This window comes from Pogoniulus pusillus, chromosome 5 (genome assembly GCF_015220805.1).
Source record: "Pogoniulus pusillus isolate bPogPus1 chromosome 5, bPogPus1.pri, whole genome shotgun sequence".
Taxonomy (NCBI): domain Eukaryota; kingdom Metazoa; phylum Chordata; class Aves; order Piciformes; family Lybiidae; genus Pogoniulus; species Pogoniulus pusillus.
The window spans coordinates 47,460,658-47,531,781 of record NC_087268.1 but is presented as its reverse complement, the minus strand read 5'-3'; the positions used below and the strand labels follow the sequence as shown (position 1 = coordinate 47,531,781).

General features: G+C 47.5%; 1 protein-coding gene and 1 long non-coding RNA gene across 2 annotated transcripts in view; one reads left to right on the top strand and one right to left on the bottom strand.

The window, feature by feature from the left end:
* Positions 1–5,287, top strand: part of LOC135175733 (uncharacterized) — a 5,449-nt gene extending 162 nt beyond the window's left edge. Inside the window, exons 2-3 of the long non-coding RNA XR_010302464.1 lie at positions 54–213; positions 5,152–5,287. This is a non-coding gene — a long non-coding RNA (uncharacterized LOC135175733). The remainder of the gene's footprint in view (positions 1–53; positions 214–5,151) is intronic.
* A 39,995-nt stretch (positions 5,288–45,282) lies between these two features.
* On the bottom strand, positions 45,283–56,007 carry LOC135175177 (protein-L-histidine N-pros-methyltransferase-like). The gene is made up of 3 exons (XM_064142944.1): positions 55,988–56,007; positions 54,196–54,677; positions 45,283–46,442 (listed from the first exon to the last, which is right to left on the bottom strand). Exons 1-3 carry the CDS (start codon positions 56,005–56,007, stop codon positions 45,694–45,696), a joined length of 1,251 nt encoding a protein of 416 aa, XP_063999014.1. The 3' UTR covers positions 45,283–45,693.
* Between the last annotated feature and the right edge of the window lie 15,117 nt (positions 56,008–71,124).

Genomic DNA, 71,124 nt, shown 5'->3' with positions numbered 1-71,124 from the left:
AAGATTTTTTATTTTCATGATTACTCCTCTGCCTTTTTTTATTCTGCCTGCAGGCAAAGGTTGGCATCCATGTCAAGAGAACATTCTCCAGCTGGGGCCTGCAGTACAGAGAATTGTATACTCCAGAGGGCTCATGGGACCGTAGGCAGATTATTATGGTAATATTGGAGACTGCTGTCCTCTCCCTCCCACAGCTGGGCCGCCTCTCTCATTGTGAGTATTGAAGCAATATGTTTTGCAAATGATACGTTGGGAACAACAGGGACCCGGGAAAGTGAGGCAGAAAGAGAAGCATGGCAGAGCGCTGCCGCTAATGTGGTGCTGCTCTTGCTCGGCCAGCGGAAAATAAATTAGAGCTTTAATTTTTTTTAATTAAATGAGGAACATATATTGGGGGGAAAAAACACAAACCAAACAAGCCAGCCATAATAGTAAAAACCTTAATATTGATTTTATCGAGTGAGAGGTTTAAGAAAATGTGGTTTATTACAGGGAAATTTCGCACGGTAACCTGATGCGAGCCAGAACCGGCGCTAAGGTTACAGAACGGCTTTTACAGCGGGTTTCAAAGATCCTTTTGAGCCCCATGAAGCTGGATTAGCAAAAAGCTGCACCCAAAAAATATCATTTTAATTAGTGCTAATGTGATCTCGTCATGGTCCAGCTGTTTCACGCAGGATGAAAAGCTGTGGTTACTTTATTAGCAATTCGCCCGCCCAAAATAATGTCACTTCTGATTTCCAGCGTCCCTTATTGATGTACCCTGTAATGAAGTAGCCACGTGGCTGGGGGGAGGACTGCTGTAAGGCAACCCAAGTGTTGGGATGGGGTTTTTTTTGTGTTTTCAGTTTTGCTTGCTTAAAGAAAAAAAAAGCCCAAGTCTAGTTTAAAAGCATTACTAACAGGTACAGAGATACTTCACTGTCATCCGCCGTGAGAATCTGGTTCAGATTGGTACAGAGGTGTTATACAGAGGATTTTTTTCTTTTTACTTATAAAACTAAGAAGGAAAGTATTTATTATTATTATTATTTCAAATAATTAAATATATTAAAATACTATATAGAAGATATAAAAATAAATTAAATAATTAATAATCATTAAATAAGTAGCAAGTTGAAGTGAAGGTTTATATGCACCAAACACTTCAAATACTTCCCCTTAAATACTTGGCTTTGTCTCCTCCCTGTGAGGAGATGCTGAGGGAGCTGGGGGTGTGCAGCCTGCAGCAGAGGAGGCTCAGGGCAGACCTCATTGCTGTCTACGACTGCCTGCAGGGAGGCTGTAGCCAGGTGGGGTTGATCTCTTCTGCCCGGCAAGAAGCAACAGAACAAGAGGACACAGTCTGCAGTTGTGCCAGGGCAGGTCTAGGCTGGATGTTAGGAGGAAGTTCCTGGCAGAGAGAGTGATTGGCATTGGAATGGGCTGCCCAGGGAGGTGGTGGAGTTGCTGTGCCTGGAAGTGTTGAAGCCAAGCCTGGCTGAGGCACTTAGTGCCATGGTCTGGTTGACTGGCCAGGGCTGGGTGCTAGGTTGGGCTGGCTGAGCTTGGAGGTCTCTTCCAACCTGCTTGATTCTATGACTCCATGATGCTATACTTTTCAGTGAATGTGGGCTTCACATCAGCCTCTAACCGACATTCCACTGTTCTGTTAGCCAGCAGTCATTTTAAATGTAGGTCTCCATTCATTTCTGACAGAACTATTCCACAACTGAATTCCATTTGGAGCTAATGCTTCAGATTTTAATCTAAATTAGTTTCAATTTCTTACTGCTTCATTTATCCATGAAACCACAGTCTCAAAAAGTATTGCTTTGGACACCTGCCCGAATTCTACATTAAAAATAAGCAAAATCTCAGTGCTCACAACTCAATTTTCTTCTCCATTATCTTTATATGCTTTAATACAGTGGAGACTCCTCACATGTACCATTGTAGAAAAAGACATTTATTTTTAATACCTTTATTCCTTTTCCCAATCTTGCTCTAAAGATTTCATTTTACACTAGTGCTGCTGTGCTGGTGTATTTATCAGCCTTCTAATTTAGCTCCTAATGTGCTAATGTGGTCCAGGACAACGACCAGAGCCTGTATTTTTTCTTAAGCATTGTGTGGTTGGTTTGCCAATTTTTAGTGATTTTACAACAAACCTTTAGTCCAGAGGTGCAGCTGGTGATTGCTGTGGATTAAAGTGGGCATTAAAGTATCATTTCATAGAACCATAGACTCATCGAATCAGGCAGGTTGGAAGAGAGCTCCAAGCTCAGCCAGCCCAACCTAGCACCCAGCCCTGTCCAATCAACCAGACCATGGCACTAAGTGCTCCAGTCCAGGACTTGCTTTAACACCTCCAGGCACAGAGACTCCACCACCTCCCTGGGCAGCCCATTCCAATGCCAATCACTCTCTCTGACAACAACTTCCTAACAACATCCAGCCTAGACCTCCCCCAGCACAACTTGAGACTGTGTCCCCTTGTTCTGTTGCTGCTTGCCTGGCAACAGAGCCCAACCCCACCTGGCTACAGCCTCCCTGCAGGTAGCTGCAGACAGCAATGAGCTCTGCCCTGAGCCTCCTCTTCTGCAGGCTGCACACCCCCAGCTCCCTCAGCCTCTCCTCACAGGGCTCTGCTCCAGGCCCCTCCCCAGCCTTGCTGCCCTTCTCTGGACACCTTCCAGCACCTCAACCTCTCTCTGCAATGGAGGAGCCCAGAACTGGACACAGCACTCAAGGGGTGGCCTGAGCAGTGCTGAGCACAGGGGCACAAGAACCTCCCTTGTCCTGCTGCCCACACTGCTCCTGAGCCAGCCCAGGATGCCATTGGCTCTGCTGCCCACCTGGGCACTGCTGCCTCATCTTCAGCTCCTCTCTACCAGCCCCCGCAGGTCCCTCTCTGCCTGGCTGCTCTCAGCCACTCTGTGCCCAGCCTGTAGCACTGCTTGGAGTTGTTGTGGCCAAAGTGCAGAACCCTGCACTTGGCCTTGTTCAGTCTCATCCCATTGGCCTCTGCCCACCCATCCAGCCTGGCCAGGGCCCTTGTTGTTACTGTGCTGAATTTTGAAAGTCCTTACTATTAGCCTGTCTTTCTCTTCCAAGAGTCTAAGCAAGGATTTCACAAAAAGAAAAAACACAGAGACTTACTAAATCAAACAAGAAAATGCTGCTCTTGGTAATTTGCTTAAATTTGTTGCAAGGAGTTTGGGGTCTCCACTGGAATGTTTGGTAAAAAGGCTGAAAAGTGCTGCCTTGGAAAACCACACTCTCTAGAAATTAATCTTTCAATTAAAGACAAGACCATCTGTGTGCACCACTGAACTGTCACTGGGAGATATAACTCAGGGGTAGAGCTCCTGATGCTCCTTCTCAAAAGTGTAAATTTCACTTGTTTCCACATTCTGAAATCAATAGTTTGAATGGTAAGGGTGAAAAAAGTGCTTTGTTCCATTGAAAGGTGAGAACTTTACAAGGTCCTAAATGAAATAGGAGCCAAAATGCTGTGTTTGGAGACTTGAATAACTTTAACATTGCAGCTGCCTTATTTTAAACATTATTTGGGACACCAATTCATTAGAACAGTGAAGGCAATACCTACAATGGCATTAGCAGAGAAATAAGTGAATGCAGATTTCCAGAGACAGTCCATCTCCTTCATCTTGGACATCTGCTTGAGTAGGGAATGCATGTCCTTTGAAGGGGCCTGTATTTGACCACTGGGGACAAACCAGAGGCTGTGAAAGCAACTTAGACTAAATGCCTGGTTTAGGTGAGATTAATTCTAGCTGAGGGCTGAAGTTGATCATCCATAGATAGATGCCTTAGGCTGTGAATTATCTCAAACATGTACTGTGTCCAGTTCTGGGCTCCTCCATTGCAGAGAGAGGTTGAGGTGCTGGAAGGTGTCCAGAGAAGGACGACAAAGCTGGGGAGGGGCCTGGAGCACAAACCCGATGAGGAGAGGCTGAGGGAGCTGGGGGTGTGCAGCCTGCAGAAGAGGAGGCTCAGGGCAGAGCTCATTGCTGTCTGCAGCTACCTGAAGGGAGGCTGTAGCCAGGTGGGGTTGGTCTCTTCTGCCAGGCAAGCAGCAACGGAACAAGGGGACACAGACTCAAGTTGTGCCAGGGCAGGTCTAGGCTGGATGTTAGGAGGAAGTTGTTGTCAGAGAGAGTGATTGGCATTGGAATGGGCTGCCCAGGGAGGTGGTGGAGTCACTGTGCCTGGAGGTGTTGAAGCCAAGCCTGGCTGAGGCACTTAGTGCCATGGTCTGGTTGATTGGGCAGGGCTGGGTGCTAGGTTGGGCTGGCTGAGCTTATGGGAAAAGTCTGTTTCCTATCAGCCTACCTTGCAATTGCCCAAGAAAATGAATTCTTGTCTTTCTGAGACTGGGAGGTCTTTGAGAAAAGTTGGAAACAACTTTCACAGTGCAGCTGCCAGCAATACAGCAGAAATCACAGAGATAGTAGCTTCTTTATCACAGATGAAGAAGGGTTCTTCATGCTGCATGCAGCCAAGTTCCTTTTCCTGCTAGCAGAGTTTTTTTGCAAGACCTTGTGTCAGCCAAGTGTCAGAAACAGTGGACATACACAGTTCTGCTCAGCTGGCACTCTTGTGAGTGTGTGTTTAAACATCTGTGTGCTTAAATTTGTGGCTTTAAGGTTAGGTTCATGTTGCCTTCATTATGGATGCAGCAATGACTGAGGAAAGAGAAAGGAAACTGAAGAGGCCACGCTTCTTGGTAGCAGCCTAGGAATTAAGTTGACAGCATTAATTATTTATGCTGTAGAATGTCTTCATTGGCAGGTGGTGGTGTGAGGAAAGGGGGGAGGTGACAAACCACATCTACTTAGACTTTTAGGGTGAAATAGCAGAAGAAATAGGGAGGGGGAAAGTAGCTGACCTCTACTTGAACGTGAAATAATAGAATGGAGCCACAAATCGGCTGCTGCAGAGTTTGCTTGTCCCATGCATCAGAAAGTGCTGCGCTCCTGAAGCTGAAATTGTTGTGTTTGAGGACTTCGTTTAAGACAGAAATAAAAAGACCTAATGAGGACCTCTAGGGAACAGCTTAGTGTTTAATAGAAAAGACAGGACCCCACTGGAGATGGCTGGAGTTCCACAGATAACCCTGGCACTGCTTTTGTCCTTTGAACTCAGGCTGCCATAATCCTTCGAGCAGGACGGAACAGTGCTGTGAAGATGGATGCTTCAAAATGTCCTGTGAAGTGGTGGTGAAAGTACATGCAGAGAAATCACCCCAGCTGCTAATAAAGCTTTTACTTCTTTCTTTGGAGGAGGACTTCTGCTTTGGGAAAAAACCCCAAACAACCAATTGGAAACCTTACAGCTGTAACTTAAAAGTAAAGCAATGAAAAAATATTTGCAAGGCATTTGGATAGATCCCAGCTATGTAGAGAGGTATTTGGCTAGAAAATGGCATGTTAGAAAGAGACAGTAAAACTGTAGACTGCCAGTGCTGATGGGGGCACTGCATTTTAGGAGAACAGTAATAATATTACAAGATGTGGTGATGAACTGAAGGCCAAAGTGGAAAGGCTAAGGGCTAAAAGGGAACGTGAAAGGGAGCTGGACTCGCAGCACCATGCTCTGCAGCCCCCCTTAGCAGAGGGAGGGTGACCCAAGAAACAAGGGGGAATGGACACAGGTGCCTGTCAGAAGGGGCAAGGGTAAACCCTTCCGGCCCCCCTCACCTCCTCAGTTGCCCTTGCACAACAGACAGAGAGCACTAGAGGGTGAGGTGGGTTTGGAGGCAGAAGCATCACCGTCTGGGGGGTGGACTAAAGTAAAGCAGTTGCCCCCTCGCATCAGAACGAGCACCCAAAAGAAAAAGAGGAGGGTAGTTGTCATTGGCGATTCCCTTCTGAAGGGAGCAGAGGGCCCCATATGCCGCCAGACCCCTCCCAGAGGGAGCTCTGCTGCCTCCCTGGGGCCCGGGGCAGGGATGTTACCAGGAGGCTGCCTGCTGTAGAGCTGCCCTCTGATTGCTATCCCTTGTTAGTTATACAGGCAGGGAATGATGAGGTTGATACCAGAGGTCTAAAAGCGATCAAAAGGGACTTCAAGGCACTGGGAAAAGCAGTTGGGGGATGGGGGGCACAGGTAACCTTTTCATCTATGCCCTTAGTCACAGGTTGGAATGCAGAGAGGAACAGGGAATCATCCCTGATTAACAAGTGGCTCAGGGGCTGGTGCCACCAACAACATTTTGGATTCTTTGATCTTGGGGAACTTTATACAACCCTGGGTCTACTAGCAACAGATGGGGTACAACTGACTCAGAGGGGGAGAAAGATCCTGGCACAAGAGCTGCTTGGGCTTGTTGAAAGGGCTTTAAACTAGGCTGGAAGGGGGAGGGGGTTAAACACAGCAGTACTGGAGACTGGAGTTGCTGTCCCTGGAGGTGTTGAAGCAAAGCCTGGCTGAGGCACTTAGTGCCGTGGTCTGGTTGATTGGCCCGGGCTGGGTGCTAGGTTGGACTGGATGAGCTTGGAGCTCTCTTCAACCTGCTTAATTCTGTGATTCCTTGTCTGAAGAAAAACAGCCCACAAAAAGTCTGGCCATCATTTACTCAGGCTCGAGTTCCATTGGCCTCTGCTCTGCTTGAATAGGTTTCCTTTGTACAGAAGCTGCTGTTGGTGTGTCAAGCTGCACAGTTTACAGGCACTGAGACAGCCTGGACATGCATTGGCTTCTAAGAAATAGCTGTGCTGAAATTTCTGGTGCTGTTTCTGCACACCTGCCTGTACAGAGAACATTTCCAAATCACTTGCCCATAATATAAAGCTGCTTTCTAACTGGCAAAGTAATAATTAACTTTTCCATTCTATCAGCAGTGTGAAAAATGGAACCAGATTGTCTCGTGCTGCAGACGAGAACGGATGGCCCATTACTCACCGTCACTCTCGCACTCTCTTCACTGCTTCTCTTTAAAGAGGAGTGAGCTCTAAGGAGAAAAGTTTCACCTCTGATTCACTCCCCCGGGAGCTGGGAGGCTGCTACTTCCCCTCCTGTGGCAGGGCATCCTCAGATAGCTTCAGCTGTGCTTCTTTCCCGTGCCAGTGATGTTGTGCATTGTAGGTGCCTTTACCCTTTTAGCTCGACTACGTTACCGAATGATAGCAGTTGGAAGTGACCTCTGAAGATCAGCAAGTCCAACCCCCTTGCCAAAGCAGGATCACTTAGGACAGGTCACACAGGAATGTATGCACTCAGGTCTTGAAAGGCTCTAAACAAGGAGACTCCACAACCTCTCTGGGCAGCCTGTTCCAGTGCCCTGTCACTATTACAATAAAGAAGTTTCTTTGCATGTTGAGGTGGAACTTCTGATATTCCAGTTTGTATCCACTGCCTCTTGTCCTGTCACAGGATGCTAATGAAAAGACACTGGCATCTTCTTCTGGACACCTACACTTTAGATATTTAGGAACACAAAGGAGAACTCTCCTTGGTCTTCTCTTTTCCAGAGATATGGAATCTGGATCTTCACCAGTAAATTGATCAGGGCTAAATCACAGGCTCCAGTGCTGGCATACATTGAGCCCCGCAATTAATCATTGATTCATGCATGCACTTTGGGAGCTGTGCAATTTAGTGCTCTGCCAGATGGTGGCTGAGTATTGTTCAGGAGACAGAGCAAGCCAGGAGTGGGTTTTGGTAGATGTTTTGGAAGAAACAAGATCATAGATTCATAGAACCACAGAATCAGTCAGGGTTGGAAGGCACCACAAGGATCATCTAGCTCCAACCCCCCTGCCATGCCCAGGGACACCCTACCCTAGAGCAGGCTGCACACAGCCTCAGCCAGCCTGGCCTCAACCACCTCCCTGGGCAACCCAGTCCAGCCTCTCACCACTCTCATGCTCAACAACTTCCTCCTCACCTCCACCCTGACTCTCCCCACCTCCAGCTTTGCTCCATTCCCCCCAGCCCTCTCACTCCCTGACACCCTAAAAAGTCCCTCCCCAGCTTTTTTGTAGCCCCCTTCAGATCCTGGAAGGCCACAAGAAGGTCACCTGGGAGCCTCCTCTTCTCCAGCCTGCACAGCCCCAACTCTTTCAGTCTGTGCTCACAGCAGAGCTGCTGCAGCCTCTCAGCATCCTCCTGGCCCTGCTCTGGACACTCTCCAGCATCTCCACATCCCTCTTGTCCCAGGGGCTCCAGAGCTGGATGCAGGACTCCAGGTGGGGTCTCAGCAGAGCAGAGCAGAGGGGGAGAATCACCTCCCTCCACCTGCTGGCCACACTGCTCCTGCTGCAGCCCAGGCTCTGGTTGGCTTTCTGGGCTGCAAGTGCACACTGCTGGCTCCTGTTGAGCTTCTCCTCCACCAGCACCCCCAAGTCTCTCTGCTCAGGGCTGCTCTCCAGCCACTCCCTGCCCAGCCTGGATTTGTGCTTTGCATTCTCCAGCAGATGCAGGATCCTGCATTGGAGCTCTCCCAAAGTGAATCAGCACTTCATAGGCAAGAAAGTGAAAGGCTGTTCCTTGATGTTACAAATGCAATGGATTAATGCTGCCAGGTTTTGATTTAAACTGATTCTGTAATTTGTAAGAAAAAGCCATTTCTTCCTTCCTGGTTCTTCCATGCATAAAGCTGTGGATAGCACAACCTCTGAGCAGGAGGCACCAGAGACAGACACCTCTGATGGTGCAATTATGCATTCACTGGAGTTCCAGATTTATTGGCACATAAAGTGCATGGATTGCTGCATGTTCCACAGTGTTAACACAGTTAGGGCAATGTGATTTCATCTGAACATATTAAAATCAATGCTTGCTGTTTAGTTTAATTTCAAGCATAAATACTACCAAGGGCTTTCAAGACGTGGAAGGCAGCGAGAGGCATATTTCCTAGCCTGCCTCACTTGTCTGTTATTTGGCTGCAGAGTGATATGTCAGTGGAGAAAGCTGATAGCGGAGCAGGAGGCACTCAATGAAGCATCAGATAACAGGAAATGAGCTTGGGTTTTTTTCTTTTGCTGCCAATTCAAATTCAATCAAAACAACTCACTTTATTGTTGTGGACAAAGTTCTGAAATCACATTTGGAACTCATTGTCTTCATAGAATCAAGCAGGTTGGAAGAGACTTCCAAGCTCACCCAGCCCTATCCAGTCAATCAGACCATGGCACTAAGTGCCTCAGCCAGACTTGGCTTCAACACCTCCAGGCACAGTGACTCCACCATATCCCTGGGCAGCCCATTCCAATGCCAATCACTCTCTCTGACAACAACTTCCTCCTAACATCCAGCCTAGACCTGCCCTGGCACAGCTTGAGACTGTGTCCCCTTGTTCTGTTGCTGCTTGCCTGGCAGCAGAGCCCAACCTCACCTGGCTACAGCCTCTCTGCAGGTAGTTGTAGACAGAAGCCTGGGAGGGAGCAAGTCACAAGTGACTGTTTCTGCTGCCACTCTTCCTGCTGAGGGCTTGTGAGGAGTATCCTGTTCACTTCTGTGCTCAGCAGACCCTGTGGCTGGCCCCATAACAATGGTTGGTAGCATAAGCTTGAAACTGCAATGGGCTCAAGGCTGCTCCTTATGAGGGTAGAGACTGTCCTCCTAGAATCATACATTCATGGAATGGTTTAGGTTGAAATAGCCTTTAAAGACCATCTAGTTCCAACCCCCTTGCTGTGGGCAGGGATACCTTCCACTAGACCAGGTTGCTCAAGACCTCTTGCAACTTGGCCTTGGACACCTCAAGGGAGGGATCTGTGACCTCCATGGGAAACCAGTTCCAGTGTCTGACTACCCTCACTGTAAAGAATTTCTTTCTAGTATCTAGTCTAAATCTTCGCTGCTCAAGAGTCAATCCATGTCCTCTCTTTCTGTTACAACAAGCCCTTGTAAATAGCCCCATCACAGGCTTCTTGTAGGCTGCCTTCAGGTACTGGAAGGTCTCTATAAGGCCTCCCCAGAGCCACCTTTTCTCCAGGCTGAACATCTCCAATTCTTGCAGCCTGTCCCCACAGGATCATCTTTGTGGCCTTCCTCTGGACCCATTGCAGCAGCTTAATGCCCTTAGGTTGGGGGCACTAGAAGGTAGAAAATGAAAGTGGTGCTAACATCTCTTCAGCTACAGAGCTTCACCCTGTCATCTTTTGCTGAGCACACCAAGCTGTGTGGTGCAGCAGGCAGGCTGGAGGGCAGGGATCCATCCAGAGGGAGCTGCACAGGCTCCAGAGGTGGGCACAAGCCAAGCTCAGGAGGTGCAACAAGAGCAAGTACAAGGTCCTGCAGCTGGGTCGAGGCAATGCCAAGCACAACTCCAAGCTGGGCAGTGAGTGGCTGGAGAGCAGCCCTGAGCAGAGGGACTTGGGGGTGCTGGTGGAGGAGAAGCTCAACAGGAGCCAGCAGTGTGCACTTGCAGCCCAGAGAGCCAAGCAGAGCCTGGGCTGCAGCAGCAGAAGTGTGGCCAGCAGGTGGAGAGAGGTGATTCTCCCCCTCTGCTGTGCTCTGCTGAGACCCCTCCTGGAGTCCTGCATCCAGCTCTGGAGCCCCTGGGACAAGAGGGATGTGGAGATACTGGAGAGTGTCCAGAGCAGGGCCAGGAGGATGCTGAGAGGGCTGCAGCAGCTCTGCTGTGAGCACAGACTGAAAGAGTTGGGGCTGTGCAGGCTGCAGAAGAGGAGGCTCCCAGGTGACCTTCTTGTGGCCTTCCAGCATCTAGGGTAGGGTGTCCCTGGGCATGGCAGTGGGGGTTGGAACTGGCTGCTCCTTGTGGTGCCTTCCAGCCCTGACTGATTCTGTGATTCTTCAGTGTGCAGCTGTTCACAGCTGACAGGGATGTGCTGGATGAACATTTTATCTAGAGCTAACCCATTTTATGGAGAGTTTTCACTCTGAGTTAATGAGGAAACCAAGAGGCAGGTACAGACTGTCCCACATCTAAGGCACTAATACTTCAAAAAGGAAACTGATCTGCAGCATATGATTTATTAAATTGCATTTTAGGATTCCTTGGTGTTGAATAAATAACAATTGACTCTTTTGCCAATATTAATTCCCCACTGGTGCATCTCACATTGTAGTCTCTTTCAGGGACAGGTCTAGTTCCTCAGGGAAGTAAATAACCCAATGATTTACTGATAAAGCCACCCAGTATATATATCACCCATGTCTCATACATCACTGTCACAGACAACAACTTGCCTTGCTAAGTGATTCTGTGTTGCCTTTTTAGGGTTTCTTTCTCCTGTAATCAATTGCTCTTCTAAAGCCCACATCATTGTGCCCAAGCTTATAGGAGTGGATTGGACTTTAAATGTGATTCTATAAACTTGAACAGAATGATTGTCTTTGTGAATTTATAGATGGGTTAGGGCTGGAAAAAAAGGGATAACTGTCAGTAGCTGTGGTCTGGACTCTCCTCACAGGTCACAGCGCTTTTCTCTGAGTCCCTTAGAACCTTTTAAGGTCTCTGCTTTCATAGAATCATAGAATCAAGCAGGTTGGAAGAGACTTCCAAAATCATCCAACCTAGCACCCAGCCCTGGCCAATCAACCAGACCATGGCACTAAGTGCCCCAGCCAGGCTTGGCTTCAACACCTCCAGGGACGGTGCCTCCCCCTCCTCCCTGGGCAGCCCATTCCAATACAGTCCCACATTACCCACATTTTAAACTCCAGAGATGGTGAATTGGTGCCTTCATGTCTTTCCAAAACGTCTTTTTATGCAACTCCTACCATTGACACTTAATCATGTTAAACTTCACTTAGAGAACAAAGGTAAATTGCATTAAAAAAGCTTCAAAACAGCTGCTCTGCTACATGTCCGTTCTGTTTTGGCTGTCCTAACGAATGGTAGAACAACAGTTACCAGATAAGACATACTGCTACATACTGTAGTTTTGTTCTGTTTGTCCTGACCTGCTCCAAGGGCATTCAGAATTGTAGAGCCATAGAATCAGTCAGGGTTGGAAGAGACTGCGTCCTTCAGTCTGGTGCTGGGTGCCTGGCAGCAGAGCCCAACCCCACCTGGCTACAGCCTCCCTGCAGGCAGCTGCAGACAGCAATGAGCTCTGCCCTGAGCCTCCTCTGCTGCAGGCTGCACACCCCCAGCTCCCTCAGCCTCCCCTCACAGGGCTCTGCTCCAGACCCCTCCCCAGCCTTGCTGCCCTTCTCTGGACACCTTCCAGCACCTCAACATCTCTCTGCAATGGAGGAGCCCAGAACTGGACACAGCACTCAAGGGGTGGCCTGAGCAGTGCTGAGCACAGGGGCAGAAGAACCTCCCTTGTCCTGCTGCCCACACTGGGCAGGGCTGGGTGCTAGGTTGGACTGGATGAGCTTGGAGGTCTCTTCCAGTCTGGTTGATTCTGTGATTCAGCATCAGAAAGGCAAAAGAGGACATGCCTCATCCCTGGAAGTGTTGAAGACCAGGCTGGATGAAGCTTTGAGTACCCTACTCTAGAGGGAGGTGCCCCTGCCCATAGCAATGGGGTTGGAACTTGACGATCATAAGGTCCTTTCTGATTCAACCCATTCTATGACATTTGATGGAGAATATATTTGTTGTTTAGGTTGGCATTTAACCATCTCATAAGAAAAAAAATGTCCATTTTTATTAGTTTTAAAAGATAATCCTCTAAAAAGTGCCTGTGGTGGACATTTTGAGGATGTATCTCCTTTGCTGAATGATTATAGTGATGCAGAGTCACTTATTGAACTCATCGGGACCCACTTACGGAGCCTTCGCTTGCGCTCGGTCACTTTCTCTGCAGATGGTTTCACTGATGTCAGAATGAAATAAGATGCAAGTGAGAGCAAATGACACAGCAGTGCTTGGCTCTGATCAGGAGATTTTGTTTCTACAGGCTCTGTTGGCTAAACCAACAATACCTCTAAATCACAACCAGAAGAGAAAAAGAAGGAGCAAACAGACTCATTGCTTTGCTGAAGACTGCATGCAGAAAGCAGTTAGTCCTGAAAGGATGCTTCCCGTCTGACTGACTGAGAGATAAAGAGGGAGCTTTCAGTCTTCATTAAAGAAAAACACAACCAAAAAAACCAAAAAAGGGTAAAAAGCCCCAGACACTTTCAACTGAGTACAGCTTGGTGTTAGATGTAAGCTGATACTGGAAATGTGTTTGGAAGGACAGACAGAAGGGCACTTCCCTTCAGATAGAAAGAGGAGTTAGTGTTGGTGTTCTTTAAAATTACATTTTTCAAACAGAATCCTGGACAGGATTAAAAAAAATTTAAATCTCTTTTGAGTTAATGAAAATTGCACTGAAAAATATCTCTGAAAATACATTTTATTTTAGGCTTTCAGACAGCAGTTCTGTTTGCAGCATATTTTTTTCTTTGAAGGATTTACATTTCTGCATAAAAACCTTATTAATTATTTGTAAGTGCTTGTCATCATATCCTGATAATAGAGGCCTGCTTAAGGATAATAACTGCCACATCCCTATTTTGGATCATATAGATAATATGTAGAGATATATGTGTGTGTATATATATATCTATATACTCACACACATATATACACACACAATTCTTGGTGCAATATTACCCAAAGCATCTCCTTTCTCCCTGTACACAGGACCAAAAGTGCAGGCACATCATTTATTGATAAGACAAAAAGAATGTAATGAAATTATCAATGTTCTTGAATTAATTATGAACATGATTAAGAAAGCTAAAATCTCAGGAGCCAGGATCTCATTACCCATTCAGTCTTAGGGATTGCTTTCATTCAGCAAGGCAAAAAGGCTTTGAGCAGTCCCACAATTGCCTTAGTCTCATTTATTTGTGGTAGTATTAAGGTTTATTTGTTTTCTGGTTTGCACTTCTTCTGAAATGATTTCTCTCAGTTTATTCATTTAACAAAATGTTCCTTCTTGTGCCACAGAAGAGATTGCCTAGAAGGCCTACATAGCTTCTTCGGTCTGCTAAACCTCCCTCTGAGAACACTGCCTTCCACTTGCATTGCTGGAGCTCCTAAATATCTTTCAAGGTAAGTCTGAGAATGTAGCCAAAAAAGTTCTTTCAGATTTATGTCTGCAGCTGTACTACAGTCACTGCCTGATTCCCATTCAGCTCGGAGCCTTAATGACATCATTATTACGCTGTCTGAACCAGATTTAACTTGAAGCCTGCTCTGTATTGTTGCTTATCTTCCTTCTGTGGGGGAGATTCGGTCTGACTTTGCTTTAAAAATGACAGTGGGGTCGCAGTGGCTTAGCTCCTAAACTTTCAGCAGCTGGGGAGACCGAATCAGTGTTGGGTACATGCAAAGATGCCTGTTTGAGATTAATTCCTGAGCCTAAGAAACTGCAGTCGGGTGATGCCTTTCCTGCACAATTGCCTGAGCCAGGAGTGTGGTGTGCAGCTGCCTTCTTTACAGGGTCATAATGCACTCTACTACCTAAAAATCTATTGACTTTTCTCCTTTACAAGCCCCTTCTGAATTTCTTCTTGTTGCAAGGTTTGCCCCAAAATGAATGCCTGAGTGACTGGAGGACGGGGTTAAGGATGAAATTCTGGCAGTAACCCTGCAGAAATAATGCACTTATGATTTTCACCAAAAAAATGGAAACAGAAACCTTGTTAGCTCAAGAAACAGAGAGCTGAGGGACTGATGAATTTTTTTTGGTGTTTTGGGATTTTCATTGCTGTTTTTCTTCTATTTATAGGAGTTTGAGATGTCTTTTGGTTTGATTTTTTTATTGCATTTTTATTGTTTCTGGTCTTTATATTGAAAAAGAGCAGAAGACTGTGGAGCCCTATATTTGGCATAAGCTATTATCTACCAGAATAGACCAAGGACAGCAAAGAACATATTTTAGGTTTAAATAAGTGCTGTCTGTGACAAATGAGACAGATTGATTCCAGTTACTCTCTCCATGCGGCTCTGACACTGTATTTTACTGCCTCTCCTAATCTCAGTTAATAAATACAAACCAAATGCAAAGCAACTAATTTGCTCAGAGTATGTACATCACCTAAATGGGACAATCAGACTGAAACTCCCCCCCCCCCCCCCAACAATAATGCCTTTGCTCCCTCTTGGTAACCTTGAGATGCAGGATTACGTTTGCAGCCGGGAGCAAGAAGCATGCACAAGCAACGGCGCTCATCTGCTCCCTTAGGTCTGCAGACCCTACCAAGTGACAGTGAGCTGAGAGAAAGAAATGTAGAGGAACTTTTGTTAAATCTGCCCTCTGAAAGTCATTCCTACCACTGCCAGATCCATCCCATGACAATTAGGAAGCCTCCTCCCCGTATTTTTTTGTTTAAGATTCAGGGATGCCAGATCTTTATGTCTAAGCGAAGGATTTTACCCTCAATACAGTTCTTTGCTGTCTGCTTCAAGATTTCATATTTGATTTTAAAAAAAAATAGTTACTGAAGAGAATTTGACATACTCTTGAAAAAAACAAACCCAAACTGTGTTACTCTGGGCCTGGATTTAAGCTTTCCTTTGGCTGGTAGCTTTGCAAATGCTAAAGCCATCTATGACATAAAGAGAAGGAATTCCATCCCTGAAAAAAAAAAACCCACCCGAAGTTCTCACTTTTTAAGGTAATTTTGAACATATACTGAAAGCAAAGCTTTTTAATCTCACCTCCTCCTGCAGAACAGAAAATAGCCCTGACTGGTTTGATATTTCTCTCCCATACCAGCTTAAAAAGAAATGCTCTGTAAAGGCAAGAAATTGATCAAGCTACAGAGCAGTTCCCAGCTTTGTCAAGGGGGAGAAGCTCATCAGCATATTTTTAGGTGCCATCTCTCCCTCTAGCATTTGGGTATTTTCTGATGCTCGAGCAAAAGAGTTTGGGGGGGAATCACATTTATTATCTAATAAGAACTATAAAGCCACCAATAAAGGCAAGGGGTAAATAAACAAACAGATTGTTCACCTGTATAATGTGAACCTCGAAGATAAACCCATTTCTTTAAAGGAAATTACCATAAGAAAATAGACTGTTTTGTTTTATTAATGCTGCAATATATTTCTAATACAGAATTCATGCTGATTTTGTTATCTCAAAGAGTTGACGTTTGCCTAAAGTACCGAACCAAACCGATACACTTTCACAGGGAATGCTTAGATCAAAGACTCAGTGGGAGCAAAACCTTTTGCATACGTGGAGAATACTCAATTGCACTAATTAAGATAGTCCAAGTGCATGAGACTTTTCCTGTGCTCTGTGAACCTCTGCAGTGAAAACAGAAGCAGAAACTCTGACTTTCTGCCTACGTTTAGCCTGTCCAAGATGTTTCTTTATTTCTGACAGGAGAATGGCTTTACGCGGAAGGTGGGAAAGTAAGTGCGCAGTTCAGGTCGCCAGGGAGAGGTTATGGAAAGATTACAAGGTCAGGCTCTCTGTGAGCTCTGAGACAACTGCTCTTTAGGATGAGAAGCAAGCTGCTTTTTGCTAGAATCTGATTTTTTAATCTCCCTTTTCTTTTTCTTCTTACAATTCAGAGGAACAGTCCTGAACTAAAGGCAGCGTCTCTAAAATAAGTCACAGGGGAACACAAGAAGTTTGAGATGCTCAAATTACATCTGCTGATTATATGTCACTGCTACCCCATTAATGCCTAAGACATGAGGAACCCACTCTTGCAATCAATACTTTAACTCAAACTGGCATTTGGGAAGAGCAGGCTCGGACCCAAGTTAACTGTGAAGGTGACTGTGCAGTGCAAATGCTTGAGCCGAAGTCAGTAGTAAGAGGATGTCAGCAATGCTTCTGGCTGGTTGTGTGCTCTTCGGAACTTCTGAAGTGCTGTGCTTAGCTAGGGGCCACTCCTGGAAGTGTTTAAAGCCAGGCTGGACGAGGCTCTGGGCAGCCTGATCTAGGGGAGAGCGTCCCTGCCCATGGCAGTGGGGTTGGAACTGGCTGATCCTTGTGGTCCCTTCTCACCCTGACTGATTCTATGATCCTGACCAGGGGCAGACTGACGTTTCAGAGCTGTGTCAAACTGAACGCAGTCAGGGATATTTCTATTTCTAAATGCTAATAAAAAGTAATGCTTAGAGATCTATTCTGCAGAGATTATCTAGAGATCTGTTATCTAATTACAAATAAAATGAGCAAATAATAACTCAAATTACCTTTACAATGTTTAATAACTCTATCTAAATTCCTTCATATGAAAAAAAATATATACTCCTAAGTGTTGGGTGTTTTTTTTTTTATTATTTAAAGTTGGGAAAGAATCTTCATTGGTATGAAGTAAAAATCTCAATAGCCAAGGCTCACTAAACTGCTGGCTGATAATGCAATATTTGATTGGCTAGGGCTGGGTGCTAGGTTGGGCTGGATGATCTTGGAGGGCTCTTCCAACCTGCCTGATTCTATGATTCTATGATTTGCATTCAACTTTTGGAAGTTCAGAAAAGGTTTGCCATTACATTTTCTCGAAGCAAATTTGGTCCTCCAAGAAGTGTTTTGACAGAAAATGTTGGTGAATTGCATTTAAATATTAACTCTAAAAAGGAGATTCTCAGACAAACTGTCAGCAAGCTGATGTAGACTCGGTTAAATTCCTTCTGCTCAGAGCATCCTGGTTCAGTTCAAGTCAGTACTTTCAAGAATATTAGATTTTATTACTGCAAAGTCTTGCATCTTTGTAGAGAGAGAGAGAGGGTTTACTGCAAGGGATGTTTTTCAGCGTTGTGGTCTTTCCTCCTCATTTCCTGCCCTGGTGCTGTTCAGATTCAACGTGCACCACGTTTGGCAGCAGGGAAACAGTTGGCGCTGCTTTCAGGGGGAAGTATTTTGCAAGGAAGGGGGTCAGCTTTGTTCTGAAGGGGTTAAGTAGAGCTACTTACTTTAGATTGATTTAAATCAGTAATGAATCTGCTCATAAAGCTGCTGTTACTGGATATTACACTATCTTAGTCCTTTGATAGCCCCGATAAGAAGTGCTTACCACAGAGGATGCTCCTAAAGGACAGATATTGTTTCCTGTACCTCAGGGAGTAAAACGCCATACTGCTGGATCAGGAACTTTTACTAACAGCAAGTAAATTCAGGCCTTATCAAGTTACAGCATAAACTGCACTCGTGTTTTATTATTCTCATTAGAGATTTAAAGACTAATTCCAGTTGTTAGCGCTTAGCAGTTTAATGTTTTCCATAGATAAGAATTAAGATTCTTCTGGGGGATTTTTTCATTTGCTAAAGCTTGCAAAATGTAGTCTGGTAATGCACTTACACCGGTGCCATGCAACCTGATCTCCTGGAGGTTTTTAGGGGACAGCATCTCAACAGTTTGGATCTAGTAGCTGAACTTTGCCACTTCAAAACATGCTCCTTTTCAATCAAACAGTGCTTTCAGCACCAAACAAATACAGAGCAGCTTTTTCTTTGCAAAGAGTGTGATACAGACCTTAGCCCTTGAACTTTTCTATGCGCTGCTAAAGCTTTCAAACAGACGCAGAGCAACAAAGGTAAGTTAAGAATTCCAGCATGAAGAAAATGATTAATTGAACCAACTTACTAGAAAATATTTTCTTGATATATTTTTGAGTCAGAAAAGGAGGAAATAAGGAGGAAATAACTGAAATGACATATTCAAAGAGATAGTGACTCTTGAATTTTTCATCCATTAATGTCTCAAGCTCCATCAAGACATGAAACTGAATTATGTGGAATGAATGCATGAAGACATGAAAATGTAGAGCAAATACTGACATATATGCATCAGGGCCATGGGGGTAATGGTGTCAGAGGAATGTTTTCACATAAGGTGACTTGAAACTCAAGACAGGTCTTCACGACCTCAGCTTTCTAAGTGTAACCCACTTTACGATTCAGGATCTTGCAGGTGGGTTTCAGTGCTGCAGCAATGTCATTAGCCCCAGCTGCAGTTATGGAAAGCACTTTTGTTCCCCCAAATCTGCTGTGGCTGGTCACCTTTTGGAAATCATTTAACGTGTTCTCCACCATGAGTTGTCAGCCTTCATGTCTCCAAGCATTTTTCTCAGGTCATGGGCACTGCAGGTGTTACAGGCATCGTTTGAATGACCTTGCATCTTGGGAAGGTCACTTTGGGTAATTAAGTCTACTTACCTAAGTAATTAATATAATTTTCTATGATTCACCTGGATGCAGCAATCATAATTTCAAGTCCTCACATGCTATAACTTTTGGGGTGCATCGTTATGGTTGTTGCACTTTGTACATTTCTATTTGACCTCTCTTTATATTTTCTTACTCACTGGATTCATCAGAAGTGAAATATTTTCCTTGGTAATATTACCTCTGTAAGAGTATCACAGCTAATCAATAGTAACTGTTGTTAGTAATGATTATTGATTAGCTATGACATTGCATTTGGAAGACACTTTTGTGGAGCAGCAATGTGAAGAAAAATAGGATAAATCCCACTGACTCAGAGATATGTTTCCAGAAAAAGCTTATCAATAGATATATTTGATTATTGGTTAGAAGTTGGACTGTGCAATAGGTAGCAGATGAGTCTTGCTACTGGTGTACTTTTCAGTAGGTATATTTGGACAGTGGGTTTAAGCTGGGCTATGCAATAGGTAGCAGATGAGACTGGCTATTGGTGTACTTTTCAGTAGGTATATTTGAACATTGGGTTTCAGCTGGGCTGTGCAATAGGTAGCAGATGAGTCTTGCTACTGGTGTACTTCTCAGTAGGTATATTTGGACAGTGGGTTTAAGCTGGGCTATGCAATAGGTAGCAGATGAGACTGGCTATTGGTGTACTTTTCAGTAGGTATATTTGAACATTGGGTTTAAGCTGGGCTGTGCAATAGGTAGCAGATGAGACTGGCTATTGGTGTACTTCTCAGTAGGTATATTTGAACATTGGGTTTAAGCTGGGCTGTGCAATAGGTAGCAGATGAGACTGGCTATTGGTGTACTTTGCTTTAACGTGAGATGGTTTTCCTCTGGTGTTTTCATTTCGAAGTTTAAGGTTGTGCTTCTTGCAGTCCTACTGCTGGGTATAATCCATATAAATCCCCATATAAAAAATAAATTTATTATGAGGATCTCCCACTGGATGTGTTGGGAAACTTACATATAGCCATTCTGTGTCCAAAATGCTGTTCAGTAGATTTTCCAAAGCACCCAGGTAACAGCTGGCGCAGGCCATGTGCCAGCCTTGACAGCCCATATGCTCTCTTTAGTGCTGTAATTATCTCAACACAAAACTCTGATAACCCAGTCTACAGGGTCCAGTTTCACTAGGTTAAATTGACACAGTGGCTTTGTTAGTAAGTTCCTTTGGCACAGTAAGAACTTCATCAAGACTTTAAGTATTGTGGCAGGCTCAGAAAGCCAATATGACTGCTAGTTTCAAGACAGGTGTCTTATTAACCCTAGGAGATTGTAGGTTTCAGTTCATTATAGTGGCACCCAGCAGCACTACTACAGTTAAAGGTCTGTCATTGTTCCCATTATATGCCCTCCTTTTCCAGAAGACTTTCTGATTCCTTTGCTTGAGCCTGCTTTGGGCTATACTTTGGCACATGACTCCTTAGCCTGCAGGCATTATTTTTTTCCCCTCTTTCCACAACATTTGATCAAAATTGCTTTAGTTGTGGATTTCTTAATTTTTTTAATTAGGATTAGAGGAAAAAAAATAACACTTTGGGTAGCTCTTATGTTGCTTCCAGCTTGAAAGGCTTATGAATATTTTTATGTCTAAAAAAAGCACTTTTGAGTATCATGGCTTTGTGCAAGCCTCTTAGGTCAAAGACGAGCACAAATAGACTAAACTGGGACCTACAGTATTCCACATTGTGAGCAGCAGGAAGAAAACTGAGTGAAGGTAAACACCTCAGCAGCTTTTTAAATGGCAGCATGGATCATGTTCAGTTTCTTCTGATAGTTTTGCAATGCCCTGAGCTGAGGTCCAGTGAAGAGAGAAAAGCAGACCTATGATATGTGTCTAACTCATGTGCTGCTGGTGCTGATTCAGTTCAGCTGGTCCTTGTGAACTCTTAGAATCATAGAATATCAAAGAATCAACCAGGTTGGAAGAGACCTCCAAGCTCAGCCAGTCCAACCTAGCACCCAGCCCTGGCCAATCAACCAGACCATGGCACTAAGTGCCCCATCCAGGCTTGGCTTCAACATCTCCAGGGATGGCAACTCCACCACCTCCCTGGGCAGCCTATTCCAATGGCAGCAGCCCATTCCAATGGGCACTACCCATGCCCCTACTGGATGCTTGCATAGTTCACTCCAGGTGGCTGACACACATGGGTCTCATGCAAAGCCTGAAGGACTCAGTGAAAAGTTCCCATTAAGGTTTTGACCAGGCACTTAGTGGGTGTGAATTAACTAGGGGTGGTCTCTGTGATTCAGACCTATGGGGATGGGGCAGGCTTGAAGAAAGCTGAAGTGTTGCATGCATAGCTTAATACAAAGGCTAAAAGCAAATTTCTTCAGAACCCTTATTGATTCTTGCAGGGTTGTGCTAGTTTGAGCCTAGCTGGGATATTTTGGTGAGAAGAATTAGATGCTAGACTGTGAAAAGGAAACAATGGTGATGTCTGCTGCACTCATAGGCTTGCTGAGATGGATAAGAACAAGAACATAAATACAGATAACAGAGTTGCTCTCTCTGGCACTGGCTGCCTGCACCTCTCTCTCTCTAAGCTGCTGTCTGTGTAACTAATCCCTCTGCTTCCTGACTCCCCTGGATGTTTCTCCAAACTCGCATTGAATGCAAGGCAAGATCTGGGTTAAGGCAGAGGGGTGGAAAAGAGGTGGAAGGGTGGTTGGGAGCCCCTCCTGGGCACTCTGGTTTCTGGCAGGGCTGTTGTGTTCCTGCATTACTTTTTACCTTGTCTATGTCTGTCTTTGGCTGTAGAGATATTGTCAATACCTGCTTGGATCTTGTGCTCAGCTGTAAATAGAAAGCTTCAGTCCTTAATTCCCAGCTCAGCTGAGTCTAGTCTGGGTGATTTTCACAAGTGTGGGGGAGGGAGTGGGTAACACCCAAACTATCACAAGGGTGAAGACTCTTTCACACAGGTGAAGTAAATTGGAGCTGAGCACTTGGTGGATTGTGTCTGCCTGCAGCTCTCTGCTCTGCAAGCTGAACTTTTCCATCAGTGCAGGGTGCACAGGGCAAGATTTAAAGCTCTGCAAACTATTTGCTACCAGTTGCTGAAATGAGGTGGTTGCAGTCTGGAGGTGAATGAACTCCATGTTCCCTCTGTTGGAGAAGAAACACAAAGACTTTTGTTATCTATCTGCCTTCCACAGGTAGTCATGCAACTAAAATCATTATTGATATGTTGTCAGGAGCACTCAGCCAAATTTACTGACTTGCACATTATTCTCTGCAAATAAGTTCTAGCTGCTCTCTCCGTGTTATAATTAAAACAGGGAGGGCTTTAATCATTCATGAAATTTTAAACTACATACTGAATGGAAATGTATCATTCAGTGTGATAGAATGAAGTAAATTCATCACTGTCCAATAGATGTATGAAAGATGAAATATCTCTCGTCCCACATCATTATCCTGTAAAAAGTCTGTTTTCAAAGTGGTTTGCATGTGGTTTACCATAGAGTCATAGAAACAAGCAGGTTGGGAGAGACCTCCAAGCTCATCCAGCCCAACCTAGCACCCAGCCCTGGCCAACCGACCAGACCATGGCACTAAATGCCCCATGCAGCCTCAGCCAGCCTGGCCTCACACACCTCCAGCCATGGGGCCTCAACCACCTCCCTGGGCAGCCCATTTCAGCCTCTCACCACTCTCATGCTCAACAACTTCCTCCTCACAGCCAGCCTGAACATACCCATCTCCAGCTTTGCTCCATTCTCCCCAGAGTCCTCTCACTCCCTGAAAGCCTAAAAAGTCCCTCCCCAGCATTTTTCTGGCCCCCTTCACATCCTGGAAGTAATCACTCTGTATGCACTTGGGCATGTCAGCAATAGCTTTGCATCAGGAGCTAACTGCCCCTTCAGTTTCACTCTTGGTAACTGACTGCAAGTCCATAAATGAAGGCAGAAGGAAACAAAATGAAAAGAAGAAAGAAAGGAGGAAGGAGAAAAACAATCCTGCTGAAAGCAAAAGCCAAAACTTGTGTCTGAGAGCTTTGGCATTGCTTAGGTAAATGGGAGCCTCTGGATAATTACTGCCCTGAAACTTCCACTAATGAAAAGAGTCTGCTGCAAAGAGAATGTTTGCTACAAGGAAGTGTTCACTGTAATGAAGAGAGTTACTATGGGCACATGGAACAACTGCAGGCTGTGGCTGGAAGGGTAGCTTGCTTATGTCTCACTTTCTGCTCTTGGCTGTAAGCTTTCCAACTGCACCAACTTCTCACTTAGCTGGGCACACTCCTGCAAAGAAGCATTCCACACTGGCAGCACTGCATCTGTCACACGCTGCAGAAAGCCTCAGAAGAGCCTGGCCCTGTGCAGCTCAGCAGCATCTTGGCCTCTTTGCTCTCCTGCTCCTCTGTTCTCTAAGGGAACGACCACTAAAACCAGTGAGGGCTTTTTGTGCACATCCCTCAGCAGTGCTGCACAGCCTCAAAGCGCTGAAGCAGCCTGCAAAAGAAAGCAGCTCCAGCAAGGACACACACCCAGCACCCGTGCAGGACGCTGTACATTGCAATGGTTATTGAGCCTAGCCCTAACAGCCGGGGGGCCACCACCAGGCCCCCCGGCCTTTGAAACCCTCCACCATGCACCCAGTGCACACCATGGGCACTCACCAGGGACGCCAGGCGGAGGATCCCTTGGCCCACAATGGGCCGAACTTGGAGCTGCAGCTCCCCTGGGGCAGAATATAAAGGGCAGTGAGCAGGGAGGGCAAAGTGGCCACACCTGGGCTGGGAGGAGACTCCAGGAGCCAGCTCATAGCAAACGGCATCACCTGGTGGCAGCACAGCTGATGGGTTACCATAGGACATGAATTAAATGGTGATTAATTAGCTACAGGCATAACAGATGACAGCAATATCTGTCACCAGAGCTGATCACATTCTGCCAGCACAAACAGCACAATGCAGATAGGTATTTGAACAAATAATGCTGGCCAAAGCACAGCATTGAACTGATCTGCTGAAGGGGGCACTGCAGGGACTGACAGAATATCCTCTGTGTTCCAAGGGGAGGTGTTAAAAAAAGCCTGGCTGGGGCACTTAGTGCCATGGTCTGGTTGCTTGGCCAGGGCTGGGTGCTAGGTTGGGCTGGATGAGCTTGGAAGTCTCTGCCAACCTGCTTGATTCTATGATTCTATTCTGTGATTCTCTGAGATGGATGCCTCGGGGAGAATATGGAATCACAGAATCATAGAATCAGTCAGGGTTGGAAGGGACCACAAGGAGCAGCCAGTGCCAACCCCCCTGCCATGCCCAGGGACACCCTACCCTAGAGCAGGCTGCACACAGCCTCAGCCAGCCTGGCCTCAAACACCTCCAGCCATGGGGCCTCAACCACCTCCCTGGGCAACCCAGTCCAGCCTCTCACCACTCTCATGCTCAACAACTTCCTCCTCACCTCGACTCTGACTCTCCCCACCTCCAGCTTTGCTCCATTCCCCCCAGTCCTCTCACTCCCTGACACCCTAAAAAGTCCCTCCACAGCTTTTCTGGAGGCCCCTTCAGATCCTGGAAGGCCACAAGAAGGTCACCTGGGAGCCTCCTCTGCTCCAGCCTGCACAGCCCCAACTCTTTCAGTCTGTGCTCACAGCAGAGCTGCTGCAGCCTCTCAGCATCCTCCTGGCCCTGCTCTGGACACTCTCCAGCATCTACACAGCCCTCTTGTAATGGGGGCTCCAGAGCTGGATGCAGGACTCCAGGTGGGGTCTTAACAGAGCAGAGGGGCAGAATCACCTCCCTCCACCTGCTGGCCACACTGCTGCTGCTGCAGCCCAGGCTCTGCTTGGCTCTCTGGGCTGCAAGTGCACACTGCTGGCTCCTGTTGAGCTTCTCCTCCAGCAGCACCCCCAAGTCCCTCTGCGCTCAGGGCTGCTCTGCAGCCACTCACTGCCCAGCCTGGAGTTGTGCTTGGCATTGCCTCGACCTAGATGCAGGGTCAAGGTCTTTTTCTAGAATGTCTGTAAAATCATAAACCCATTTTTCTCATTTATGAGACTAAAAGGAGGGAAATGCATATTGGTGACTTATGCTAGCAATGAGTTTTTGTTCAGCTCTGAATTGTGACCCTGCCTGTTTTCCACTGAGGTGACATTCCTAAAGGAAAGAAGTTCACGTTGGAGTTGTCAGTGAGAACAGATTCAGTATGTCCCACGTTATTTCTGCAGGGGTTAGGTAGTGCACAGCTCAGAACCCAATGCAATGAAATACTGAACCAGCGCAGGTGATTAGTACTGGAGAGCTGTCAGGGCAGAAAACGTTGGCTTTGCCTAAAGAGGATTATACCCTGAGACATCTGCTTTGCTTTTTATCAATTAGCTTCACCTTTGAATTCTGCACCCTCCAGCAGCAAGAAGATGCTTGCTTTTTTTTTTTTTTCCCCTCTTCAAACAAAGGATTATTCTTCCTCAGAAGGGGATTGTCTAGTTCTTTTATTGTTTTATGTCACACAGGGGAAAAATGCTTTTGAGGCATTACCTCTGAATTTAGCAGGGACGATAGTTTACTGCTATATAATCATTAGTCAATGCAGTAGCTGAAACCTTAAACAAAAGAAAACAAACTACAAACAGGCAAGCATCCCCTAAAGGCACATCAGAACACCAGAGAGAGGAAGCATGGATTTCAAACACGGCTGCCCAAGCATGTGCTAAATATTGCTGCTCCTGACTTTCAACAGCACGCCGAGGAATACACCATCACCTCCTTGTCTTTGAAAGAACACTGGGAAGCAAGAGAAAAAGAACGGCAAGGTTTTAGCAAATGTACTTCACTTCTGCTCTTTTTCATTTTGAAGCTCCATGAAAATTCTATTTCCAGGCTAAGAAAACCCTTCAGCATGAAGGAGCTCTGTCACAAAGCCATAGGTATCGTTAAACCTCCGAGGTCTTCCTTCACCACACGTGCTGCCCGGAGCGAGCAAGCTGCGCGACCCCCGTGAGCTGCCTCCCACAGCTACTGCTCGTCCTGGGCTCGCAAGCCGCCAGAAAGCTTTGCGAAGGACGTTACTGTGGCTGCCCAGCTGCATGTGCAAACACCCACCGGGGCCACATTTGGGTGATGGCGAGCCCGGGTAACTGTAAGCACTTTGAAGGAGCTCATTAGAGAGCTGTATTTCATGGTGACACGTGGGCAAATGCTGTACAAACAACACATACAGTGAAAAGCATCTCACTGATGCCACACATGTGAAAGAGGGATGTGCCTAGCACAAATGGGAAGCATTAAACACAGTCTGCTTTCTGAATCATTCTCCTGGCACACCGTGTGCAAATCCAGAATACATTGGGGGTGTTACCCAAGGCACTGACTGCTTCATTAGCTTAAGGGTTTTGTCAACTGGCTGCTCCTTGTGGTCCCTTCCAACCCTGACTGATTCTATGATTCTGTGATTCCATATTCTCCCCGAGGCATCCATCTCAGAGAATCACAGAATAGAATCAGAGAATCAAGCAGGTTGGCAGAGACCTCCAAGCTCATCCAGCCCAACCTAGCACCCAGCCCTGGCCAAGCAACCAGACCATGGCACTAAGTGCCCCAGCCAGGCTTTTTTTAACACCTCCCCTTGGAACACAGAGGATATTCTGTCAGTCCCTGCAGTGCCCCCTTCAGCAGATCAGTTCAATGCTGTGCTTTGGCCAGCATTATTTGTTCAAATACCTATCTGCATTGTGCTGTTTGTGCTGGCAGAATGTGATCAGCTCTGGTGACAGATATTGCTGTCATCTGTTATGCCTGTAGCTAATTAATCACCATTTAATTCATGTCCTATGGTAACCCATCAGCTGTGCTGCCACCAGGTGATGCCGTTTGCTATGAGCTGGCTCCTGGAGTCTCCTCCCAGCCCAGGTGTGGCCACTTTGCCCTCCCTGCTCACTGCCCTTTATATTCTGCCCCAGGGGAGCTGCAGCTCCAAGTTCGGCCCATTGTGGGCCAAGGGATCCTCCGCCTGGCGTCCCTGGTGAGTGCCCATGGTGTGCACTGGGTGCATGGTGGAGGGTTTCAAAGGCCGGGGGGCCTGGTGGTGGCCCCCCGGCTGTTAGGGCTAGGCTCAATAACCACTGCAATGTACAACGTCCTGCACGGGTGCTGGGTGTGTGTCCTTGCTGGAGCTGCTTTCTTTTGCAGGCTGCTTCAGTGCTTTGAGGCTGTGCAGCACTGCTGAGGGATGTGCACAAAAAGCCCTCACTGGTTTTAGTGGTCATTCCCTTAAAGAACAGAGGAGCAGGAGAGCAAAGAGGCCAAGATGCTGCTGAGCTGCACAGGGCCAGGCTCTTCTGAGGCTTTCTGCAGCGTGTGACAGATGCAGTGCTGCCAGTGTGGAATGCTTCTTTGCAGGAGTGTGCCCAGCTAAGTGAGAAGTTGGTGCAGTTGGAAAGCTTACAGCCAAGAGCAGAAAGTGAGACATAAGCAAGCTACCCTTCCAGCCACAGCCTGCAGTTGTTCCATGTGCCCATAGTAACTCTCTTCATTACAGTGAACACTTCCTTGTAGCAAACATTCTCTTTGCAGCAGACTCTTTTCATTAGTGGAAGTTTCAGGGCAGTAATTATCCAGAGGCTCCCATTTACCTAAGCAATGCCAAAGCTCTCAGACACAAGTTTTGGCTTTTGCTTTCAGCAGGATTGTTTTTCTCCTTCCTCCTTTCTTTCTTCTTTTCATTTTGTTTCCTTCTGCCTTCATTTATGGACTTGCAGTCAGTTACCAAGAGTGAAACTGAAGGGGCAGTTAGCTCCTGATGCAAAGCTATTGCTGACATGCCCAAGTGCATACAGAGTGATTACAGAGCAGACAGCCATGGCTGCAGTCTGCCACTCCTTTCCTATGCCAGTGGTGGAAGCAGCACTGCTGGTAGACAGGCACCCTAATGCAAGCCAGGCAGTTGCTGTTTGCAGGCTGCTGCCTTAACACCAGCCTGCTCTTAGCAAATTGAGTGTGCCCTGAGTTGGCAGTGAGCACAAATACAATGTCTGGACTGAGGCACATGAAAATCTGAGTTCTTACAGCCTAACTCAGCAGAGCAGAAACTGGCCAAAGTCAGGCACTGAGGGTAGGTGTTCCAGTTAGAGCAGTGTGTTCAGCCCTGCTCACTGAGAAGCAAGCAACTGCTTCAGACACGGGTGTGAAACTCTGGCACTGCAAGAGCAGCATCCAGGCCATGGAAACAAGGATCATAGATTCATTAGTCTAAGCCTGTGGTGCTTTTGCACACTTATCTTTGATGGGGAAAGTCTGCTTTCCACCTGGCTATCACCAGCTGTTCCTTTTCATAGAGTCATGGTATCAAGCAGGTTGGGAGAGACCTCCAAGCTCAGCCAGGCCAACCTAGCACCCAGCCCTGGCCAAGCAACCAGACCATGGCACTAAGTGCCCCAGACAGGCTTGGCTTCAACACCTCCAGGGATGGTGACTCCACCACCTCCCTGGGCAGCCCATTCCAATGCCAATCACTCTCTCTGACAACAACTTCCTCCTAACATCCAGCCTAGACCTGCCCTGGCACAGCTTGAAACTGTGTCCCCTTGTTCTGTTGCTGCTTGCCTGGCAGAAGAGCCCAACCCCACCTGGCTACAGCCTCCCTGCAGGAAGTTGTAGACAGCAATGAGCTCTGCCCTGAGCCTCCTCTGCTGCAGGCTGCACACCCCCAGCTCCCTCAGCTTCTCCTCACAGGGCTCTGCTCCAGGCCCCTCCCCAGCCTTGCTGCCCTTCTCTGGACATGTTCCAGTACTGCAGCGTCTCTCTTGAATTGTGGAGCCCAGGACTGGACACAGCACTCAAAGTGTGGCCTGAGTAGGGGCAGAAGAACCTCCCTTGTCCTGCTGCCCACACTGCTCCTGAGCCAGCCCAGGATGCCATTGGCTCTGCTGCCCACCTGGGCACACTGCTGCCTCATCTTCAGCTACTCTCTACCAGCAACCCCAGGTCTCTTTCTTCCTGGCTGCTCTCAGCCACTCTGTCCTCAACCTGTAGAACTGCTTGGGGTTGTTGTGGCTTTCCCAGACTATTTTCAGCATATAAACCTTACTCTTAAAGGGAGCACCTGGGTCAGGACCAGTGAGGAAAACACAGGGATGCTGCTATCACCTTTGGCATTTGTCACTTGCTAGGAGTATCACTCAGATTGACACAAACATGCGAGAATGGCTGAACCTGAAGTCACTTAAGAGCAACTGCCCAATGTCCATTAGCCTGAAGTCACTTAAGAGCAACTGCCTGATGTCCATTAGCCTGCTGCTCCGTGGGGAGACTTGAGCCTATAAAAATGTTCACATTCACACAAATCAAGCGTCCAAGCCCCCAGCACGTTTTCCCTGCAATGAGTTTTTAACATTTTGGAGGTTTTTCCTTTTGCAAAACCACTCACTCCACGAAGGTATAAAACACAGCACTTAGTGGAAACGGCACATTTAGTCAAGTGCATTAGACAGTTCTTTCTTCCCTTACTGCTTGATTGGCATCCAGAGATCCGAGATGTAACGCTCTAGGAGATATTGTTTATAGCCCAAGCAGCAGGCTCTGGCACCAGAGACGACTCCACAGGCGCTTGTATTGATGGTGGCTTTGCCGTTGCCTCTGGGTCTTTCACACGGCTGGGCTGATGAAAGCTATCTGGGCAGTTATGTGCTCTTGGAAACCATTCCTTTCTGCATTGACACTTTAAATGGCTGTGGTGATTAACTGTTTCTAGGCAGAGTTTTAAATCCTGTGCCACAGTAAGGCTCTGAAGAGGCTGCTGGCACATGGGGTGCACCTATATTTCTCTTTCTCTGCCTGAAATCCCTTTCCCATATTGGTGTAAACTTTTGCTTAACTGCATTTGTCCATGTTTGCAGTGCTCCAAGCCTGAGGAAGGAAATTTCAGGCTCCAGACAAAGTGTTGATGTGCAATATTAGTCCTGGCTCTTATCCCCTGAAATAGCTCAGAGACTCCATTCTGCACTTCTCAAGCTGGTGAGGGGCCTGGAACACAAACCCTATAGGAGAGGCTGAGGGAGCTGGGGGTGTGCAGCCTGCAGCAGAGGAGGCTCAGGGCAGAGCTCATTGCTGCCTACAACTCCCTGAAGGGAGGCTGTAGCCAGGTGGGGTTGGGCTCTGCTGCCAGGCAAGCAGCAACAGAACAAGAGGACGCAGTCTCAAGTTATGCCAGGGGAGGTCTAGGCTGGATGTTGTTAGGAAGTTGTTGTCAGAGAGAGTGATTGGCATTGGAATGGGCTGCCCAGGGAGTCGCCATCCCTGGAGGTGTTGAAGCAAAGTCTGACTGGGGCACTTAGCCCTGGCCAATCAACCAGACCATGGCACTGGGTGCTAGGTTGGACTGGCTGATCTTGGAGGTCTCTTCCAACCTGGTTGATTCTATGAAAAGAAAAATGTAGTGGGAGATCACCCAGGAAGTTGGTTGCAGCTTTCAGAGCAGACAAAGTTGTAGATTGACCCTGGTCTTTTTTTTGTCAATTTCTTCTTGTCTCTTGCTGCAGGTAGAGCTGAGCAAAGAGCAGGAAAGGGCAGCCCATAGGCACCACCACCATGGTTTATATTGGGTAGTTCATCAAACCAGTTGGCACACGCTGCTGCTTGGCTTCTTCGGAGGCTGTCCATGGGTTCATGTTGTGCTTTCACTATCTGAGGTAAAATCCACAAAGGAGGTAGACTTCTTGAAGGGAAAAAAAGCAACCCAGACCCAGGGTTTTTATTATTCTTCAAAATGGCAAGAGTTCCAGCCCTTTTTTGGTACTTTTTCATCTCAATTGATGTATTTTTCTGCTTAAGTGCTAACATGGGTTTGGGTTTGTATGGGTTCAAAGAGTTTATCTGTTAAATAAAACTGTCAGCCTGTAAAGTAGTGTCACATAAAATAGTTTGCTTTGCCTTAGACATAAACATTTTTTCCCCTTTTAATTGATTTTAAAAGTTGAATTCCATAATTTACATATTCTGGGATTGTAAAAGATACTATGACCAAGCCCCCACTTCATGGCTTTCCTTCACATAAATAGTCACATGCTAAGGGTTGGCATGGTAGGTTTTTCATGTAGGTGGGCAGAATTTTAGAGCAATGTTTTCCCATATTTTTTTGGTTTGGTCCAAGTAGCAGCAAAACCATCAGAGGCTATTATTTAGTCTCAAAGAGACAAGAGATTTTCTTATACAAATGTAAGCTCTGGTTTGAAAGCTGTTAATTAACAGTAAGATTGCTTAAGTTCTATGTCATTGTTTCTCATTATTTAATTTATACAAGGTAGAGTCATAGAATCAACCAGGTTGGAAGAGACTTCCAAGCTCATCCTGGCTGACCAACCAGACCATGGCACTAAGTGCCCCAGCCAGGCTTGGCTTCAACACCTCCAGGGACAGCAACTCCACCACCTCCCTAGGCAGCCCATTCCAATGCCAATCACTCTCTCTGCCAGGAACTTCCTCCTCACATCCAGCCTAGACCTGCCCTGGCACAGCTTGAGACTGTGCCATGTGGTTTGATATCTTAGCTGAGAACCAGGGTGATTGATTTCCTTCCTCTGTGTTCCTTCATTAGAATCACTGAATAGAATGGTTTAGGTTGGGAAGGACCTCAAAGATGATCTAGTTCCAACCCTCCACCACAGGCAGTTTGCAGGATGTCAGGAGTTGTGAGGGACCCAAAGAGATCATCGAGCCCTTGCTGAAACTTTCTCCTCGCTCTTTAAGCCCTCGGTGTTTTAGAGTGGCTGACATGGCCCCTCCTGAGAGGAAGGAAATGATCCTCTTGCTGATCATCTAGCAGGTCTTCTCTTTTAGTATCATGGTGCCTCAGCTCTTCAAGCCTCTGAAAAATAGCCCAGCTGTGGAAGTGTTTACATGATAGCTATGTGATCCCTTCCCTTTCCCACCTTTCTTTCCTCTGCAAGCTTCCCTCTAGTCATGCAGATGCTCTTTCTCTACACCCACAGCTATGGTTTGGCTCTGTTCATGTCTAATTTAAGTGTCTCTGTGCCCTCACTATCTCAGGCATGCTCTTATTCTCCCTGATCTGAACATTTCTCTAAGTTTTGCTTCTCTTAATTTTTTTCCCCTTTGGTTTGTTTTTTTTTGTGTGTGAGCATTTTTGTATGTGCTTTCCCCCCTTTCTCTTCTGACACAGTATAATTCTGTTCTAGGCTTGCAAAGAAGAAGGTTCTTAGCTACTGCCTGTTTTCATCCTACCTTTACAGGGCTTTTGCTGCTGTTGAATAATTAATATTTGTTAAAGTCCACATTGGAAATGCTGTAAAAAGGTTAAAATATGTTAGTAAACCTGAGAAAATTCAGAGCAAAGCTTATTTAAATGAGCTGTGCTAAAATGCTGCTCATACATCACAGAGTACTTCCTAAAGGAAGTGTGTGCGAAGGGAGAGCAGTTCCTAAAACTGATGGTCAGTTTTATGCCCGAATATTTTGTGATCAAGCCTCCTGGCTTATCCCAGATTAAAATATGCTCTCACATTTCCAAGAAGGTCTACAAAAGAAGATTACTTCTGAAAGCTGTTTTTATTAGGTTTAATGGTGATTCTGTAAGGGAACAGAGCTGTATTCTGCTGTAGGAACAGGATTAAAGCCTCGTACAGTATTCATAGAATCATAGTGGGTGATCTCCCATCTTTCTTTTCATAGAAAATGGAATATACCAGCTTGGAAGAGACCTCCAAGATCAGCCCAACCTATCACTCAGCCCTATCCAGTCAACCAGACCATGGCACTGAGTGCCTCAGCCAGGCTTTGATTGAACACCTTCAGGGGCAGCAACTCCATCACCTCCAATGCCAATCACTCTCTCTGCCAACAACTTCCTCCTAACATCCAGCCTAGACCTGCCCTGGCACAGCTTGAGACTGTCCCCCCTTGTTCTGTTGCTGGTTACCTGGCAGAAGAGCCCAACCCCACCTGGCTACAGCCTCCCTTCAGGGAGTTGTAGGCAGCAATGAGGTCTGCCCTGAGCCTCCTCTTCTCCAGGCTGCACTCCCTCAGCTTCTCACGGGGCTGTGCCCAGGCTCCTTAGCAGCTTTGCTGCCCTGTTGTTGCAGATGAAATTACTTCAGCAGCCAGCAGTTTGGCAATTAGTAACTACCTAGTGAAGGCAGCACTTTCTATTCCCTGATAAAACCATTTAAAAAGCTACTTCTTTCCATTTCCAGTTCAGGCAGGACTGCCAGAATCTGTGCCCTGTGTAACTGATGAACTTCCTAAATATAATTTGAGGCATTAATGATGAATGAGTGCTATTTCTGTCTGCTCCTTCAGAAGTTTGAGTTATTTTAAACAATTAAGGTACCCAAAAAGGTCTACCTGGAGCCTCTGTGGCTCAGGATATTTAGAGAACAGGCTCTAAGCCATCAAGTGTTGGAACTGGATGATCCTTGTGGTCCTTTCCAACCCTGAGTCTATGATTCTGTGATTCTAAGTGAGTTTTTCCACTTCACAGGCTGCAGGTATCCTAACGAGCTTTGCTGGGTTTTGTTACTGATATCTCTCTGACCCCCCAGAACCTTCTTTAGGACATTCAAACATGAATAAATCGTCCTGAAAAGACATTTGTGCTTTATCAGAAGTTATGTCCCTTGTCATTTTTTAGGCACTGAGGTCTTTATACTCTCCTCAATCACATATTCCTATATTACCAAGCATCATGGTCTGGATCTGAGGCTGTGCTGGTCCCTTGCATAGTGTTTTGCTGTGAAATGTGCATGAAGAAAAACCTCTCATACCCTACAAAGATAGGATGTAAGGAGATATTTTGTCAGCTCCTTCTGTGCCAAACCCATAGAATTGTGTGATTCTGTGACAACCCTTCAGCTTTTGCCTCCTGTTTGCCAAAAGCATCTTCTCAGGCAGGGAACAATTTGACTAGCATCTACTTTTTAATGAAGTGTTGTAGCATTTAGGAGGATGCATGCTAATCTAGGTCCAGATCTGCAGCCCTCAGCTTTACAAGATGCTGCTCCAGCAGAGGCTGTAAAGCTCTCGATAAGAGGAGTAAGGAGCAAGGTGCAGGTCCCGCAGCGATAACCTCCTGACTCCAGCATTATAGGTCTTTCTGCTGGAATTGAGTTCTACATCTTCCTCGATTGGTTATTGTCACAAATGAGTAATGGATGCACCCTGCCTGTGTCCCCAGGTACACGAGCCGGTCCATCAGGCCACCGGCAAGCGCAGCTGATGGCCGCGGGGGCAGGCAGATAACAGGCAGACCCCGAGAGAGTCTCTAAAGGCACCGTGACCGCGGGAAGAGAGCTGGGTACCTGCGACTGCCCTCATAGCCACCCGCCGGGACGGCTGCTTGCGCTGCGCAGAGCAGGGATGAGCCAAGCTGTGCTCTAGCAGCATGCAGGAGCCCAGACAAAAGGGCACAAGCAAGTAAAAGAGCAGGGAAGCAGCTGGAAAATGCCTGGCATTCTGGCTCTGCTTAGGTTATCTTACTTTGGTTTGTTTTTCCATGTAGGCTGGGGGAGAGGGAATATTCAGAATGCTCTGCCTGCACTGGGAATTACTGCTAGGAATAGGTGTGCATATTTATATAAACAGAGATATAAAATATGTGAACGTGTACATAGAAAAATACCTACATATAGTTATAGAAAATAGATAAATATGAAGATATAGAAATAGAAATAATAATTCTATAGAATGTGTACACTTCTATTGTGTATAAGTATGGATAGATATTCATATAAAATATATAAATCTATGGATATAAAGATATATAAATATAAGCAACCACAGGATTGTAGTTTCAATATTACTCAGGTAACCAACACCATAGAGTAAGGGAATCATAGAATCAAGCAGGTTGGAAGAGACCTCCAAGCTCATCCAGCCCAACCTAGCACCCAGCCCTGGCCAATCAACCAGACCATGGCACTAAGTGTCAGTCTTCTCTTGAACACCTCCAGGGATGGCAACTCCACCACCTCCCTGGGCAGCCCATTCCAATGCCAATCACTCTCTCTGACAACAACTTCCTCCTAACATCCAGCCTAGACCTGCCCTGGCACAGCTTGAGGCTGTGTCCCCTTGTTCTGCTGCTGGGTGCCTGGCAGCAGAGCCCAACCCCACCTGGCTACAGCCTCCCTTCAGGCAGCTGTAGACAGCAATGAGCTCTGCCCTGAGCCTCCTCTTCTGCAGGCTGCACAGGGCGTTTACAAAGTGGGGGGGGTGGGTAACACCCAAACCATTGCATTCCCTTACTGCACCTTCAGCTTTTTGAGGACCAGCTCTTACTGCTTTGAAAGGCCTGGCTCATCAGAGCAGACTGGGTAAAATCAGCTCTATTTTCATAGGATGATAGGGTTTGGCAGAGACCTTCATAGATCATTGAGTCCAACCTCCCTGCCTGTGCTAGTTTGAAACCAGCTGGAATGTTTTGGTGAGAAGAATCACATTACAGGCTGTGAAAGGAAAACAGTGGTGATGTCTACTCCCCTCAGAGTCTTGCTGAAGAAGAAATGAAAACACTAGATAACACTCTCAGCATTTTCTCTCACTCTGGCCTGGGCTGCTGGCTGAGCTGCATCTCTCTAACACACCTGCCACTCACTTTTGTTTCTTAACCTCTTGGCCAAACCTCCATTCTTCCTGGGGACTGGGGTAAGGTTGAGAGGAGCAGGGGTGGTTGGGAGCCCCTCCTGGGGACTCAGGTTTCTGGGAGGGCTGTTGTGTTTCTGTATCACCTTTTACCTTGTCTATTCCTGTGTATAACTGTATGTACTGTAAATATCTGCTTGTATATTGTGCTGCTGTAAATAAAAGCTTCATTCATATTTCCAGAGCTGGCTGAGTCTAGTCTGGGTGATTTACAAAGTGTGGGGGGGGCAGGGAACACCCAAACCATCACACTGCCAGAGCAGGATCATAGAATCTAGTGCAGGTTGCACAGGAACACATCCAGATAGATTTTGAAAGTCTCCAGAGAAGGAGGCTCCACAGCTTCTCTGGGCAGCCTGTGGCAGCACTCTGGGACCCTTACAGGAAAGAAGTTCTTCCTCATGTTGAGATGAAACTTCCTGTGCTATTTATACCCAATACCCCTTGCCCTATCACAGGGTGCAACTCGGAAGAGTTTGTCCCCTCCCTCTTGACCCCCGGCTCTCAGATATTTATGAACATTGATTAGATCCCCTCTGAGTCTTCTCTTCACCAGACACCAGACCAAGCAGCCCCAGGTCCCTCAGCCTCTCCTCATAGGGCAGGTGCTCCAGCCCCTTAATTGTCTTTGTAGCACTCCATTGGATTCTTTTGAGTAGATCCCTCTTGAGCTGGGGAGCCCAAAACTGAGTGCAATATTCCAGGCGAGGTCTCACCAGTGCAGAGTAGAGGGGGAGGAGAACCTCCCTTGATCTCCTGGACCACTCCTCCTAATGCAGCCCAGGATCCCATTGGCATTGTTGGCCACCAGGGCACATTGCTGTCCCATGGATAGCTTCTTGTCCACCAGGACTCCCAGGGCTGCTTTCCAGCAGATCACCTCCCAGCCTGTACTGGTGCAGTTTCTTATTCCTTCCCAGGTTCAGGACTCTGCACTTGTCCTTGCTGAACCTCATTAGGTTCCTCTTTGCCCAGCTCTGCAGTCTGCCCAAGTCTCACTGAATGCCCACACAGCTTTCAGACATGTCAATCAAGCCTCCAGTTGGATATCCTTAGCAAACTTGCTGAGCAGACACTCTGTGCCCTCATCAATGGCATTGATGAAGATGTTGAGCACTTATCCCTGGGGCTGATTACTTTTTATATCAAATTTAGTTTAACTCAAGTTTTAGACCATTTACTGTTACCAGAATCATGCTGGGTGGTCCTCAGTGAGTCACAGCACTGGGGAAAATAAGACCAACTCTGTCCAGAATAGATGCTTGGTATTTGATCCTGCTCTCAGGGAGGTCACAGTGAAGCAGCTCTGCTGTGAGCACAGACTGAAAGAGTTGGGGCTGTGCAGGCTGTAGAAGAGGAGGCTCCCAGGTGACCTTCTTGTGGCCTTCCAGGATTTGAAGGGGGCTACAAAAATGCTGTGGAGGGACTTTTTAGGGTGTCAGGAAGTGAGAGGACTGGGGGGAATGGAGCAAAGCTGGAGATGGGGAGAGTCAGGCTGGAGGTGGGGAGGAAGTTGCTGAGCATGAGAGTGGTGAGAGGCTGGACTGGGTTGCCCAGGGAGGTGGTTGAGGCCCCATGGCTGGAGGTGTTTGAGGCCAGGCTGGCTGAGGCTGTGTGCAGCCTGCTCTAGGGTAGGGTGTCCCTGGGCATGGCAGGGTGTTGGCACTGTCTGATCCTTGTGGTCCCTTCCAGCGCTGCCTGATTCTGTGAAGTCAACAGAAGTATGGCATTAAAACTAGTAGGCTGATATTCAAAGTACAGAAAGGAAAAGTAACTGTGATAAATCAGTGTTTTAAGATGTGGTGATGATTTAGGAGGATAGTTACTGTTTTGGAAAGGTAGTTATGCACATTTGAAAGAAAAGGTCTTGCAAAACATCTTCATCAACAGAAAAAAAGTAAATTGAATAATTTCAAGCCTAGCTTTAACATAGAATCAGGCAGGTTGGAAGAGAGCTCCAAGCTCATCCAGTCCAACCTAGCACCCAGCCCTGGCCAAGCGACCAGACCATGGCACTAAGTGCCTCAGCCAGGCTTGGCTTCAACACCTCCAGGCACACAGACTTCGCCACCTCCCTGGGCAGCCCATTCCAGGAGCAACATGGTCATACTAAGATGGATTTAAACACCAAAATCTGGGAGTTTTCCACTTTATTCAGTTTTATTTTTAATTGGTGTTTTAAACAAACAAACAAACAAATGGATACTTTAAAAATCCATCTGCTGAACTGGGCCTTGGAAAAGAGCTCCCAGAAAATGGCAGCAGGCTTTAGGAAACCTGGAGGACTTGATACAATTTTGAGATAGTGGAAGTGGGCCACTTACTGGACCCAAAAGGTGACTGGTGGCTAAGGCTTAGAGCGTCTAGAACATGTTCTGAAAGAAAATCAGGTTAAAAGGGGTGTGCTACTTTGAGCCTGGCTGGGATATTTTGGTGAGAGGAATTGGATGCTAGGCTGTGAAATAAAGGTGATGTCTGCTGCACTCACAGGCTTGCTGAGATGGGTAAGAACAAGAACACAAACATAGATAACAGAATTGCTCTCTGGCTTTGGTTTCACTTCTCTCCCTAACCTGCTGTCTGTGTGACTAATCCTTTTGCTTCCTAAGTCCCCTGGCAGATTCTCCAAACTCATTTTGAATGTAAGGCAAAGTCTGGGATAAGGTAGAGGAGTGGAAGGGAGGTGTTAGGGAGGTTGGGAGCCCCTCCTGGGCACTCTGGTTTCTGGCAGGGCTGTTGTGTTCCTGCATTACTTTTTACCTTGTCTATGTCTGTCTCTAGCTGTACAGATATTGTCAATACCTGCTTGGATCTTGTGCTCAGCTGTACATAGAAAGCTTCATCAATTTCCAGCTGGGCTGAGTCTAGTCTGGGTGATTTTCACAAGTGTGAGGGGGACAGCTAACCCCCAAACCATCACAAAAGGGAATTGACAGAAAGTAGCCTGTTTTGCAGGAATCTGTTGCTGCCCTCACTGCCTCCCACCCTGGACAGGTCCTTCGGGCTGCGCCGTTTTCTGCAGCAGCCTTTGTAGGCATTCACAGCGCTGAGTGTTCCATAGCCAGAATGGTTGTCCTGTGCATTGTGTCTGCAAAGTGTGTTTGCTTTAATGTTTGACATGTGTGAAATTCAGCGTTGCTGCTGCTATTACAGCCTTAAAATAATAATAGTGTTTACCCCTGCCATGAATTTTCAGAGCTCACCACTGCCTGGGCACTAACCTCTCTGCCGTGCTCCAAGCGCAGCCGCAAAGAAAGTTCTTGTTAGAATTTAAGATGCGAGGATCCATTTCTGCCTAACAGTCTCCTACTCCTGCATTCCCTGAAGTGTATCCCATCTGCTTTTGGGAGCTCTCATTGCAATATGCAGTGATTGCAGGATAAGCACACCATTTTCCTGTCAATACTTTCCTATTAGCCTCCTGGATCCATACATCACCGTCTTGCTGGCCTGCAGTTTGCTTATCTTTGTCTCCGAGGCCGCCTTTGATTTATCTAACACCCAGGTTAATGAGGCATGGAGCCCAGGGTGGCTCCAAGGATAATGCACTCCTGTATAAAAATGCTTAAGGAAGGATCAAGTGCTAATCCATTCTAGACTAAAAGGCCTAGCTCTCCAACAAATGTTGTACTTCTTAATCGCTAAGCTAAGACTATAATAGCTCCCCGCTAAGCTGCTGCCATCAGTAAAACCATGCAGCCTAACTGTATGGAATTTACAAAAGAACTGAAAATTAGAGTTTAATTTGTGTGCCAAAAAAAAAAAAAAGGCAAAAAAAAAAAGCAAAAGTTCGTTTCTTAGGAGCAGTTATCACCGTTATTTGACAGTGTTCTTATGCAAAAATAAGTTAGCTTTAATATTTAATTTACAGTAATAGTTTTATATTCCCTCCCTGGGACCTGTGTTTTTCTGAAGACAAAAATAACAGAAGCTAGGAATGTTACTGTGGCAAGGATAAATCAAGGCAGCTATTTCAATAATGGAGGTAATTACAAAGTGTATATATCTGAGATGTACTGAGTGGTTAGGGGTTGTTTAATTAACATAAAAATTTCAATATCATCAGCAAAGTCTGTGTGGGTATCACAAAAGCATTGTTAAGAATGCAGCTTAAAATAGTGATGCCATTTTCTGCTCCTAGCCTAGTGCATAAGGCTAATATACTTCCTGCTTCTGCTAATTACCATCTTAGCACAGAACCACCCTAATGAAAGCAAGGTGAAGCTCCAAGTGAGCTTTCAAAGCCGTATTTATTTGTTTGTTTTCAGAGGTCTCTGCCACCTATTACTCTGGTGTCTGTTTTGGCTGGGGGTTGTGTCTTTTTGGGTTGCTTTCTTTTGTTATGCTTGGCTGACCTTTGCATTATGAACCTGCTACAGGCTCCTGAAATCAGGGTAATGTATAACCATTTAGAAAGTGACACAGCACCAAATAATAGGGTAGTCCCTATGGGATTCCATGCTCCTATTGTGGAGTGAGAGCCACACACAAGAAAGACTTTTGCCAGTGTGCCCACCGCAGCCCCCGAGGACTTGACCCAGGTAATAAGTCCTTTACTGGTCACTAACCTACATTATTGAGGTTTGGTTTGGGTTTTGCTGACATGACGTTGTTAGAGGTTGTTATTGAGATGTAAATGATCTTCCACCGAGTTATTTAAGGCACGTGAAGCACCCAGCTTAGAATGAGAATTAGTTATCGATTGTCCCAGCAATTAACAAAACAGATTTTAGCGCCTATTTTAACATCTCCAGAAGCCTTAAATGATCTCTGCGCTCAAACTGACCCCAGCAGCTGGATTGATGCCTTAGGAATCTTGAAGAGAGTTTGAAAGAAGAAAAGAAACCAAAGGCAAAAAGATATTGCTGCATTCTTTGTGGTCTTCTGCTTTAAAAGCAATTACCTGTCTGACAGCTACTACGGGTTGCAGCGGGATGCAACACAGTTCTCTGTTTAATCGCATGTTGCAAAGGCAAGTCCGGGGCATGTAGGAAAGTAAATTTTTCATCTTGCTTGGCCAGGGTGGGATGTTTTGGTTGGTTTGGGTTTTTTTTGGGGGGGAGTTTGGGCTTTTATTTTTTAGATGCTCATTCCTATTTGGAAGCACCCCTTGATGGTATGGAATGGCATAAATAGGAACACAGTACACTTCCCTACCTGACTTAAAGCTGAGAGTGTAGTTGTTCATCCCCAGGCATTTCAGCTAGAAAATGCATATCCTGCATATACTTCAGGAGTGGTGCTGAGAGGTCTTTGGAGGCTGTGAGATGTACCCAAAAGGTTGCACAGTTCTGCTACGTACTTGATTTGCTGGCAACAGTCAGAGAGGATTGGGAATCAAAGAATCAGTCAGGCTTGGAAGCGACCACAGGGATCAGCCAGTGCAAACCCCCCTGCCATGCCCAGGGACACTCTACCCTAGAGCAGGCTGCACACAGCCTCAGCCAGCCTGGCCTCAAACACCTCCAGCCATGGGGCCTCAACCACCTCCCTGGGCAACCCAGTCCAGCCTCTCACCACTCTCATCCTCAACAACTTCCTCCTCACCTCCACCTTTGCTCCATTCCCCCCCAGACCTCTCACTCCCTGACACCCTCAAAAGTCCCTCCCCAACATTTTTGTAGCCCCCTTTATTTCCTGGAAGGCAACAAGAAGGTCACCTGGAAGCCTCCTCTGCTCCAGCCTGCACAGCCCCAACTCTCTCAGTCTGTGCTCACAGCAGAGCTGCTGCAGCCCTCTCAGCATCCTCCTGGCCCTGCTCTGGACACACTCCAGCATCTCCACAGCCCTGGTGGAATAGGAGCTCCTGAGCTGGATGCAGTATAATATAAAGATGTTTTGTAACTAACTCAGTATAGTCCTCTCCACACTACAAGCTCCAGTCATTGCAGAGCTTGAGGAGCTGAGGAGAGACGCATGCTTTCTAGTTCTGCTCTTATGTCTGGGTCCCAGGGATACTGTAATACATGAAATATTTAGGTAGGAGAATGGTGCAAGCATCTTGACTGGACTTCCAGAACTCATTACTTACTGTGTTGCCTGTAGATGGTAATGAACTGGCTGAAACAAATACTGTGGTCACATGCTGCCTTTTGTGTTTCTGTATGGTGTCAGGATCCTCTGCAGCTCAGATAATGTTGCATGGAAAAGTAACTGCCCAGACACTGCAGTTTGATATGTGGCTTTCTGCTTGCCTGGCAGCAGAGCCCAACCCCACCTGACTACAGCCTCCCTGCAGGCAGCTGCAGGCAGCAATGAGCTCTGCCCTGAGCCTCCTCTGCTGCAGGCTGCACACCCCCAGCTCCCTCAGCCTCTCCTCACAGGGCTCTGCTCCAGGCCGCTCCCCAGCTTTGTCACCTTTCTCTGGGCATGTTCCAGAGACATGTTCTGGATGTGTTCCCTTGTCTCCTGTTGTTAGCAGTTTGAAATACAGAGAGGATCAAATGGCCTGAATATATATGTGGGAATATAGCAACAACCAAAGAAGCTTTACTCTTATCAGGCTCACAGGCTGTCTCCTAGATCCAGAGGGTAAGCTATGTCTGCCAAAGCACACTAAAGGATATTCAGCATGTAAAACATGTTCTTTAAGGAAGGTACATAACACAGCTATAATGGTTATGAATTACCAGTCAGTAAAAACAACACAAATCTGTTCTCTTTAATCTGCACATTGGCCAGGAATTCTAGACCTAGACATTTTCCTTCATACAGAACTCTTCTGCTGTATCTCCTGAACCTCTGCAGAGCTCTTGTTGGATTCTGATTCTGCTCAGCCACCTGCGAGCAGCCCAGCACAGCACTTGGGCTAGGAGTAATTACCTGTATGGGAAGCAGCTTAAGCCGTGAGGGCAGAAGCAGCTCTGCTGTGAGCACAGACTGAAAGAGTTGGGGCTGTGCAGGCTGCAGAAGAGGAGGCTCCCAGGGGACCTTCTTGTGGCCTTCCAGGATATGGGGGGAACTCCAAAAAAGCTGTGGAGGGACTTTTTAGGCTGTCAGGGTGCAACAGGAGTGGGGGGATTGGAGCAAAGCTGGAGGTGGGGAGAGTCAGGCTGGAGGTGAAGGGAAGTTGTTGAGCAGGAGAGTGGTGAGAGGCTGGAATGGGTTGCCCAGGGAGGTGGTTGAGGCCCCATGGCTGGAGGTGTTTGAGGCCAGGCTGGCTGAGGCTGTGTGCAGCCTGCTCTAGGGTAGGGTGTCCCTGGGCATGGCAGGGGGGTTGGCACTGGCTGACCCTTGTGGTCTCTTGCAACTCTGACTGACTCTCTGGTTCTATGACCCTCTGGCAGTGCCTGTTATTTTATGTCCATTAAGACACAGGAGGAGTCAGCACTCCTAGGTTCTAATGCAGAGCTGAGATTTCTGGATCTTTCAGATGATCTTCCCAGTGAGCCCTTTCCTGCTTTAGTTGAAGAGGTCTCACTGCCTGTGGCAAGCATAACTAGGGCACTGCTCTGCAGAGCTGAAACCCTCAAACCAAAGGCAGCTAGCTGAAAAAGAAAAGCCCAAACAGATTTCATAATACACCCAGCAAGACACTGGGATTCAAACCCACTGCCCTTGCTTCCCAAAGGTCACTGTGTCAGGGGCTGCAGTTCAAAAGTGTCTATCCCTATGAGGGTGATGGTTTTTTTTTCAATGGAGACTGTCTCCTGTTTTAGGACTTTTCTAGATCTTCTGCACTTCTCTAGACAGGTTTTCTAAATAGCTCAGGACCTTTTCTGCCCAGGGACACCTACCCTAGAGCAGGCTGCCCACAGCCTCAGCCAGCCTGGCCTTAAACACCTCCAGCCATGGGGCCTCAACCACCTCCCTGGGCAACCCAGTCCAGCCTCTCACCACTCTCCTGCTCAACAACTTCCCCCTCAATGCCAGGCTGAAGTGGAGTGAGTGCATTGTTGTGTACTCACTTGAGTGGGAACAGTTTTGTGCCGCTGAAGGCAGAATGTAGTCATATGATAAGAACATATTATGCAATACAGGTATGCATCCTACTGAGATACCAACCTGTGTACTGCGAGAGAAACATCATCTCCCTGCCTCCCTTGAAACAGCATCTGCTAAACAAAACAACTGCACCTGCAAATATCACCTGATACAACAGTTTGAAGAGAGATTCGTGTGTCTTGCATTAATAATAAATGTGAAACAAAGCCTGATATTTTGCTTTATAAGAATAAACCACACCAGCCCACGCTCAAGAGACACTCATAATAAATGTTTTAGTTAAAACACCCACCAAAATTCATAGCATTGTTTCAAGTGTTTAAAAGACTGTTTTGCTTTAACAGCTGCAAGAAAACTCAAACCACTTTCAGTCCTTCCATTCTCTTTATGAGTGTTACAAGTTCACAGAATCAAGCAGGTTGGAAGAGACCTCCAAGCTCAGCCAGGCCAACCTAGCACCCAGCCCTGGCCAATCAACCAGACCATGGCACTAAGTGCCCCAGCCAGGCTTGGCTTCAACACCTCCAGGGATAGAGACTCCACCACCTCCCTGGGCAGCCCATTCCAATGCCAATCACTCTCTCTGACAACAACTTCCTCCTAATAATCAGCCTGAAGCTTCCCTGGCACAACTTGAGACTGTGTCCCCTTCTTCTGTTGCTGTTTGCCTGGCAGCAGAGCCCAACCCCACGTTACCATTCTTAACATAAACTTGAGCAATTCCACAGAATTTGCCCTATGCTTTAAGGTTCATTAAGGTGACTCCAGTTCTGGAGCCCCCATTCCAAGAGGGATGTGGAGATGCTGGAGTGTGTCCAGAGCAGGGCCAGGAGGATGCTCAGAGGCTGCAGCAGCTCTGCTGTGAGCACAGACTGAAAGAGTTGGGGCTGTGCAGGCTGGAGCAGAGGAGGCTCCCAGGTGACCTTCTTGTGGCCTTCCAGGATCTGAAGGGGGCCTAGAAAAACGCTGTGGAGGGACTTTTTATGGTGTCAGGGAGTGAGAGGACTGGGGGGAATGAAGCAAAGCTGGAGGTGGGGAGAGTCAGAGTCGAGATGAGGAGGAAGTTGTTGAGCATGAGAGGGGTGAGAGGCTGGACTGGGTTGCTCAGGGAGGTGGTTGAGGCCCCATGGCTGGAGGTGTTTGAGGCCAGGCTGGCTGAGGCTGTGTGCAGCCTGCTCTAGGGTAGAGTGTCCCTGGGCATGGCAGGGGGTTGGCACTGGCTGCTCCTTGTGGTGCCTTCCAACCCTGCCTGATTCTGTGATTTTTAATGCAAGTTAGTGAAATGCTATGTAGAAGGTAGTGGTCAATTAGACTTTGGCCTAAATTGAGTGCTCTGTGAATAAGTGACTTAAATCCATACAGAAGGAGAGGCTATCTAATGGTCATCTAATGCAACTTCTTGTTGCTCTTGTTGCTCCATTTACAATGCTGTTTTAAAGCAAGGGCACCACATGGAAAAGAAGAAAGTAATTTAAGACCTCCAGCCCTTTGGCAGACCATTGGGATGAGTTCTCTAGGCAGAGCAAGTCCTGATTTGAGGGAAAGTGCTGACCTCCATGCTGCCAGCTGTCACACACTGGAATCACCCTGGATTCAGGCAAACCTGTGAAGAATGACAGTAAGAAAGTAATTTAGCATGGAAGAATATCCATTTCAACAGCTTATATTCAACAGGCTTGAACTGAATGGATAACTTTATTGCCAGATTTCATTTGATGTCTTTAACAACAGTTCACACTGTATCAGCTTCATCATTATTAGGACTATTGCTTTTGTTTGCATCTGATCCCTGTTGCAGGTAAGCATAAAAAAAATCCCCCATTACTGCCAGACTGGAGAATCTGTTGTTGGTTTAAGAGCTGGTAAAAAAGAAATTCTCAACTTAAGAGTCCATTTAAAAAACAACCCTTCTTTTCCTAATCACACTACAAAGAAATACATTAGTGTTTTGGCCTTTAAATTTCTTACATGGTATTTATTTAAGCATGGCAACTCCCAAACTCCCACCCTTTAAGTAACCATAAATCAAGCTCCTCTTTCAGAGGCTGCTTCTTGGGTTAGACTGTGGAGATGTACTTCATACACACTTACACTGGCTTGAGGACGAAGACAGCATCATCTAGTACATAGTAGTCATTATACATATCACCTTCACATAGGTATGGCAGTCTGGTGAAAGCCTCTATGGCAAACCCAGCTTTACTGAAAACTTCTGGCAGGCTATTCACCTGTTCTTCCCAAGTGTGCCCTTTGATTTCCAAAACTTCTGAGGGCTTTTCCCACTTGCCACCTACATTTTCCACATAGGGGTGAAATGGCAGAACTAGTGCTAGAATGACTCTGCCTCTAGTTGGCTCCAGTACACTTCTAATATCTTTTAATACAGTCAGTGGTTGATCACAGCGATCCAGCAAATTCAAACAGCTGATAACATCATATTGAAATCCTATGTTTTGCCATTCATTTATACCAAGCACCCTGTATTTCTTCTTCTGAAGCTGCCATATCATAGTTTCAGACAATTCAGTGGCATAGATTTCTTCAAAGTGAGGACTCATGACTTTAGTGACTTCTCCATCCCCAGCCCCTAAATCGAGAAGTCTGTGGGATTTCCATTCTGGGTTAATTTTAAGCAGTCTTTGAAATTGTTCTGGGGAAAACACAAACATTGAGCCCCTTCCCAGCAGTCCATTGATAGATGTTCTAGACATAAAGAGGCTGAAAATTGAGGACACAAAAGAGCGATAGAGCTGGATAAACAGCCAGCCTGATTTCTCAATGCTGTTGTTTAAGAAGATCTGTGTTCCTTGGTCAAGGTAACTCTGATACTGTGATACTGTGAAACCTGTGCCTTAGACAGCTTCTAGGCAGGCAGAGGCAAATGCAAAATGTTAACCATGCAGAAATAAAAGGTGGGAAAAAATCTGCCTCTCCTTCACTGCAAGTAAAGCTGTTGGGATCATGGAAGAGGGTGAGGGGAGCAACTGTGCACCCAGCTCTTCTTGGGTCTGGTCTGGTTTTGTCTGTTAACACAGCAGGCAGCACCTGGGTGAGAAAAGGGTTAAGGAGATACTGCTAATAAAAGAAAAAGACATTTGACAGCAATGCTGACATCTCACTCTCAAGTTCCCTTCCCCTTTCCTTTCTCCCTCTTCCATCTTCCCTCTCCCCTCATTTCCCCTCTTCTCCCTTTCCCTTTCCATTTCCCTTTCCCTTTTCCTTCCCCTTTCCTTTTTTCCTTTCCCTTTTTTTCCTTCCCCTTTTTTTTCCTTTCATTTTTTTCCTTTCCCTTTTTTCACTTTCCCTTTTTTCCCTTTCCCCTTCCTTTTACCTTTTTTCCCTTTCCTTTTCTCTTTCTCTTTCCCTTTCCCTTTTCTCTTTCTCTTTCTCTTTCCCTTTCCCCCTTTTTCTCCCTTTTATTTCCTTTCCTTTGTTTCCCCTCCTTTCCCTTTTTCTTTCCCCTTCCCCCCCCACCTTTTTTCCCCCCCTTTCTTTCCCTAGGAGCTATTTGGACCCACGCAGTTAAGATCCACAGTAGACATAAGTTGAAACAACAAATGGGATTTCTGCTGGCACAGCTGCAGTCAGGAGTGGTGGGGAGCTGGAGCCACGATGCAGAAGCAGAGGTGTGCAGCTGACACGGGACAGTGAATGTCACCTGTAGCACTGCACCACCTCAGTATCCCCACTGGTTAGCTCTCCGTTGGGTTAGTCTGAGGATGTCACATTGCCATCTAGTAAAGCCAAATACAGGTTCACAAGGGGAAAGCTCTGGGTGTGATTGAGCTGTGAGAACATATGGATGCTACACTCACTGGCCTCTTAAGAACTTAACTTCCAGCTGGGCTCTGTGTAACACAAGAAGGAAGGATATCACATTTCCCCCCATCTCTGCTCCTGGCAGGTGTGTGCTAGGGACTGACTGCTAAATACTTTGTAATTAGTATGCCTTGGAGCAGTCACTGTCATCTTACATCTGTAACTGGAGTGAGGGCACTGTTAGCATGGCTGTGTTCATTTCTTCAGCGTCCCAAGCCTGTAGACCTATACCAGGCAGCCTGAAGGATCAGTGTTTTATGCACGAACCATAGGCAGACCTCAGAACTGTATCTAATTATACCAGTATCTGACTGCACCAGCGTAGCAAGATGTATTATTCATGGGCAGTAATGAACTGCTATTCAAGGGTAGAAAAATCTTATGCATCCTGCCAGTCCTAGAGTTCAATGTCTAATTGAAGATTAAAGACTTGGAGACAATCAATAGCTGTATTTTAGATTTTCAAAACTACTCCTGCACTACATGAACTTTGTCATATTTCCCAGTCTACAGCAAACAGTGGCATCACCTTTCAAAGCAAGTGTCAGACAGACAGACAGAGAAAGGTACTGCTAAGACATAAAGTTAAACAAGTATCTGGAAATGTGCAAACTTTGTGTGCTTTACTGGAGCCCAGGGGTTGTTAGAAGTGCTCTGTGGGTGCTGCACATAATGGTTTAACTATGAAAATGCAACCAAACAAATTTGCTCTGATATGGGTGAAGAACTGGCAGGAGGGCCAGGCCCAGAGAGTGATGGTGAATGGTGCCACAGCCAGCTGGCAGCTGGCACCGGTGGTGTGCCCCAGGGATCAGTGCTGGGCACAGTCCTGTTCAATGTGTTCATTGATGATCTGCACCAGGGGATTGAGTCCAGCATCAGTAAGTTTGCAGATGACACCAAGCTAGGAGCAGCTGTGGAGCTGTTGGAGGGTAGGAGAGCCCTGCAGAGGGACCTGGCCAGGCTGGATGGGTGGGCAGAGGCCAAGGGGATGAGATTGAACAAGGCCAAGTGCAGGGTTCTGCACTTTGGCCACAACAACCCCAAGCAGCACTACAGGCTGGGCACAGAGTGGCTGAGAGCAGCCAGGCAGAGAGGGACCTGAGGATACTGGTAGAGAGGAGCTGAAGCTGAGGCAGCAGTGCCCAGGTGGGCAGCAGAGCCAATGGCATCCTGGGCTGGCTCAGGAGCAGTGTGGGCAGCAGGACAAGGGAGGTTCTTGTGCCCCTGTGCTCAGCACTGCTCAGGCCACCCCTTGAGTGCTGTGTCCAGTTCTGGGCTCCTCAATGCAAGAGAGATGTGGAGGTGCTGGAAGGTGTTTGGAGCAGGGCAGCAAGGCTGGGGAGGGGCCTGGAGCAGAGCCCTGTGAGGAGAGGCTGAGGGAGCTGGGGGGGTGCAGCCTGCAGCAGAGGAGGCTAGTCACTAGTCCCACAGCCAGGCATTAACCCGTTGGGTTTTCATGCCCTCACCAGGCATAGCTCTTTGTGTACAGAGGTAAATGTTGCTTGTGCTCTTGGCCACTTCACCTTTCATCCCAGGGTTCTCAAGTCCTTCTTCACTGCTCTCAAACTTCTTTTTGGGATTTCATCCATTGCCATTTGGAAAATCATCAGTGGGTAGTAGTCTGTTGGGTGGACCAGGGTAGGAAGTTTTCTTACTACATCCTTGACTCTGTCCCCAAGGAAGCAACATACTTCCCTAGAGAGTAGATCTGGTCTGCATGTGGGGCCCTCAGCACCCTTTAGAAGTGAGTCCCCAAGGACAAGCACCTGTCTCCTCCTCTTAACTGTGGGTGTTTTAACAGGCTTGCTCCCTCCTTGTCTCTTTCAGTGACACGGACTAGATAAGTTTCCATGGTGGCTGTTGGATGGTTCCTCTTGCAGAGTATTGCCTTAGGGGAAAACAGGTTCACTGAGAACTGCTAATCTGTTCCTCAGGGCACGGGAGGGACTCGGTGGCTATTGGGGTGGCAATTCCTGTGAGGAACTTGCTTCCATTTTTCTCCACCTTGGGAGTTATTCTGTTTGGGAAGCTGGCAAGTGGGTAGGGAGCTCTCTGTCCTGAGCTCTGCATGGCTGATGGGACTACTTGAGGGCTGGTGGAGTCTGATTCCACCAGCCTAGCTCCTGGCTGCACTCCCCTTGCCCAGGGAGGTCATGGGTGTTCCCTTCCTGGAAATGTTCATTGTGGGAATGCTTATACAAGCAGTGTATGAGCATTTGACCTTCATTCCCTCAGCTTTGGGATGCCTCCCAAGGGGGAGGAAAGACAGTGGGACATCTGGCCCAGGGGACAAGCAAGAAGTGATGTATGTAAAAGGCTGGGCTGTACTCAGCTGGGTTATGCTAATGTGTAAGCATTTGCTCTATGCTCAAGACTATATGAACAGAGGCAGTCAGTCACCTTCCTCCTCCAGCTCAGCCACTAGAGCTCCAGAGAAGGTAAGTAACCTGGTCACAAGGCACACAGGTGTAGTCTGTGCAGTCTGACAGGAATGAGGTGCTATCCCAGCCTGCATTCACCCTGGGCCATTGAGAGGGGCAGCCACTGACCTCTAGCCTTCCCTCTGGACTCCATGGCAGGAGGCAGACAATGCTGCAGGTCATAGACTCATAGAATCAACCAGGTTGGAAGAGACCTCCAAGATCATCCAGTCCAACCCATCTCCTCCCAGGAGAGTATCATGATTTCCTCCTAGTCTATTCACCTCCACTAAGTTAGAGTCCTGCTCTGAACTTAAGGTGATGTTTGGCAGAGCAGCATCAAAGTAGTTGATACAAAACAGAATAACAAAGCATAAAGCCCTGTTAGATACTAATAGCAAAGTGTCAGGGCCACATTTCTGTGCAGCTACTGACACTTCCACTGCTCCTGAGCCACCAGCAAGTGCTTCAGGATCCCAAAATCAATCCTATTATTTAGCTGGCAAAAATTCTTCTCTCCTGCACAGGATACTCAAATCCATAAAGAAACTACCTCCCCTCTACTCTGCCCTGCTGAGACCTCGTCTTGAATACTGTGTTCAGTTTTGGGCCCCCCAGTTTCAGAGGGACAGGGATCTGCTGGAGAGGGTCCAGCAGAGAGCTACAAGGATGATGAGGGGACTGGAGAGTATGGCTGATGAGGAGAGGCTGAGGGACCTGGGGCTGCTTAGTCTGGAGAAGACTGAGAGGGGATTTGATAAATGTTTATAAGTATCTGAGGGCTGCCAGGAGTGGGGGGGGGGACAGGCTCTGCTCACTGCTGCCTGGGGTAGGACAAGGAGCAATGGGAGTAAATTGCAGCACAAGAGGTTCTGCCTCCACACAAGGGGGAACTTCTTTGCTGTAAGGGTCACAGAGCACTGGCACAGGCTGCCCAGAGAGGTTCTGGAGTCTCCTTCTCTGGAGCCTTTCCAGGCCTGTCTGGATGTGTTCCTCTGTGCTCTGTGTTAGATAGGATTGTCCTGCTCTGGCAGGGGGTTGGACTGGATGATCTCCTTGGGTCCCTTCCCTAGCACCCCGTGAGCCTATGAACTATCTCATGTAGTAAGAAAAGGTTGATGATAGTATCACAGTTCAATCTTTACTTTACTGATCCTAGGCTGTTATGCTGCTCAGGTGACATCTTTGTCTGGGAGAGAAACGATAATGTAATACTTGGCTAAGTTCACATTAGTTATCCTTTCATTTCTCCTTTCTCTCGTTCCTTGCTATGTCTTTCTTCTTTCCCTGCTTTTAAACTGCCTTTAATTCCTGCCACTCCACGCTCATGGGAGCCCCTGCACTCTGAGAATACTTGACATTCAGGAAAATACACTTTGTATGTTAAAAATCATTGATGACACAATATTTACAGCCCAAAGGCCAACCGTTTGTGTTTCTTTGGAGAGAGTAAGTGCTTGGAGACCAGCTTTGTGCTGCTGAGCGATAGACATCAAGGAATAACAATACTGCAGTTTCAAACTCAATGGCTTGGGTGGGTTCCAGCAGAGTTAGGTAAGAGATTAGCTGATTTTAGGGGTAAGGCTTATACAGATACACTTGAACCAGAGATGGACATATGTGCTACCATTTCTTCCCTGAACTGTGACCCACCTCTCTGCCTAGAAGGAAGCTTGGATCTTGTGAGCTAAAATACCCACACAAAGTGTAAAACTCTAGCACATTACTTTTTCCTTCTCATGGAAAAAGATGGATTTTTTAAAAAAGAGATATTTTTGGTGATGTTGCAATTAATTGCTTGCAGAAACCGGGGCTGTAGTGAATGCTACCCTCCTGCTTGCTTGCTTTCCGTGTAACAAATAGGCAGCGTTTCTGAAGGCTTGGGTTTTTCACCTGAAAACTGAAATAGAAACTACTTTAGAGATCATAGGATCACAGAATCAGCCAGGGTTGGAAGGCACCACAAGGAGCAGCCAGTTCCAACCCCCCTGCCATGCCCAGGGACACCCTACCCTAGAGCAGGCTGCACACAGCCTCAGCCAGCCTGGCCTCAAACACCTCCAGCCATGGGGCCTCAACCACCTCCCTGGGCAACCCAGTCCAGCCTCTCACCACTCTCCTGCTCAACAACTTCCTCCATCTCCAGGCTGAATCTCCTCATCTCCAGCTTTGCTCCATTCCCCCCAGTCTTGTCATTACCTGATAGATTTCAGCTTTTTTGTAGGCCCACTTCAGATCCTGGAAGGCCACAACAAGGTCACTTGGGAGCCTCCTCTGCTCCAGACTCAGTAGCCCCAACTCTTTCAGTCTGTGCTCACAGCAGAGCTGCTGCAGCCTCTCAGCATCCTCCTGGCCCTTCTCTGGACACTCTCCAGCATCTCCACAGCCCTCTTGTAATGGGGGCTCCAGAGCTGGATGCAGTACTCCAGGTGGGGTCTCAGCGGAGTGCAGTAGAGGAGGAGAATCCCCTCCCTGGCCCTGCTGGCCACACTTCTGCTGCTGCAGCCCAGGCTCTGCTTGGCTTTCTGGGCTGCAAGTGCACACTGCTGGCTCCTGTTGAGCTTCTCCTCCAGCAGCACCCCCAAGTCCCTCTCCTCAGAACTGCTCTCCAGCCACTCCCTGCCCAGCCTGCATGTGCGCTTGGGGTTGCCCCGACCCAGATTCAGCCTCTCTAATAGATGGGTAATTTTAGCACTGTTTGTAGAGGTCTATTTTATACTCCAGGCAAGATTTATAACGTTTGCAATTGGCATGGTTTACTCTAATAGGGTTAATTTTGGTGGTGAGACAAAACCTGCGCGAGGTATTTATGGCACCATTAGGAACCTCGCCGTGTGCCTGGGGAACGCAGCGCCGTTTGCTTTGTGCCTTTGACCCCTGCTTGTTATTAGGTGCACTTTACTAAATCAGCAGGAGGAGATAGGTCACTAACGACTATTACCAAGCTAATAATAATTATAAGGGGGAAAAACCCTGTTATTGATGTTTCAGACATCATTTCATATCTGCTGCTCCTGAGACGCTGATCTGTGATTTGCATTATTAGGAATGAACTTTCTGTGACCTGTCCTCTGACGTGACTTAGACTGCTTGGCCTGATTGTCACACACTGGCCTTTCTAGCAATGAAATGGTTGTGTTTGACTATCTGCATGGACTTCAAAGGCAGTTTTCTTGTCACCATTGTTCTAGGGTTAATTGAGAAGAGAGGAGACAATTTAGGAGTAGTGCATGTGAGAAAAAAAATTGCGATGGATAATAAGAAGATAATTCCCTCTACAGCTACCTAAAAGGAGGTGGTAGTGAGGCTGGAGCTGGTCTCTGCTCCTGAATTACTGATTATAGGACAAGAGGAAATGGCCTCAAGTTGCACCAGGGCAGGTTTAGGTTGGCTGTTGGGAGGAAGTTCTTCCCTGAGCAGGTGGTCAGGCACTGGCACAGGCTGCCCAGGGAGGTGGTGGAGTCACCACCCCTGGAGGTGTTTAAGAGGAGAGTGGCTGTGGGGCTTGAGGCTATGCTCTGGTGATGAAGGCTGCTGGGATGAAGGTTGGACTGGATGATGCTGGTGGTCCTGTCCAACCATAGTGATTCCTAGTGCTGAGATGTGCCGAGGGGTTTGATTTAGCCAAGGACTTGTCAGTGTGGAACTAATGATTGGACTTGATGAGCTTGAAGGAATGCTTGTCATCTTTAAGAGAAGAACTCAGAAGCACCAGGACAGAGGAGGTGTTGAAGCAGAGCCTGGCTGGGGCACTTAGTGCCATGGTCTGGTTGATTGGGCAGGGCTGGGTGTTAGGTTGGCCTGGATGAGCTTGGAGGTCTCTTCCATCCTGCTTGATTCTATGATTCTATTCTATTGGTTAGGGGCTGGAGCAGAGGTGTTAATTCCGTGGACTAGAAAGTGTCTTGTCTATTACAGGATCACAGAATCAGTCAGGGTTGGAAGGGAGCACAAGGGTCACCTAGTTCCAACCCCCCTGCCATGGGCAGGGACACCCTAGCCTATTGCAGGACCCGGCAGATGTATCCATGCACATCCAGCAATAAGCATGGCTGCTCTCACAGGAATGACTTACTGTCTAGCCACCAAAAAAACGCTAAAAGTCATTGTCTGGGCTGAAAGTGAGGCCAGCGGGATGCATGTCCTGCTCTCAGCTTCTCCGGGTGCACAGGTAACCCCCCCAGTCTCCGTCAGGGCAGAGCACAGAGCGAGTGAGGCTGATGCGCTCTAAAGCCTGGTGGTCTGTGCTCACTTCAGAGTGTACCCAGAGAGAATTTATGGGCACAATACCTTGGTGGCACCGAGGAGGCTATCGGTGCTATTTACAGACAATTTAGAGGAGTAAACCTGCAGTTACGCCTCTATTTGCTTTCCCTTGTGGTCTCCCTGCAACGCTTCCTAATCCTATTGTGACTCGATTGTCTGGCAGCGAAGTGCTCCGCAGAGGCCAGTAATTGGCTGGCGGGTCCAAAGGAGGCTGCTGTGTGCTCAGGCTGGCAGAGGTCACTCCGCAGCAGCGCCGCTCGTCGCCGGAGCGGAGCGCTGAGCGCCCTGCTACACCCAACGCCCGTGGAAGGGTGGGTGGGTGTGCTCGGGGAGGGGGTCTGCGTGTGACCCGGAGCAGAAGGAGCCTGTGATCAACGGTATGCAAAACAGCTCCGGGATGGAACACATTAACTGTGCTCAGCAGCAGCTCTGCCGGCTCTGCGCCGGGCTGGCGGCGCTGCGCAGGCTCCTCTTGGCCGCGTCTACACCAAGCGGAGCGCAGGGATGAGCGCAGGAGATGGCTTGGAGGCAGCTGAAGAGTTGCCCTTGTGTGCCTCTGGCTCCTGCGAATTTTAATCAGGCTCTCAGTGCTAATTGCACATCAGCCAAACTGGAGTTCTGGCACAGCGGAGGCCTCAGCCAGCTCCTGCGCATTCGCTGTGGGGAGGAAAGGGAAGCAGAGTGCCGGCAGGGAGGCAGGTAGGGCCCCAGGTCGCCGCAGGAGCAGAGGTGACATCCCTGTGCTCCAGAAGGCAGAGAGGAGGGCAGGGGAAAAACCTCTCAGGAGGACCAAACTTCATTGCTCCTGGTGAGAAATAACTCATCATTTGATAACGCTTAAACAGAGGAAAGGCGTTTGTGTGACCCTTGTCTCACCTGAGCTGCCCTGCCACCTGACCCCTCCCAGAGGCTGAGGGGTGTCCCCTCCTCGGGGATGACCGAGGGAGGAGGTGTCTGCCCTCTGCCCTGGCTCTGGCAGTACCACGAAGCAGACACCGCAGCGCCTATGCCTGCAGGCAAGCCTGGTTTGCTCTCCTCGGTGCGGTACAGCCCCTGTTGTGCACAGCAGCCTGGCGGGCAGAGGTCTGCCAGCAGCAGAGAGCACACCTGGGGTGTAGTCTGAGGTGGCTGCAGCCCTGTAGCACCCCACTGGAGGAGGGGAGCCCTGTGGTCAGAAAACACTACAAAACCACAAAAAGGCTGGGGAGGGACTTCTTAGGGTGTCAGGGAGTGACAGGACTGGGGGGAATGGAGCAAAGCTGGAGGTGGGGAGAGCCAGCCTGGCTGTGAGGAGGAAGTTGTTGGTGATGAGGGTGGTGAGCGGCTGGACTGGGTTGCCCAGGGAGGTGGTTGAGGCTCCATGGCTTGGAGGTGTTCGAGGCCAGGCTGGCTGAGGCTATGTGCAGCCTGCTCTAGGGTAGGGTGTCCCTGGGCATGGCAGGGGGTTTGGAACTGGCTGCTCCTTGTGGTCCCTTCCAATCGTGCCTGATTCTATGATTCTACTGGGTGCTCTAGGGAGAGCATTTCCTGCTCCTTAGTGAACCATAGGGAAGGGAGAGGAAAGGTCACTGTATGGGAATGGCACAAGGGCAGAGAGAAACTGAGCAGAGGAGTACACAGCTGGGGAGGCAGCGTGTTCACCTGAGACCCAGAAGATCTGAAACGTTGGCCCACGCCCTGAGGATCGGGTATGTATTTCACATGATGCCTCGGAATTAACCCCTGAGGACTCTCCATTCTGCAGGATCACTTAATTTCATGAACCTGTTTCAAGTTTCAAATCCCAGTTGAGCAGAGAGCCACGCAGAGGACAGCTGGGGTCTGGCATGCATGCCTCTCATTATAGCCTGTTTCATCTCTAGTGGATCCTTACCTAGTAGATCCATACAGCATCTTCCTGAACTCCCTCTCCAATCACTGGATGCAGAACTTTTATGTTGAGGTCATTCTTGCCAATCACTCTCTCAAACAGTTTAATATGTGACCAATCCTGCGTCCTTCAGCAGAGGTAAAGTGCTGCCCACTATCATGAGTGTGCTAGTTTATCTTCTTAAAATGGGATCTTCACCTACAGCTATGTTACTCAACATCTCTTTATCATCCTCTCAGTCCTGTCTGCCTTATCCTGGTGGCTAACTCCAAATCAGGAAGCATTTTGCTGTCTCTTTTGTACAAGATGTTATTTATGCTGAGTAGTACTTGCAGCCACAGCCATAATGACATCAATGACAAAGGGAAAGCACTGGATCTGCTGCAGTCACTGCTCTGGAGAAGGGCAGCTTTCATGGCAGAGCAGTGGAGAGCCTTTTGCTTTTTTTCTCCTTTTCTCTCTTTTAATTTGAAGATAATTGTGTGGAAGATTCAGTGAGAACTCAGAAATGCTGCTCCTTAAGCAGGCAAGAGGCTGCCAAGCACGTAGCCTCCTGACTCCAGAGTTCATGGCAGGAGGTTTCTCCTGGCTGGATCCTGCTGTACCCACATGCACCTCCCCAGGTGCCACATCCCTTGCCTTGGTCACTGCACCAGCTCTGCTGTGCACAGTACTTTCAGTCATATATAAGTGATTCACTCTGGCATTAGAGAAAATGATATGCAACTATTTACGTGAAGGTAACATATTGAAGGAGATTCTGAGGGGCCAAACTCTTTATGTGAAGGAGATTTTGAGGGAAGCAGGGAGATGATGGAAGCCTCTGTTAGCCCAAACCAAAGCTACAGAAAGGTTGCACACATATTCCACAGGCACTACTGCATTCAGAAACACAGACTCTGAAGAACCTTTCCAGGGCCAGCTGAGTCAGGCAAGGGAGCTGAAGCCTCGACAGATCCAGCAGCTAAATGTTGTGTCTTGACTTCTGAAACTTACAAGGATGCCATCAATCATAGAATCAGACAGAGAAACTGTCGCCTGGCTACAGCCTCCCTTCAGGTAGTTGTAGCCAGCAATGAGGGCTGCCCTGAGCCTAGTGGTGGCACAGGTAATGGCACTAAACGTTGTTAGATAGATTGGTGGGTGTCTGAAAGTCACCAGATGCTTGTGTTTAGCCATCCAGATCCCTCTGCCAGCCTAGTGACAGCAGAGAATTTGGAGGACAATGTCAGCCTGCAGCCATTTTATTTCCAAGGCCATTCCCAATCTTTAATATTTAAATGTTTATAATTTGTAGGTGTCAATATGAGGCTGAACCTTAATTAACCTACCCTTTCAGAGTGGGCTGTGCTAATTCCCTTCCTGTCTTTGCAAACCTTTACATTATGAAATAAAGACACTTGAGCTTGGAAAAAAAAATCAGCCCCAAAACCTGATTGTACACAAAAAGTGATCCTGTTGGGTTAGGTCTGCTAAAACTATGAATATTTGATCTCTTAATTGTAGCTCTGCCTTGAATGACATTTTAAAACCTCTGATTTTGTTAAGTTTCATCTTAATAATTTAATTGGATAAAACCAAGATAAGAGGTTTAGTGACATACATTCTGAAATTAATGAGTTGAGTGCCAGAGGATGAACTGTGTTACCCACTCCAAGTGCACATATGCACTAATTAATGTAGTCTAGCTTTGGTTTAAGTGCATTTGATAATCTGCTGTGTGCAGTACTTCCAGAGGATCACAGGATACCAGGGTTTGGAAAGGACCCAAGGAGATCATCATAGAGTCATAGAATCAGTCAGGGTTGGAAGACACCACAAGGAGCAGCCAGTTCCAACCCCCTGCCATGCCCAGGGACACCCTACCCTAGAGCAGGCTGCACACAGCCTCAGCCAGCCTGGCCTCAAACACCTCCAGCCATGGGGCCTCAGCCACCTCTCTGGGCAACCCATTCCAGCCTCTCACTACTCTCATCACCAATAACTTCCTCCTCACAGCCACTCTGAACCTACCCATCTCCAGCTTTGCTCCATTCTCCCCAGTCCTGTCACTTCCTGACACCCTAAAAAGTCCCTCCCCAGCTTTTTTGTAGCTCCCTTCAGATCCTGGAATGGCCACAAGAAGGTCACCTGGGAGCCTCCTCTTCTCCAGCCTGCACAGCCCCAACTCTTTCAGTCTGTGCTCACAGCAGAGCTGCTGCAGCCTCTGAGCATCCTCCTGGCCCTGCTCTGGACACACTCCAGCATCTCCACATCCCTCTTGTAATGGGGGCTCCAGAACTGGATGCAGTACTCCAGGTGGGGTCTCATCAGAGCACAGCAGAGGGGGGGAATCACCTCCCTGGCCCTGCTGGCCACACTGCTGCTGCTGCAGCCCAGGCTCTGCTTGGCTCTCTGGGCTGCAAGTGCACACTGCTGGCTCCTGTTGAGCTTCTCCTCCAGCAGCACCCCCAAGTCCCTCTCCTCAGAACTGCTCTCCAGCCACTCACTGCCCAGCCTGGATTGGTGCTTGGCATTGCCTCGGCTGGAGATCATCCAGTCCAACCCCCTTGTCAGAGCAGGACCACACAATCTAACACAGATCACAGAGGGACACATCCAAACAGCCCTTGAAAGGCTCCATGGAAGGAGACTCAACAAGGACAAGTGCAGAGTTTATAGAGGAGCCAGAAAATGAAATAAAGAAGTCAATCTCATCTGATAAGTGTGGGAAAGATTTATTTTTCTCATAAACACTTCAAAACTGAGGGAATCCAGGTCTCAGGAGTTTGTAACTCATTTTATTTTTAACAAGACAGATATGTTAAAGTCAATAATTGCCTCCTCATCCAGGGGACACACATGAGTGACACCTGCAAAGGAAAATGGGGTGGGGGGGGAGGGCATTTTTGTGACAGGTACGAAAAAGATATTTCAAACTGTTTAACAGTAAGGTGAGAAGGGAGATGGTAAAGGCAATTTAAATGGAAGAAAACAGCACTGAACACTTGGGTAATGGTTTTAGAAGAATTGATGGAAAGTCTCTATTTCACCAACACTTTGTACTGCAAACTGTTAGTTAAATCTTTAGGAGAGCCTAAAAAACCTTTTCATAAATCTCTGTGGTACCCTTTTTTTTTTTTTTTTTTATTAGTTCAAAATAAACCAGATGCACATTTCTGGGTTTATTCTTGCTATCAGGAACAGCCATGTTAGTAGGAATTGTTATGGACCCCTTTAAAGTAGAATCATGGAACCACAGAATCATAGAATCAGATAGGCTGGAAGTGACCTCCAAGCTCATCCAGCCCAACCTAGCACCCAGCCCTGCCCAGTCAACCAGACCATGGCACTAAGTGCCCCAGCCAGGCTTGCCTTCAACACCTCCAGCCACAGCCACTCCACCACCTCCCTGGGCAGCCCATTCCAATGCCAATCACTCTCTCTGCCAGGAACTTCCTCCTAACATCCAGCCTAGACCTGCCCTGGCACAGCTTGAGACTGTGTCCCCTTGTTCTGTTGCTGCTTGCCTGGCAGCAGAGCCCAACCCCACCTGGCTACAGCCTCCCTGCAGGCAGCTGCAGACAGCAATGAGCTCTGCCCTGAGCCTCCTCTGCTGCAGGCTGCACACCCCCAGCTCCCTCAGCCTCTCCTCACAGGGCTCTGCTCCAGGCCCCTCACCAGCTTTGGCGCCCTCCTCTGGACACCTTCCAGTACTGCAACCTCTCTCTTGAATGGAGGAGCCCAGAACTGGACACAGCACTCAAGGGGTGGCCTCAGCAGTGCTGAGCACAGGGGCAGAAGAACCTCCCTTATCCTGCTGCCCACACTGCTCCTGAGCCAGCCCAGGATGCCATTGGCTCTGCTGCCCACCTGGGCACTGCTGCCTCATCTTCAGCTACTCTCCCCCAGCACCCCCAGATCCCTTTCTTCCTGGCTAGACAGCCTGTGGGCCCTGGCACATATCTGCACAAGTGCTCACTGTGTGCCTGGACATGTGTCTGGGATCTCTAGCTTGGCAGCCTCTTGTGCCATGTGTCTACAGCCTTCGATTTTATGTGCCACAGAGTACAGATGTCTCCTCTTTGTGTTTTCAGCGGAGGACTAAAAATGCTTGTGGGTGCCTTGAAATCAATATTTATGATGCTAATATAGCATGAAGTCCACAAGTTTGAAAATTGAGCCCTGGATTGCATGAATAATACATCACTTTATAACAACAGTACTGGAACTGGAGATGATAAAACAACCAAATGTTAAAACCCCTCAGATGAATAGCCAATGTGATGCAGATATTGGCAAACTGTTGGGCAAGAGTGAGGAAACCAGAGGCAAGACATGAGGCATTCTGAAGTGTTATCTCACCCAGACATTATGGGTGTCCAGGAAGAGAGGGAATGAAAACAAGCAGCTGATCTGTGTGGTATGAAGCTTCTGAGGACATACAGATGCATTCCATTGTCTGGAGGCCACAGTCCTTTTCTAGCTTCCATGCTCCCTGCATTTCACAGAATTTCTTGGATAGGAAAAGCCCTTCAAGCTCATCGAGTCCAATCATTAGTTCCACACTGACAAGTCCTTGACTAAACCAAACCCTCAGCACAACATCGAATCATAGAATCACAGCATCAGTCAGGGTTGGAAGGGACCACAAGGATCAGCCAGTTCCAACCTCCCTGCCATGCCCAGGGACACCCTGCCCTAGAGCAGGCTGCACACAGCCTCAGCCAGCCTGGCCTCAAACACCTCCAGCCATGGGGCCTCAACCACCTCCCTGGGCAACCCAGTCCAGCCTCTCACCACTCTCATGCTCAACAACTTCCTCCTCACCTCCAACCTGACTCTCCCACCTCCACCTTTGCTCCATTCCCCCCAGTCCTCTCACTCCCTGACACCCTAAAAAGTCCCTCCCTAGATTTTTTGGAGGCCTCTTTCAGATCCTGGAAGGCCACAAGAAGGTCACCTGGGAGCCTCCTCTTATCCAGACTCAACAGCCCCAACTCTTTCAGTCTGTGCTCACAGCAGAGCTGCTGCAGCCCTCTCAGCATCCTCCTGGCCCTGCTCTGGACACTCTCCAACATCTCCACATCCCTCTTGGAATGGGAGCGCCAGAGCTGGATGCAGTACTCCAGGTGAGTCTCCAGGGGTGAATCACATCTAATCACTATGAATTGCTACCCTTGGAAAGGACCACCAGGATCATTACTACCAGGAACTCAAAGTGGTTCCTTGATTTGTAGCATTCCTAGCAGGATCTGAAAAAATATGTCCTACCTCTGGTCCTTCCATGGATTTTTGCACAATGAAGTAATGCCCTGTAGTTAAGAGCAGTCTGCCATTTGTTCAGAGTCAGCTCCCGTGGCATGATATTCCAGTAGTCAATCTGTTTACTTTTTATTGCCTGGCATCCTTATGGGAGAACCATTTCATTGCACAATTTGGCACATGTTCTTCAAACTCTCCAGCACATGATACATGAGACCTTCTCTCTAATTGGCTACCATAGAATAAAAAGGAAAGACAAACGTACACTTTCCCCCTCCAACTGGTTGAGCAATAGGGATACTCCTCAGCAGTGTGAGTTTCAGGATTGTTAATACAAAAGTACTGCTCACTGCTCTGAGTTAGCAGCATGCCATCACTTTTTTAATTGGCTTTTGAGTGCAAAACAAAATGAAACAAACAATGAACAAACTCACCACTGAGTTCAAACATGGGGAACAGCAGTTTGCAGCTGGACTGAAAAGCAACTTCTGCTCTCCTTCAAGTACTGAGGTCTTAAAAACAGTAAAATCAGCTCCTAAATAAAGTTGTAATACAGTAAAAATAGTAATAATAATAATACAATAGAAACAAATAATGCATAATAATAGTAACAGTAGTAATATCAATAGTAATAACAATAACAATAATAGAAATAGAATCATGGAATCAACCAGGTTGGAAGTGACCTCCAAGCTCATCCAGTCCAACCTAGCACCCAGCCCTGGCCAATCAACCAGACCATGGCACTAAATGCCCCAGCCAGGCTTTTCTTGAACACCTCCAGGGACAGAGACTCCACCACCTCCCTGGGCAGCCCATTCCAATGCCAATCACTCTCTCGGCCAACAACTTCCTCCTAACATCCAGCCTAGACCTCCCCTGGAACAACTTGAGACTGTGTCCTCTTGTCCTGAGCCAGCCCAGGATGCCATTGGTTCTCCTGCCCACCTGGGCACACTACTGACTCATGTTTAGCTACTCTCTACCAGCACCCCCAGGTCCCTCCCTGCCTGGCTGCTCTCAGCCACTCTGTCCCCAGCCTGTAGTGCTGCTTGGGGTTGTTGTGGCCAAAGTGTAGAACCCTGCACTTGGCCTTGTTAAATCTCATCCCAATGGCCTCTGCCCACCCATCCAGCCTGGCAAGGTCCATTGACAGTTTTGTATTACTACAATAGTAGTAGTAATAATAGTAATCATCATCATCATCATCATCATCACCATCATCACAGAATGTCTTAGACTGCAAAAGCCCTTCAAGCTCATCGAGTCCAATCATGAGTTTCACACTGACAAGTCCTTGACTAAACCAAACCCCTCAGCACAACATCCCATCACTGTGAATCGCTATGGTTGGACAGGACCACCTGCATCATTCAGTCCAACCTTCATCCCAGCAGCCTTCATCACCAGAGCATAGCCTCAAGCCCCACAGCCACTCTCCTCTTAAACACCTCCAGGGATGGTGACTCCACCACCTCCCTGGGCAGCCTGTGCCAGTGCCTGACCACCTGCTCAGGAGAGAACTTCCTCCTAACAGCCAACCTAAACCTCCCCTGATGCAGAATGATACAACAGGAACAAATAATGCATAATAATAGCAACAATAGTAATAACAACAGCAATATAAGCAACAACAACAACAATAATAATAACAGCTGAGCCAAAATAATGTATTCTATGTTTTATAGATTTTCAAGCAGTTTTGAAAACTCCAAGAGCTGGGCTAGTGATGCTGGCAGAACTGTAAGTGTAGTGGTGTGAATGGGGCTGCTGTAATGAGAGAAACTATTGCTTGGAACCAGGACAAGGATATTCTTTTCTGAGCTTCTTACAGTCCCCACACCCCTGGAGTACCATTTGAGACAATGATGAACTGTGGTCTCAATTCCCTTATTAGCTGTAAGACCTAAAAATTATATGTGCAATTAAAAGGCAAAATGCTGATATTACTCATAAGAAGCATTTTGTACATTAGCAAGGTACAAAAGTCTGCTGACACTTTGCAACAGAGAGAGTCAGCAGGGCAGAAGATTAATAGAGCCTCATAAATTTGCAGGGCGAAAGCAGTAGATGGGGCAGAATAAGCACGTTGTGTTAGAGATAAATAAAGGGCATGGTCATCCTGACAGAACATTTAACAAGGATTACATGCCCTTCTTTTAGACAATTTGCTGGGTTAGCACTGGGCTGCTTTGTGTAACTACATATAATTACCTCACAGCAGCTCCAGCTAGTATCATAAAGACCCTTTAGCCTTTCGGGCAGAAGAGCGTCGTGGAGAAAGCTTTTGAGACGGAATAGGCTGCCTTGCTGCTTCTTTTCTGCAGCACAGCCCTCCCCTCCTTTTCTGGCCACAGGGTTGCCCAAGGAATGACACTTCCTCCAGGTCCTTCTCACGGCTTCAAGCTGTGATGGTTTGGGTGTTACCCGCCCCCCCCCATCCCCCAGACTAGACTAAATCCACTTAGGGTTCTTAAGCAAACAAACAGTTTTAGCTGACGCTTGTCGATAGTCCTAACATACACAGCAGGCCACAGACATAGTTGAAACTGTTCAAGGATGCTACTTCCAAATGTCTGATACCCTCATAGAATTGTTCAGTTTTATAACCTGAAATTAAATCTATTTGAGGAGCTGGATCGACCCAGGCAGTTTCAGAAAGAAGGAGAAAATCCACTGGGAACTCATAATGGGAGGTGTTGAAGCAAAGCCTGGATAGGGCACTTAGTGCCATGGTCTGGTTGACTGCCCAGGGCTGGGTGCTAGGTTGGACTGGATGATCCTGGAGGTCTCTGCCAAGCTGGCTGATTCTGTGATTCTATGACTCAGCCACTCTGGAAAATTGAATGAAGCTTTCTATGTACAGCTGAGCACAAGACCCAAGCAGGTATTGACAATATCTATACAGCCTGAGACAGACATAGACAAGGTAAAAAGTAATGCAGGAACACAACAGCCCTGCCAGAAACCAGAGTGCCCAGGAGGGGCTTCCAACCACCCTTCCACCTCCTTCCCACACCTCTACCTTACTTTGCCTTACGTTCAAGGTGAGTTTGGAGAATTGGCCAAGGGGTTATGAAGCAGAAGGATTAGTCAAGGAGAAAGTTAGGGAGAGAAGTGCAGGCAAACAAAAAAACTCAGACAGAGACTCCTATATCTGAGTGCTAGGTTGGACTGGATGAGCTTGGAGGTCCCTTCCAACCTGCTTGATTCTATGCTTGATTCCACAATGTCAGGAGACCTGGTGCTGGACTTTTTGCCTGGATAGCATCCGCTCTCTGGAAAGAAAGCATTCAGTTGTCTCCAAGTGGAATGTCATATTGCTTTTCAGAAAGGCTTTTTGCCAGCAGTACTTAGAACAAGTAGATCCACACATGCACTAATTACATTTAGCATAACACCCTTATTTAAAATGTAAATGGTTACAGTTATTCTTTAATGTCACTTGTGATAAATCTGCAGAGCATTAATTCCCCAAGCAAGGTGCCTTATTTAGTTCATAAATAATAACAAAAATAAAATTCAAAGTGTTTACTGTTTGCAAATAGTAAATACAGGTTCAAGGCAGAATTACTAACAGGGATATTTTATTCTGGCTAAGGTGGTGTATTTTTATTTTGGTGATATCAACACTTGGTTTAGATGTTTTTCTTATTGTTTTATTATTGATTTATATATCACTACTATCTATCACTACCTGAAGGAATGCAAACCATAGAATCATAGAATCAAGCAGGATGGAAGAGACCTCCAAGCTCACCCAGTCCAACCTAGCACCCAGCCCTGCCCAATCAACCAGACCATGGCACTAAGTGCCCCAGCCAGGCTTGGCTTCAACACCTCCAGGGATGGTGACTCCACCACCTCCCTGGGCAGCCCATTCCAATGCCAATCACTCTCTCTGCCAGGAACTTCCTCCTAACATCCAGCCTAGACCTGCCCTGGCACAACTTGAGACTGTGTCCCCTTGTTCTGTTGCTGCTTGGCTGGCAGAGGAGACCAACCCCACCTGGCTACAGCCTCCCTGCAGGCAGCTGCAGACAGCAATGAGCTCTGCCCTGAGCCTCCTCTGCTGCAGGCTGCACACCCCCAGCTCCCTCAGCCTCTCCTCACAGGGCTCTGCTCCAGGCCCCTCACCAGCCTTGCTGCCCTTCTGTGGACACCTTCCAGCACCTCAACATCTCTCCTGAATCGATGCTGAAAATAAGGTGATATCTTTACCTGGCTTTTTGTCACCCTACAGAAGCTGAGATCCGCTCGTACACATGGCAGCTTTTCAAGGTGCCAGGCAGCTGAGCCTGTGTTTCTGAAGGCAGAGATGGATTTGAATTTACTCGAGCTAGAAATTACTGGCAAGAGCCAGAGGCAAAAACGAGAAAGTCCTGAATTCACTCAAAAAATGAGCATCTTTCATAGTTTCTAATAAAGTTTTGAAAAGCAGGGGCTGTGCTGTTTTTAATGGCCCAATGAATCTAAAAAATGAGCCAGCTCTTCTGGCAGGCAGCAAAGCCCACAGAGCCTATGGCTGAACACTGTAGAAGCAGGCAAAGCAACTCCCAACTCTGGGAAGAGGATATGAAGTTCACTTCCGAAGGAATCAATCCAAAGAACCTTCATCACCAAGATTCTGGCTCTTCTAAAGCAGGACTTGCAAATCTCCTTTGATGAAGTTGTTCTACTTTGTAAAACTAATGACCTGTTTGCTCAGGCAGAGGCTTTGGTGTCGGTATCCCATGCCCCAGATGGCCTCTGTAGATGCTGGGTTTCAGAGCCAACTTTTCCCTCATGCTTTGGCTCAATTAATTTTCCATTGTTTTTTAAACAAAACCATTTTTTGCAACAAATTATCAAACAGCATTTGAAGTACTTTCACTAGCAAAAATAACCTGTATTGTTTTGGTGATTCAAAGAGGCACTTAGAGGACCACTCATAGTTAGTTTTGGTTGTTTTGGGGAGGATTCCAAGCAAAGAAACTCAAGTTTTTAATAAGCTCCTTTTAGAATGTCATTTATACCTAGTGAAATGCTGCTAATAACATTTAGGCTTCAGCCCTGCAAAAGCCTGGCTCTTTGCCAAGACCAGAAGACATGAAACGGGGCTGGCATGCAAGGAAGCCTGTCTGCTTTCACCAATTATATCTGCAGCTCTAATGAAAGATTGGACTTCTCATTACAAACTTTTCCTTGTTTAACTCTAGGCTTTGAAAGTAGTCTCCTTGGGTTTAATTACAGCATGTAAATCTGAGCACACATACTGCTCTTCACAGGATCAGGGCCATAGCAATTATTAGGGCAGGTCAGGTAATATGAACTATTGCAATTCCTTAGCAGAGCTCTGAGAACAGGCAATCTGCTGCGCTGCCTTCTCACTCACAGGTGTCTCACCTCTTGCAAGGAAAGGATGCATCCCTCTTAGATGGATTAATGGAGAGGCAGGGAAAGGATCATAGAATCACAGAATCAATCAGGATGGAAGAGACCTCCAAGATCAGCCTGACCTGTCAGCCCTATCCAGTCAACCAGACCAGGGCACTAAGTGCCCCAGCCAGGCTTGGCTTCAACACCTCCAGCCACGGCCACTCCACCACCTCCCTGGGCAGCCCATTCCAATGCCAATCACTCTCTCTGCCAGGAACTTCCTAACAACATCCAGCCTAAACCTGCCCTGGCAGAACCTGAGGCTGTGTCCCCTTGTTCTGTTGCTGCTTGCCTGGCAGCAGAGCCCAACCCCACCTGGCTACAGCCTCCCTTCAGATAGTTGTAGGCAGCAATGAGCTCTGCCCTGAGCCTCCTCTTCTGCAGGCTCTACACCCCCAGCTCCCTCAGCCTCTCCTCACAGGGCTCTGCTCCAGGCCCCTCACCAGCTTTGGCGCCCTCCTCTGGACACCTTCCAGTACTGCAACCTCTCTCTTGAATTGAGGAGCCCAGAACTGGACACAGCACTCAAGAGGTGGCCTGAGCAGTGCTGAGCACAGGGGCAGAAGAACCTCCCTTGTCCTGCTGCCCACACTGCTCCTGAGCCAGCCCAGGATGCCATTGGCTCTGCTGCCCACCTGGGCACTGCTGCCTCAGCTTCAGCATAGTATCTCCCAGCACCCCCAGCTCCCTCTCTGCCTGGCTGCTCTCAGCCACTCTGTCCCCAGCCTGTAGTGCTGCTTGGGGTTGTTGTGGCCAAAGTGCAGGACCCTGCACTTGGCCTTGTTGAATTTCATCCAAACTTGAGGCTGTGTCCCCTTGTTCTGTTGCTGCTTGCCTGGCAGAAAAGACCAAACCCCACCTGGCTACAGCCTCCCTTCAGGCAGCTGCAGACCAGGCTGACCAGGCTGACACAGCACACAGGTGCCGGATTGCCGGTCCTCAGCTCTACCCACTGTGGGTGAATGTTGCTTTTTCAGATGCATACTCTGGCCTTCTGATCTTCACTTGGAAACACTGGCAGCTCTCAGGCTTTCAGCAGCTGGCTCATCTCCAGTTTAGCACTCTTTGTCACACAAACAGCTCTCATTTTGTGAGTATTGACGTGCAGCGTTAGCCGCTCTGGTGCCAGCTCGGTTCCTAGTCAATTCCTGCTCTTGTATCTAAAGCTTTGATTATTGTCAAGTGCTAGGGAAGGTTTCCGGTGCACCTGTAGAGATCCTCTTCATCAATCCATCCCAGCTCCACTTTGTTCACAGCTCTGATTAAATACATTACATGAGTGCTGGATGAGGATGCAACTACTGACCCATGCTTCTCTGCACAGTCTATACATGTGGGCATGTTTTTACATCCATACCTGGACATCAGGAGCAGTGTGGGCAGCAGGACAAGGGAGGTTCTTGTGCCCCTGTGCTCAGCACTGCTCAGGCCACCCCTTGAGTGCTGTGTCCACTTCTGGGCTCCTCAATTCAAGAGAGATGTTGAGGTGCTGGAAGATGTCCAGAGAAGGGTGACAAAAGTGGTGAGGGGCCTGGAACACAAACCCTGTGAGGAGAGGCTGAGGGAGCTGGGGGTGTAGAGCCTGCAGAAGAGGAGGCTCAGGGCAGAGCTCATTGCTGTCTGCAACTCCCTGAAGGGAGGCTGCAGCCAGGTGGGGTTGGTCTCTGCTGCCAGGCAAGCAGCAACAGAACAAGGGGACACAGTCACAAGTTGTGCCAGGGGAGGTCTAGGCTGGATGTTAGGAGGAAGTTGTTGTCAGAGAGAGTGATTGGCATTGGAATGGGCTGCCCAGGGAGGTGGTGGAGTAACGGTCCCTGGAGGTGTTCAGGAAAAGCCTGGCTGAGGCACTTAGTGCCATGGTCTGGTTGACTGGACAGGGCTGGGTGCTAGGTTGGACTGGGTGAGCTTGGAGGTCTCTTCCATCCTGCTTGATTCTATGATTCTATGTACATACATAAAGACATCTTTCTGACCTCAAAGCACATCACCATGTTGCAAAAGGAATAATAGCACATAACTCCTTGTGTTAAAATAACCATGGCCATGCTGTTTGGTCATCAGAATGAACCTGATTGATTTCTACTGCATAACTCTCTGTTAATAAGATGCACCCAAATAACATATCAGGCTACTGGCCCAACCCCAGTGCTACCAGCAGCCATCACTCTGTGCTGGGACACATTTGAATTAGTTTGCAGACAGTCAATACTTTCTTCATGTGATTTTAAATTGTGATAATTTCATTCTGGGCTCGCTTGCAGATCTTGCAGTGCAGATCAATATGGTTGACCATTATTTCTCATCAAAGCACTCTAATTCCTTTCTACCTTGGAGAGACTAAAATGAACAATTAGCAAAAGATAGTCCAGCTAATATTATATATACTATTTTGAGGTTAAGGTTGTTTCATATTGGAGAGTTCAGATGATTTAGACCAGGAAGAGTGCAGACCCCCTGAAATTAGAGCTTCTACTTTCTCAGTTGTTGCATCTCAGTTAAATACATTTGTCCAAATCCAAGAGTGATTTGCCATTGGAATGGGCTGCCCAGGGAGGTGGTGGAGTTGCTGTGCCTGGAGGTGTTGAAGCCAAGCCTGGCTGAGGCACTTAGTGCCATGGTCTGGTTGCTTGGCCAGAGCTGGGTGCTAGGTTGGGCTGGCTGAGCTTGGAGCTCTCTTCCAGCCTGGCTGATTCTGTGATTATTATATAAACATAAGTGAAAGATTAATTTTTGTATGACAGACAATGTATTTTGGCCAATAGTGAGAATGACTTAAAGATAAGTGATGGAGTGATGGAACCTATCTGAGACTGTCCAAGGCATCCTTTTCCTGAGCGTTGCAGGGTTGCAGATTTAAGTGTTTTCTGGCTGTTGATCCTCACCAGTAACAGAGTCAGTAGGACTTTTCACTGAAGGAGGACTACAGGACAGGGCCTGTGCTGGTTTGGGCTAATTTTTACCGAGAGAAATTAAATCCTTAGGTGTGAGAAGAAAAAAAAAAGAAAACAAGAGCAGTCATCTCTCTGCCTCAGTTTACTGCAAGAAATGCAACTAGTCCAAACAGAGATAAGCACTCACTGCTCACACACTTCTTAGCTTTCCCTTCTGGCTCTGTCTCCTTTCTGGGGGCCTGGTCTCTGTGGCTGATTGCCTGTCACAGAATCACAGTATCAGTCAGGGTTGGAAGGGACCACAAGCATCAGCCAGTGCCAACCCCCCTGCCATGCCCAGGGACATCCTACCCTAGAGCAGGCTGCACACAGCCTCAGCCAGCCTGGCCTCAAACACCTCCAGCCATGGGGCCTCAACCACCTCCCTGGGCAACCCAGTCCAGCCTCTCACCACTCTCATGCTCAACAACTTCCTCCTCACCTCCAGCCTCACTCTCCCCACCTCCAGCTTTGCTCCATTCCCCCCAGTCCTCTCACTCCCTGACACCCTAAAAAGTCCCTCCACAGCTTTTCTGGAGGCCCCTTCAAGGCCCCTGTAAGGCCACAAGAAGGTCACCTGGGAGCCTCCTCTTATCCAGACTCAACAGCCCCAACTCTTTCAGTCTGTGCTCACAGCAGAGCTGCTGCAGCCCTCTCAGCATCCTCCTGGCCCTGCTCTGGACACACTCCAGCATCTCCACAGCCCTCTTGTAATGGGGGCTCCAGAACTGGATGCAGTACTCCAGGTGGGGTCTCAGCAGAGCAGAGCAGAGGGGGAGAATCACCTCCCTCCACCTGCTGGCCACACTTCTGCTGCTGCAGCCCAGGCTCTGCTTGGCTCTCTGGGCTGCAAGTGGGCCCTCTGAGCTAACCCCTTTCCCTCTAATCATCTCTTTTAGACATCTCACCCCAGTTCTCTATATTTATCACGTGAGATGTACGTGGGTTGCTTTGGTTATTTCTGAAGGGAGGGAAAGAGGGAGGGGGAAGGGCGTTTGGGTCAGGAGCCCTCCTGGGGACTCTGATTGTTTCTAGGAGGGATATTCTGTTTCTGGGTTACTTTTCATTAGTATATAACTGCATATATTTGTGTATATCTACTTGTATCTTGTGCTAAGGTGCAAATAGAAAGCTTCATTCTTAATTTCCGGCTCAGCTGAGCCTAGTCTGGGTGGTTTCATAAGAGTGGGAGTGCAGGTAACACCCAAGCCATCACAGAGCCTTTTGCAGCACAGGTGTACAACTCACACTTTACCACCACAGAAAACCTCTGCACAGAAATGACTACCTGAAGTGCTGCATTTTGGCGGCCTCATTGTGTGCCTGTGTGGGAAAACACCCTCTTCTTCTGCAGGAATTGCAGCTCATCGTTTGGGTGGTCATCTTAGAGCGATGCAAAGTATCTCAATTTCACATTAGGCTGCTATTATTGAGCCATTATTTGGCATGATGTTAATAGCTTCCATTTTCTTAATAGCTTTCAGCAGACCAGCCAGCTCTTAGCAGCAATAGTTTGTCCTTCAGCTTGCAGCCCTACGGGTTTTTGCT

Coding starts and splice junctions, on each gene's coding strand:
- LOC135175177 (XM_064142944.1), bottom strand. CDS start 56,007: ATGCTGTATGGATCTACTAG. Junction 54,678..55,987: donor ATGCTGTATGGATCTACTAG/GTAAGGATCCAC, acceptor TAAAATTCGCAG/GAGCCAGAGGCACACAAGGG. Junction 46,443..54,195: donor AAATAGAGGCGTAACTGCAG/GTTTACTCCTCT, acceptor CAGGTTTCACAG/TATCACAGTATCAGAGTTAC.